This window comes from Zingiber officinale, chromosome 6B (assembly GCF_018446385.1).
Source record: "Zingiber officinale cultivar Zhangliang chromosome 6B, Zo_v1.1, whole genome shotgun sequence".
In the NCBI taxonomy this organism is placed as follows: domain Eukaryota; kingdom Viridiplantae; phylum Streptophyta; class Magnoliopsida; order Zingiberales; family Zingiberaceae; genus Zingiber; species Zingiber officinale.
The window spans coordinates 77,825,837-77,897,925 of NC_055996.1; the positions used below are offsets into that span (position 1 = coordinate 77,825,837).

Below are 72,089 nucleotides of genomic sequence, written 5' to 3' on the forward strand. Positions count from 1 at the left end.
ATGCTTCTCGACAGTTGAAAGATCATGAGAAAAATTATCTAGTTCATGATTTGAAGTTAGCAGCTATCATTTCCGTGCAGAAAATTTAGAGACATGATTTATATAAGATCACTTTTAAGTTCTTTACAGATCATAAGAGTCTTAAATACTTGTTCACTCAGAAGGAGTTGAACCTTAGACAGATAAAATAGATCGAATTCTTGAAGGATTATAACTGCACCATTAACTACCATCCAAGGAAAACTAATGTGCTTTGAGTAGAAAATTCCCAGGAGTTTTAGCTTGTCACCGAGTTATGATCGCAGGATTGGTGCAAAGTTTCCGAGTTGGGATTAGTAGAGCTGAGATAGACAGAGCGAGTACTCTAGAATCCATGGTTGCACAGTCACCTATTGATGAGTAGGTTTAGAGGGCTCAAGCATCTAGTTTGGTTCGATTCTTCTGAGTCTAATTCTGATGATGATTTTTGGGATTCGGACTCATATTCGAACTCAACTTTGACTTGATCTTCCAGTTGTGATGGATCCTTGTGAAGTTCATTTAGCCAGGTCCAAAAGGCGTCAGCATATTTGAACTCTCCAATTCAGCATATAATTTTATTAGGCAATAATTCTAAAATTAAATTTATTAACTTTCGGTTTGCTTCCGAATTTTAGGTAGATCTCTTCAATGTTATGTCGTAGTCAAAGTCGCCCATCATAATGAAGCACTACATCTAATGCTTCTATATTATGTAGTCAATTTTGTATGGTGGAGGTTTGTGGATGCTTTGTCCTTCTTAATAAGATATCCATATACTTGCAAGATATATAGACAAGAAGTAATTTTCAAGACTTTATCTTGGGATTAGTAGTGCAGGAGAGAATAAAGTGAAAAGCATGACTCGAGTAGTATTGCATCAATTTTGAGCAATTAGCAGAAAACCAAAACGAAAGGCTTGTCTAAAGAGGTGATTACACCAATTCAGACAAAGTTGAAAAACTTGAAACTAAAAAAAATGAAGCGGAAAACAATAAAAAGATACCTCTTATTCGAATGGTGGTTGCATCAATTCAGGGTGAATAAGGCTTTGATACCACTTGTAGGATCTTTAGGCATCTGAGAGGATGGGGGAGGGGGGGATCATGTGATTTTAACACTCGTTCTTTTTGACTTTTTAAAACTGAGTGCACAGCGGAATAAAGCTAAGTATAAAAGTGAAAAATAGAACATAGTTAATTTTTACTTGGTTCGGAGCCTTCGACAACTCCTACTCTAAGACCTAGGCTCTTTGGACCTATCGATGGGTAATCTACTATCAAGTCGTAATTGAATACACAAAATGAAGAAGAAAGTCTAACATCACCTACACTTTTCTTTATGCAATAATTAATTGTAAACAAAATGTTACACATATACTTAGACAGAGATCTAAATACGCTCATGCATTGGTGTTGGTCCGTCTATAGTAGTTAGGTGTAGCAGCATTGCAGCACAGCAGTAGGACGATGTCGGAGTAGCCGAAGGGTCAAATATTAGCGTAGAAGAGTTGTATTTTAACCACTGGTTGAACCCCTCTTTTAAATAGTATTGAAGGCCCCTTCAATAACTCGAGGCGCTTCCAATGACGATTATCCGATCTGAAGATTTCAATCTTTATCCGTGCAGCAGAAAATAAAATAATAATAATTCCTAATTATTACATTACACACGCCACAAGCATACAAGGATACAACATGCCAAACATGATCACATAATTAAAATTTTACGAAAAGTAAATTTACGCTAGGTATACCTTACAGATGACCTGTAACGAGAAGGACATCAACTATAGCAACGTTGTCGAACCTCACCTCTATTCATATCCACGCCGATCTCCTCAAGATAACTCTTTGAGTACAAGTCTCTCCTTCAGAAGTTACTAGCCACAAGCGAAGAAGAGGGATTAAAAGGAAGAAGAAGAGAAGCACACAGGGGAGAGTTTTTCTCTCTTGTGGTGGTCACGATAACAAGAGGGAGAGCACCCTCTTGTTAGCATTGGGAGAGAGAGGGGAGAGAGAAGAGGATTGAGTTTCCAAAAGCTAATCAACCAAATAATGAAACTTGTATCTAATTCTATCTTAATTACATCTATATATAATCCTCTCTAATGAGTTAGATTAGAAAGTCCAAATTCAACCCATTATTTCTTAACCAAAAATTAGCTCATTAACCCCTTGGTTTGGTTCACAACTAAACCAAGTTGGTTCATGACTAATTCATGATTAAATCAAATATGGTTCAACTCTACCATAAGATATGTAGCCAATCTGCGCTTCCATCATGGCAAATATTTCCATATTTGTCTTATGTATGGTCCAACCAAACATTTATCTATTGATCTAAAAATTATATTCTTTAACTTGTTTTGCGTCTTTCAGAGACTCGTTAGTGTGTGTGACCCAATAGGTTCCTAGTTTATCTTGGTTATCCATAATTAACTACTTAATTATAGAACGATTATGAGTGGTGCCTAGTAGTACATCATGATCCCCAATTAGCCGAAAAATCATAGTTAATCTTAAAACTAATTCTAAACTCTTTAGCAGCTACAGTGAGTCATGTCTTGTTCTTTTCACTCGTCTTATACCCACTTGATTTAGGACATGCTCTATGTGTGTATCCCTAATAAACTAACTACATTATACCTAGCCCAAGTAATACTTCCTCATTCTACGGATTTAAATTACTCGTACATGTGTTTAAGAGTCGTACTCTTAACATGTGATGTTTTGGCCAAAGACTTTAAGTAATAATCCTAACGAGTGGTCATATGGTATACGTCTCCTCACAAGGAGAGGTTAATCCTCTGTGGCTATCCAAACATCTTCTATTTCAACTTATACCCAATCATTCCGGATCCACACCTCAATGAGATGCTTGTTTAAGATGTCAAAGTATAAGTCTCCATAACCAAGATGACTTGTATACCTCAAGTCGAAGGAAACTTGCACTCGAGATGCAGTAAGAGTTTCACACACATATTCATATATATAGATAACCATATGAAGTCATACAGTGAGTCACTCCAATAAACTAGTTACCATAACTAGTATCCACGTTTAACTCTCGACATCCCAATGTCTCCAGCCAGTGAGAATACAGCTGCTTGGCGAACCAAGGAGTAGAACTCATGCTAGTCTTCTAGAATTGATGATGTCTAAATGCATCAATTCGACGACTAGGGAAATTCCAATACGTTCATAATTGTACATGTAGAGATAATCACTAGTTGTGATACAATCACAATATCCTCATACTATGAATTATATTACGGACATTTAGTAAATGATTTTAAGACAATTAAATATATAATATGTACTCAAATAGTGAATCTATATTTAGTAAAAAATATTAGACGATTGCCTTAGAACATCCCTCAAAATCTAACACTCTCACTTAGCCTAATACCAATCACCACGGTGTTCTAAACCGTAAGCATGGATGTGACTTTCATACTTGCTTTGTGGTAGAGTCTTTGTCAAAGGATCCGCTAGGTTCCTTTCAGTGGAAATTTTCTCGACCTGTATTTCTTTCCTACTAATGATCTCCCTGATCAGATAATAGCAGGGAAGCACATGTTTTAATCATTGATGAGACCTAAGTTCCTTTGCTTGTGCAATAGCTCCGATGTTGTCACAGTAAATAGGTAATGCTTCAACAGTGGACGGAACTACTCCAAGTTTGGCAACAAACTTCTTAATCCAAACTACTTCCTTTGCTGCTTCCGAAGCTGCAATGTATTTCACCTCACAGGTAGAATCTGCAACAGTATCTTGCTTAGAACTTTTCCAACTAATTGTGCCACCATTTAATATGAATATAAATCCAGAATGAGACTTGGAGTCATCTTTGTTCATCTAGAAACTTGCATTTGTATATCCGCGTATGATGATATCACCAACTCCATATACCAAGAACATATCCTTAGTTCTTCTCAAGTACTTAAGGATCATCTTGACAGTCATCCAATAATCCATTCCTGGATCAGACTAGTATCTGCTTGTAGCACTCAGAGCATATAATACATAAGACCTTGTACATAATATAACATACATGATAGATCCTATTGCGAACGGATAAGGTATCTTATCCATGCAAATCCTCTCGTCTTCTGTGTGTAGGCACATAGACTTCGAAAGGTGAATTCCATGCCTCATAGGTATGAAACGTTTCTTGGATTCAGACATGATAAATCATTTTAGCACTCTGTCTATATATGTTGACTATGAAAGACCGAGCAACCTTTTCAATCTATCTCTATAGATTTTCATCCTGAGGATGTAAGTTGCTTCTCCCATGTCTTTCATGGAGAATATTTTGGACAACCAAACTTTAACTGACTATAGAATTGATACATCATTTTCTATAAACAATATGTCATCAACATATAATATGAGGAATACGACCACACTCCAACTAACATTTTGATACACACAAGGATCATCTGGATTTTTGTGAGAAATTAAATTCTTTAATTGCCTCATCAAAATGGATACTCCAACTCCTGGATGCCTGCTTTAGTCCATAAATGGACCGTTGAAGCTTGCATACTTTATTTTTGTCAACAGATGTAAAACCTTCGGCCTGTATCATACATACATCCTTGAGCAGATTTTCATTAAGGAAAGATGTTTTCACATCCATTTATCATATCTCATAATCATGATGAGCTGATATAGCCAGGAGTATTTGAATAGATTTAAGCATGACTACAGGTGAGAAAATTTCATCATAGTCAATGCATTACCTTTGACGATAGCCTTTCGCTACCAACCTTGCCTTGTAAGTAATTACATTACCATCCATGTCGGTTTTCTTCGTGAAAACTCACTTGCACCCTATAGGCGTAATGCCCTCAAGTGGGTATACCAAATTCCAAACTTCGTTTTCGTACATAGAATCCATTTCCGACTTCATGGTTATAAGCCACTTATCTTTTTCTGAACTATTCAGAGTCTCTTTATATTCAGCAGGTTCCTCATCCCCAATGAGTAACACGTCATTCGATTCTCTTATAAGAGATCCATATATCTCAGAAATATTGTGTTCTACCTGATCTACGAGAAGGTTGTGTCATAATTGATTGTGTTTCTTGACTAGGCATCTCATTAGTGTTTATTGGAGTCTCTTGAACTTCATCAAGTTCAACCATACTTCCACTTACTTCTTATAAGAGAAATTCTTTCTCTAAGAAGGTAGTATGCCTTGAAACAAACACCTTATGTTTCAAGGAGTGATAGAACTGGTAACCCTTAAGGTATCAAATAAATAAACACTTATCATACTTAACATTCAACTTGTCTGATATAGTCTTCTTCACATAAGCAGGACATCCCCATATCTTCAAATAAGATATGAGGGGTTTCTTACTAATTCATACCTCATATGGAGTAGTTGAGATTGCCTTCGTCGGAACTTTGTTTAGCAAGTAAACAAGTGTCATGAGTGCATAACCCCAAAAGATTGTAGGAAGATTTGCATGATCCATCATTAACCTAATTATGTTCAACAAGGTTCGGTTACACCTTTCCAATACACCATTATGTTATGGCGTATATGACAGAGTTCATTGAGGTAATATACCATTGTCCCTTAGATAATCTTGAAACTCTTGGCTTAAATACTCACCACCTCGATCGGATTGAAGTATCTTGATATTTTTACCAAGTTGTTTCTCTACTTCGTTTTTGAATTCTCTAAATTTTTCAAAGGTTTCAGACTTGTGTTTTATTAGATACATATACCCATAACGAGAGTGATCATCAATGAAAGCAATGAAGTAGCTATAACCTCCTAGTGCATGAGTTGACATTGGTCCACATAAATTGGTATGTACGAGCCCAAGTAACTCATCAACTCGTTAACCCTTTCCATAAAAAGGTAACTTTGTCCTCTTGTCTTTTAGACATGAATTGCATGTATCAAATGTATCTAATTCAAATGATTCGAGAACTGTAATCTTTTGCAATTCGAACATGTGTTTCTTGCTTATAAGGCCAAGGCGACAATGTCACGAGTAAGAGGTTAATTGATTATCTAATCGAGTATGTTTATTGCTCATTTGGATATTGAATGTGTCACTAGATGTATCTAACGTGTAGGTGTCATTAAATAAAGTTTTAGTGCCATAAAGAACACCATTCAACGTTATATAGCAACAATTATTGTTACTAAAAGTAAAATGGAAACCTTTTCTATTTAAGAAAGAAATAGAAACAATGTTCTTTATTAATGTGGGAACAAAATAATAATTATCTAGTTCTAAGACAAGTCCACTAGGAAACTGTAACAAGTATGTTCCGATGGTGACTACAGCAACCTTTGCTCCATTCCCAACTAGCAGACTTGTTTCTCTCTTGAAGAGTCTTCTGCTATTCCTTAGCCCCTGTATGTCATTACATATATGTGAGTCATATCAGTATCCAATATCCAATTGTTTAAGGAAATAGCATGATAATCAATAATGAAAATACCTGAAGAGGATGGGGTATCAGATACCTTATTCTTCTTCACGGACTCAAGATAGATCTTGCAGTTGATTCACCAGTATCTCATCTTGCCACAATGATGGCATGGACCCTTTTGTGTCGGTTCTACTATCTTGGCTTTTTTTCTCTTCCCTTTAGCCTGATGTTTTGATTTCCTCTTATAACCTTTCTTGGAGAAGTCTACTAATATCACAGTTTTTTATTCACCTTTAACAGAAGGTTCTACAATCTTAAGCATAAGGTTCTACAATCATCTCAGAAATGGTCAATTCTAAATTGTTCATCCGATAGTTCATCACAAATTATGAATGACTTTTTGATAAACTATATAGAATTAAGTTAATACTTAACTCATGATTCATTGTAAAACTGAGTGATGCTAAATGCTCTATGTAGCCATTCATCTTTAGTACATATTGTACTACGGACATACCCTCTTGCATCTTTGAGCAAAAGAGAAGCTTAAAGACCTCGAACCTTTCAAATTTAGCTTGCTCATCAAATAGCTCATGAAGATGATAGACAATATCATAAGCAACCAAATGCTTATGTTGTTTCTGTAGTTCAGGAGTCATAACAGCATGATACAACTTGCATGTACATAATTATCCTTATATTTCTGAAGGGTCAACAATTGGTCCGTAGTGTTGGTGTAATCTGCACTAATGATCTAACTTATGTTTTGATGAATGACAAGGGGTCTAAAGTTAGAGTGTTTTATTGTCTAATCATTCTACCAAGTGTGCAAGGGTTGACTGGTCTGAAGGACCTAACATTAGGTTGAAATCCAGCTAGGTCCGCGGGACTTGATAGCTTGTGCAAAGTCCAAATAGGTCCATGGGGGCCCGATATCTGGCAAGAAGTCCAGTTGGATCTGCGAGACCTGACAACCGGCCGAAGTCTAGTTGGATCTGCGGACCTGACAACTGGTGGGAAGACCTGGTGGGTCAGAGGTAAGTCGAGCAACTGCAAGTAGTAAGTAAAGGTAAACAATTGGAGAAGAGATCTAGTGAGGACGCGTTCCCCATTGAGGGAACTGTAGACGTCGATCCAACTTATGTTCATTTGGGAAACCTAAGTTGAGATCTTGACTAAGCCCTGGTATTGTGAAGACAGGATCTAATTAATACTCACATTTTATTATATTGTGCTAACTCTATTTTGTAATATATTTTTCGATTGTCTCGACTAACATTTTCTTGCAGGAGGAGAAGTTGAAGAAAAGGGGTCCGGGCACCCAAAAGGAGTCGAGGTGCCCGGAGCTAGTCCAAGCTCGCCCAGACGGGTCGCGGGCACCCAGGCAGTCCGAGCACCTGACACGGTCCAAGTGCCCGAACCTAAAGAATTATCCCCAAGCTGACATGGAGCGCGTCGATTGGTCGAGTCACGTGATCCAGGCACCCGGAGGGGTTCCAAGCACCCGGAATTAACCTATTTAAAGGCCTTTGACCCGAACCTTCAGAACAACAACTACTACAAGTTTCCTTCTTGCTTGGTGCTCCGAAAAGGGTCCCGCAATGCTGCTACGCTCCACCGACAACCGGACTTCAGTTTTACTTAGTTTCTTATTGTCGGTAATTTTTATATATAGTTCCTATACGTAATTTGTAACCTTTCGAACTATTAGTAGATTGCCCAACGAAAGCACTCAATGTGTGCGGGCCTTGGAGTAGGTGTCATCGAAGGCTCTGAACCAAGTAAAACCAACTTGTGTTAGTCTTGCTTTCTTTTGCTTCCATTTTCGTTGCGTAACTTAAAGTTTAAATCGAGTTTTTCGACGATCACTATTCCCCCTACCGAATTTCCAATCCAACACGTAGTTGCATCGACCTCAAGACTTGTGGGAAGAGGTTGATCAAGGGCATAAGCTAGTTTCTCAAGTTTGAGAACAATTCTTAAATTTTGAAACCAGTCCAAGAAGTTCGGCTCAGTTAGTTTATTTGAGTACAAAATCAAACGTAGATTAATAAAAGTCATAATTAAATGATTAACATAGAAATACAAAAACGAGAATGAGTAAAAGACATGATATTATTTATGTAAACGATTTTCATAAAAGCCCGCTTATTTATCAAATTCAAATACCCTTATTCATGAATTCAGGAGATGGTAGGTTTTCTCCAAGTGGGTTGATATCCACTATAGATAAGAATAACCTTGACGTTGGCTAACAAGTCATTCTTAGATATAGCAGTAGGTAACAAGTTTACCAATTGCATATCACTTATATACAACTATCACATATGCTAGCAACTAATTAATCTTCGCATAAACATTGGGTTGTTAACACATTAATAAGTATACATCAAATGCATATCACCCAACTTCACCTCTATCTACATTGATCATGGCTTTGACATAACAAATCAACGCTTCAAGGTGTAGGGTTTAATATTGTATAAGGGATTTGGTTTCATCTACATCATGCAAATATTCAATCTACATGACATTACATGAATGACATAAATGATGCATGGCACGTCGTACGCATGATATAAATGATGACATAACACATCACACATATGGTAAGATCTAATCACATCATACGCATGACAAAATCTAATCATGTCATAATTAATGCATCTACATGCGACAAACAATATGATATGAATATGACATAAATTTATAGATGCTATAATTCTATTTTGAAAATAAAAATATGTTATAAATCTGATTTAAATAAAGTAAGATTTATCTAATCAAATTAGCAAACTAATTTCTAAATTTAATTAACATATTTTATCTAAAACCTTTCTATCAATTAAAAATCTTTAATTATTTTGAAAATAAAATTTTAAATTAATTTTCTAATAATTTAGAAAATAAATAATTAATATTTCTTAATTTATTATAGAATAATTCAAATATGTATTTTTTATGATTTTTTAAATCTTTCCAAATTTGGTTTTTTCTAACAATTTTAGAAACTTTCCAAAATAAAATATTTTAATAAATCTAAAAATTTCAGAAAAGATTAATTCTATAATTTAATTTACAATATCTCAAATCTGGATTTTTAATGATTTTTTAAATCTTTCCAAATTTTATATTTCCTAATAATTTAAAAAAGCTTTCCAAAAATAGAATATTTTAATAAATCCAAAAATTCTAGAAAAGGTTAATTCTATAATTTAATTTATAATATCTCAGATCTGGATTTTTTTTAAAATTTCAAAATCTTTCTATATTTGGTATTAACCTAACAAATTAGGAAATTTTCTAAAAATAAAATATTTTTTAAAATTTCAAAAAATTCCAGAAATGATAATTTCTAAATTAATATAATATTCCTAAATTTAATTTTTCAAAATTATATCAAAAACTTTCCAAAAATAGAATTTCCTAACAATTTAGGAAACTTTCAAAAATAGAAAAGTCTTAATAATTCTAAAAAAAATCTAAAATTAATTATAACACTAATTATGAACCATAAAATAATTTTATGATCATGTCGAAGCACTATCAGGCTCTGATACTACTGTTGGGTTATGCCTGATGCATGTGCATGCTAGAACACATTTCGTAAACATGCACAACGAAAAATAAAATAATAATAATTCATAATTATTACATCACACACACCACACGTATATAAGGATACAACATTCCAAATATGATCACATAATTAAAATTTTACAAAAAAAAAAATGCTAAGTATACCTTACAGATGACCTATAATGAAAAGGGCATCAACCGTAACGACGTTGTCAAACCTCACCTCTATTCGTATCCATGCCGAGCTCCTTAAGACAACTCCTTGAGTACAAGCCTCTCATTTAGAAGTTACTAGCCATGAGTGAAGAAGAGAGATCAAGAGAAAGAAGAAGAGAAGCACACAAGGGAGAATTTTTCTCCCTTGTGATGGTCACGACAACAAGAGGGAGTGCACCCTCTTGTTGGCGCTGGGAGAGAGAGGGGACGGAGAGGAGGATTGGGTTTCTAAAAGCCAATCAACCAAATAATGAAACTTGTATCTAATTCTCTCCTAATTACATCTATATATAATCCTCTTTAATGAGTTAAATTAGAAAGTCCAAATCCAACTCATTATCCCTTAACCAAAAATTAGTCTATTAATCCCTTGGTTTGGTTCACAACTAAACTAAGTTGGTTCATGACTAATTTATGATTAAACCAAATATGATTCAACTCTATCATAAGAGATGTTGCCCATCCTTGCTTCTATCATGACAAATATTTCCATATTTGTCATATATATGGTCCAACCAAATATTTATCTCTTGATCTAAGAATCCTATTTTTTAACTTATTTTACATCTTTTAGAGACTCTTTAGTGTGCGTGACCCAATAGACTCTCAATTTATTTTAGTTATCCATAATTAATTACTTAATTATAGAACAATAATGAGTGACACCTAGTAGTACATCATAATCCCCAATTAGCCATAAAATCATGATTAATCTTAAAACTAATTCTAAACCCTTTAGCAGCTATAGTGAGTCGTGTCTTGTTCCTTTCAGTCGTCTTATACCCACTTAATTCAGGACATGCTCTATGTGTCTGTCTTCACTAGACTGACTATGTTACACCTGGCCCAAATAATACTTCCTCGTTCTACGAATTCAAATTACTCGTACATGTGTGTAAGAGTCTCATACTCTTAACATGTGACCTTTGGCAAAAGACTTTGAGTAATAATCCTAACGACTGGTCATAGGGTATACGTCTCTTCGCAAGGAGCGGTGAATCCTCTGTGAGCTATCCAAATATCTTCAGGTATTTCGACTTATACCCAATCATTCCGGGTCCACACCTCAATGAGGTACTTACTTAAGATGTCAAAGTATAAGTCTCTATGACCAAGATGACTTGCATACCTCAAGTCGAAGGAAACTTGTACTTGAGCTGCAGTAAGAGCTTCACACACATATCTATATATAGATAACCATATGAAGTCTTACAGCGAGTCACTCCAATGAACTAGTTACTATAACTAGCATCCACGTTTAACTCTCGACATCCCAATGTCTCCAGCTAGTAAGAAAATAGCTACTTGGCGAACCAAGGAGTATAACCTATGCTAGTCTTATAGAATTGATGATGTCTCAATGCATCAATTCGACGATTACGGAAATTCCAATATGTTCATAATTGCACCTGTAGAGATAATCACTAGTTGTGATCCAATCATAATTTCTCTCATGCTATGAATTGTATTATGGGCATTCAGTAAATGAGTTTAAGACAATCAAATATATAATATGCACTCAAATAGTGAATCTATATTTAGTAAAAATCGTAAGGCAGTTACTTTAGGACATCTCTCAAAATCTAACAATATCTATCTCACCCTTTTCTAGATTTTCAATCAGGAAGGCTTAAGAGTTTTTGTGAGATGGTTAATTCTATTTTCAATTTAAGTTGAAGTCTATGGATTGATTTACATTTGAGTTAGACTAAGGTTTGACAGTTAGTTGGTTAAATATCAATTTCGATAATCAACTTCCAGACTGTGGCGAGGTATGAGACCTTCTTGGGTCTTGGAGCAAAAACCATTCTAGCTAAAATCTTTTAAAGAAATTGAGCATTTAACTTTCTTTTTGAGAATCCTTGGTCTAACTAATCAAGTGTCAATTAAGCCTAAGTTCTAATCTATCCGAGTCTGAGCATAAATAAGGAAAGCGGTAAATCAAACATCAAATAAGTCTATCTAATAATGAAGATGGTCTTTCTATTGGCTTCTCCTAGATCATAACCTCAATAAGGTCTATCAAGTTAGTGGATTTGATCCATGGAAATCCAATAGTGATCAAGTTCAACTTAATTAATCAAGACTTGGGGACCCATGCTTAGACTAATTTTTATTGGTTTGATTAACTAGAGATAGGTAAGATCAAAACCGTTGTTTAGCCTTATATCAGAGTCCGGATCGATTGTATATGGATATTTATTTCTCAAGGATCAGATCAAGATTCTAGGAGCACAAGGTGAACCATTCCAATATATCCTTTAGTTCCTTGACTTAACTTTTCAGGTTGAAATTTTCTTCCTCAAGTTGTTGGACTTGAATTGAAGTTCTAGCTTGAATAGGTTCAGTTAAAGGACTTAGATTAATCACTTCCTTGAGGATTATTACTTCCTTTTGGAGTGTCTTGACCTAGATATTGAATTTGGCTAGTTTACACATTAGATAATTTATCAAGTTGTGCAACTTATCTGCTTGAGGGGAACTTATAGTGTTTTTTGGCCCTTCAGAAATGAATGTGGATCCATTGCTTTGCTCAGACTCAGCTTCAGATTCATTTTTAGATTCGATTTTGACAACTTCTTCTCGGGCTGGAAGTGCGAGGAAGCTTGATTGCTCGTGCTCTTCATCGGAGTCTTCTGATGAAGACTCGTCCCACGTCACTTGTAGTGCTTTCTTCCTCCGTTGCTTCTTAGCTTCCTTCTGAGTCGAATAGTTTGCCTTGATGTGTCCCTTTTTGTCGCAACCATAGCAGGTGACTTTCAACTTGGTCTTCGTGTTCGAGTTCAGACTCGATTGCTTTATCTTCAATTGAATCACCTTTTTGATTTCTTGTTTAGTAAACCTCTTCTTTTTCTTGTATGGTTTTCGGACAAGGTTTACAAGATCGTTGGTGATTTCATCATCATCTTCTGAGACCGATTCACCTTTGGACTCGGGTTCGGTTCGATGTTTGATTTTTGGTTCCCTTGTTCTACTTGTGCTTGCAACCAAAGTAATACCTTTCTCAATTGGCAGTGCATTAGTCTATTCATATAACTCTAATTTAGAGAATAATTCATCTAACCTAATTAATAAAAGATCCTTAGAAACTTTGTAGGCATTTACCATGGATGCCCACAAAGTGTTACTTGGAAATATGTTTAATGTGTACCTGATGATGTCGTGGTTCTCCACCCTCTGACCGTTTGCATGTAGTCCGTTGAGGAGATCTTGGATTCTGGTATGAAGCTAACTTGCTTACTCTTCTTCATGTATTTTTATATTATATAATTTATTTAAAGTTAAATCTCTCTTACTTACCTTTGTGTCGGAGATCCCCTCATGCAATTTGATCAGTTTTTCTCACAATTCCTTAGCACTTGAGAATGAGTTGACTCGGTTCATCTCTTCTTTGGTTAGGCCGCATTAGAGAGTTTATGTGACCTTTGCATCAGCCTCGATTGATCTTCCTTCTTATTGGTGCATCCCACTTATCGTAGGGGACAAGTACTCTGTCTTCGGTGGGGAGTGTGAATCCAGTTTGGATGATTATCCACATCTCCACCTGCGTCTTTAGGTGGTACTCCATCCAACCTTTCCAGTAACCAAAGTCTTCACTAGAGAAAAGAGGTGGATGAGCGGTGCTATAGCCTTAGCTTCTTGATGAGCCATTAGAAAAAATTCTCGCACAAAAAAAATGAAGAATGTTCCAAGACTTGGTCTTGGATTAGTAGTGCATGATAAAAATAAAATTTAAAAACTCAAATGATGTTGCACCAACTTGAAGAATAAAAAAAACCTCAATTGCGAAAAATCTAATCAAAGGGGGTGATAGCACCGATTCCGATTGACTCTGAAAAATTTAAAAATAATATTTCAAAAAAATTACTCGAATGGTAGTTTCACCGATTCAAAGCGGCCTCACTCTGATACCAATTATTGGATCATTGCGCTAGAGGGGAGTGAAAAGCGCTCGCGACTTATCACCTTTTTTAGAAATCGATCGTGTAAAGAGTAAGTGCAGCAGAAACAAAGAAGTAAAAAAGAAAAACAGAAAGTCAAGCTAACATTTTTTGTTTTACTTTGTTCGAAGTCTATGACGACTCCTATTCCAAAGCCTATACTCGTTGAGTATTTACTTTGGGCAATTCACTAATAATTTAGAAAATTACAAGTACACTAATTTAACTGTAATAATTGAAATTATACTGACAACTCAGGATTAGAAGTTCCGGGCTTTCAGTCATTGAAGTCGCGTTACACAGTCATTTTTATGACGGTCTTTAGAGAAGCGCACAAGAGAGAAGTCGTTAAATAAAGTTGTGTTCAAGGTGCTGCTCGAAGACTACTTTCTTAAGCTATTGAAGGCACCTTCAAGACCATCCAAGGCACCTCCAGGTGTAGATTTTATCCCCTAAGCTTCAATCATAATAAACACCGCATCTTGTGAAATTTATCATTTCGAATGCACCTTCAAGGCACTTGAAGGCCCCTCCGCAGCTAGGTCCAAGGCACCTTCATCTACCTGGAAGGCACCTCCGTCCCCTCCCACATGAAGCCTTCAACTAAGGTGTCTTAGACGCCTCCAACATCATAGGAGGCACCTAGAGCACTATTCAGCTAAAGCTTCTTTGTGTTTTTCACTTCTTGTAAGGCATGTTAGTCCAAAATACCAAAGATATTTTATAAAAAAAAAGTTAGCACAATAAAATATGAATTTAACAATCTCTGGACTATCTAGTTCTAACTTTCAGATTTTCCAAAATCTTAAGTCGAATCGACGCATATTGTTCTCTCACCGTGGAGCGCGTTCTCACTTACTCTTCTCAGGAGAATTTACCTTTGGCCAAACCAATCCTCCAGACCGTTAGGACATTTGCTCAGCATCCGAGACATCAGGACATTTCGCTAGACGTCCTATCCCTAACCTGTCCAGTCTTCCGCCTGGTGTCCGTGACCCCTAAGAATTTCACCTAGTGTCCTCGACCCTAAGATTTTGCTCAACATCCTCAACCCGCCAAGACTTTGTATAGTCCCCCGGACTAGGACTTTGTTGTCTAACCGCAAATAGGACTTTTCCACCTTTTGCCTAGTCTTAACTAAGACTTTCATTTTGTCTAAGATTACTTAAGACTTTCCTGCACACTTAGTTCAACTTGTTAGATCACAATAACACTTAACTTAGAACCCTTTGTCATTATCAAAACTCAAGTTCGATCATCTTAGGCTCTTTGCACCAATACAATAATCTAAAAAAATTTATTTTGTCTGAAGTATCATTAAGTTTTCGCTAATATATCCTTATTCACTTTGTTATTGTATGTAAAATTATACATTAAAAAAAAGCTCAAGAGAGTTTTGATTTAAATAGAAATTTATCATTCATTTTGTGTTCTATTCATATGAAATCTGTGAATAAACCACATACTAATTTGATCATCTCAGAATTAATACTACCTCAATATCATCCATTTTGTGATATTATCATGATGTATTTGAGAAGCTGATTGATATATAGATAGCGTGCTTGATTAAAAAAATACATGATGTACTCCCGAGGCTTTGGTACAGTGATAGGCAGGGACATAGCCAAGATCTAAATTTATCTGGAGCTAACTATCGAAGTTTTGCTCTTCGATTCTCAACCAACTCCCGTTCAATATAGATGAGCATAAAATATGCTAAAAACTCTTCTTCCATCTTATTATGAAGAGTTGTTCTCGTTTCATTGTTGCTGTAGAAATAGAAAGAGTTAAAACAAGGCGAATTAACCTGTCAATTAAATAAATATATTAGATTTAATATATAAGTAAATGATATAATTATAATATATAAATTATAACAAATAATAAAAATAATAGTTGACTCGTAAAAATAATATCAAATAGGGATATTAATAGAATAATAGTAATGGACTCCTAGAGATAATATAAAAAAAATAAACCTGTGGTGGTGGTCGTCAGATATCGCATGTTATTTGAGAGAAGGGATGTGACGGTTATACTCATCGAGTTGTTGTCGAACGCTTATACCGGACATGAATATGAAATATCAAGTGAAGGATTACATAAAAATTTTCAAGAAATATAGAGATTACACCATTGAGAAAAGAGGTTGAAGGAAATCCATTTCAAAGACGAATGGATCTGCTCGAACCCAGTAAAGGAAAAGGACAAAGAGGATCGAAACCAGAATCTCTCACACCTACGACTCTACGACTGCGAGGAGGAACAAGCAAGGTGGTAGCACTAGTTATTCTTGTGGTGTGAGGTCAAAACTTCGTGTGGGTGGTACTTGATAAAGTGCTGAATTTTTTTTTATTTAATTAAAGTTCAAGCAACCTGAGTGAACTTTAACTAAGTACTCTTTAATGGATGTGCTAGCCACTTGATACTAAGTATAGATTATCACCTTATACTAAGTACTCTTTAATAAATCTTATCAAAATATCCTTCAATGCGACATAGATGAATTCAACCATGAATACTTGGTAGCCTACTGAATGTTTTGTCATTGCACTAAGCTCGAGGATCTAGTTTGATATAAGTGATTATATTTTTAGTTGTCAATTTTCTCTTTAGTTCTAGTTACGTTTAGGGTCGGACCTCATGGCCTGGCCCAAGAAAGAAGCTAATTTTTTTTTTAAATTATCCTTAAAAAAAAACGAAAGACACGCACGACGTTAAACCATATTCTCAGGGCTTTGAGGCAAGGAGGTGATTGCTTCATGGCTCGGCCCAAGAAAGAAGCCAATTTTGTTTTTTAATTATACTAAAAAAAAAAATAAAATAATGAAAGGCACGCACGACGCTAAACCCTATTCTCTGGGCTCTCAGGCACACTGTGATGTACGACTTTCTTTGCACGCAATTTATTCTTCAACGCTCTTTCTTTAGAAAAAATATGAAACCGTCACATCAGCGGCCCCCTAGAGTTAGTCCTACGGATATGGAGAGAGATAAATGCAGGGTGGAAAGTGCATGACGGAGACGTTAACCCCAGGCAGTGATACCCCGGGGATCGACCCCTGGACCTTTCAGCCATAGAACCATGCACTCCCCATCTGTGCTACGCCCTGGGGACATCAACGCTCTTTCTTTAGGATAGTAGGCACGTGAGAGGGATGAATGTGATTTTTTAAAAAAAAATCTAATGTTTTAAATTGAGTGTACAGTGGAAAAATAGTTAAGCACAAAAGAATGAGATAAGACACATGATTTATTTGGTTCGGAGTTTTCAGCGACTCTTACTCTAAGACCCAAGCCCTTTGGACATTTCCGATGAGTAATCTACTAAATTCAAATCTCGAATATAATATATGAGGACAAGTGTAACACCTACACTTTTGTATGCAAATATAATAAGCATGCACCATAATAGATTCGTTACCAACATGAAGATATCATAATGGATGTGCTCGTGTGTTGACGTCGGTCTGTCGGCAGAAGTCAGATGCAGTTGTCTAAATTGTAAGGTAGCAACACGATGTATTAGTATGAAGTTGAAGCAGCTGAATGGTCGAGGAATTGCATAGTCAATCTGTAGTTAAGTCTATGCTCGAAGCCCTCCAATAGCGCTTATCTGATCCCCAACCTTCGGTCTTTATCTGTGCGAAGGCGAAGGTGTCTTTATCAACTCTGAGGCACCTCCAATGCGCTCTGAGGCACCTCCCCGTATCAAAACTCTATCCTCAAACTTTGTCCGCGCAAGGGCACCTCCGTCCTATCCAAGGCTCATCCATTCAACTTCGAGGCGCCTCCCTGTAGCTCCAAGACACCTTGAGCACTGTTTATCTTATACTAACTTTTGTATTTTAGGTCCTGCAAAATATATTAGTCTAAATAACAAAGATACTCTACAAAACAGAGTTAGCACATAAATAAAATAAATAAATTTATGATTTAGATTCTGTCTTACCAAGATCAAGATCTAGTCATGGTTTCAATTTAAATTTTCAAAATGAATCTAAGTCAGACCCCTACAACCCCACTAGGTTCGTCCTCACTAGATCACTCTTTTTAGTGCTTACCTTACTTATCATTTGCTCACTTACTTGACACTTGACCCACCAAAACTTCATGTCAGATTCCTCATTTGGACTTCAGCCAGTTATCAGGTTATGCAGATCCAATTGGACTTCTTGCCAAATATCAACCTATTTAGTCTTCTTGTGCCAACTATCAGGTCCTCTAGATCTAACTGGACTTATGCTTGGTGTAAGGTCCTATCAAGTCTTTCAGTCCTGTACACTTGGTAAACGGATTAGAAAATAAGTTTAACTTTAACCTTTGTCATATAACAAAATCTGAGTTTGATTATTAATGTAAACTGCACCAACACTTTCCACCAAGGCACACATCTCGAGCGGCTAGCGTTCTCTCCACCGACCAAGAGGTAATCCTAATATTCTTCTCTAATATTCTTTTTTATCTTGCAACACGTGGCACAAATTGTGCCCTAATTGCATAATGATGGTGGTTCGCACGACCTAATCGTGCTGATTCTCACTGTGGTTGTCGCACACTACACAAGCCGACAGCTTGCATGGCACGGAGGCTGTTGTATGCTACACCGACCGTTCGTGCGAACTGCGACCTAATCAAATATGTTCCCAATATCAACAAACTCTCCTTCTCCATCCCTCTTGTCCAATGAAGTTTTCGCATTTCTAACAGGAAGCTCGATGTAAATGGCCATTCTGTTCAGAACTTGTCCACCTTTCAAATCCTTTAATCCCTTATACAATGCACTTTTTTCTTGACTTGTGCTAAAGGCCACATCTTTTGCTCCTTCCTATTCGTGCATCACCAAACTCATGCCACTCTAAATCCATAACATCCCCATATATTGTTCTTTGCATTTCTATGAAGTCCAACTGCAAATCAATACTCGTAAAATGGATCCTTCCGCTCCTCTTGCTCTATCAAAGCAGAATGCAATGCCACATTGTTATTAGCACCTATGATGAACTGCCAAGAACAATATCAAAAATTTGATGCAACTCAGAACCCTAGCTAAAACCTGATTGTATAAGTTCCTGACTTCCTGTATATATGGCTTCTTCCCAATTAGTCTTTTAATATAATATATATATTTTTTAGAATGATTAGCTCTTATTTAGATTATGAAAAATGTTTATATATTGTCTAAAAATACAGAAAATATATCTACAAATTGTAGTTGAATGTGGCATCAAAAAGATAATATATCGGGTCCTATGGTAAGTCAATTTATGTTTTATAATCATAAATATTGAATTGATTTTATAATGAATTATTGAATTATATATTCACTTTTAATAACTTGCAGGTATAATAAAAGAATATTGAAAATGTCTATCAAATATCTATCTAGAGCTCAAAAAAGGAAAATAAAACAAAGGGAGGAGTCATTAATGCAAAGCTAAGTAGGTGATATTAATAAATATTTTATTAGAAGTAGCAAAATAGAAAGAAAGAAATTAGGGGATAATTTGGTGATTAAAAAAATAAAGTCACAATGAAAATAAAGAATTGGTTGAGGTGACCCATTTGATTGAGTGGAATGAAAACTTAGAAGAAGACTTTCAACATGAAAAATTAAATTCAACTTTGAATTTGAATAATCCTAGAAATTGGAATAACATTTGTCAAAAATTGAGAGATTACTTAATAAAAATGAGTCCAAAAAGAGTGGATGATTTTTTATTTTCTAAGGAGAGTAACAATATACATTTTGGTTTATCGCATTATACATGGGTAATGACCAGGGGCGTAGCCAGGATTTTCGATTAGAAGGGGTAATTTTCAAAAATTCATGAAACGTGGAAGGAATAACTTACAACTCTTGGAAGATCATTGCTTTTGAGAAAAATAAAGAAGATAAAATAGAGAGGAAGAAGTAAAAAAAAAAAAAGAGAATTTTACTTTCTTTGTTAGCAACATTGACTAATTTTGGTGAGCTCGACAATAACACAAAGAGAGCAAGGTAAGACAAGACATGACTATTTTGCTGTGCTAATAAAATCCTAAAAATAGAGTTGATGGCTTCTTGATCTTGTTGCTAGAAGAGGGAGGCAACTGGTGTTACATTTCTTGCTTGCTAGAGAAGAGAAAGGAGAAGAAAAAAGCTCTTGTGCTTTAGAAGATGAGAGGAAAAAATTGTAGGTTTACTAACGTTGGAGAAGAGAAGGAGAAGAGGCAAACAAGGAAGAAGAGGGAAAAAAATAAAAAAGAAGAATGGGTGAAGGGGTGGCATACGGTACAGTTAGGATGTAACATGTATAGGGAGAAGAGGGAGAGAAAAAAAATGAAAGGTTTCGTTAAAAATATCCTAATTCTTTTTAAATCGTTCGAACTTGTTTAAACATTAAACTTGGTTCGGTCATAACTCAACTCCAAATCAATTTTAATTTGGACCAACATAATACTTATCTCCATATCTACTCGTTGAATTTAGTTCAAACTCGATTCAATTTTAATTTAGTTTCCTTACTTTGTGCCTTATGATTTAGTTCATCCGTTTATTATTATATATTTTATTTTTAAAATTTAATACTTAACATTTCAAATCGTGATATTTCCTCGTAGAAGTGGTACCAATGGATAACTTAGATCATGAACTTTCCAAATATATGATCAATTTAAATTTTCAACATTGAATGGTAATGAATCAACTACTCAAAGTGATATATATATATATATATATATATATATATATATATATATATATATATATATATATATATATATATATATATATATATATATATATAACAAATGATGAGTAGAATGACGAATTTGGTAATGATGATACATAAACCGGCGTAATATGCATAGAAGTCTTAAACAACATGAAGCTAGTAGAGACCATATGGATTGCATGATTGCCTGGGTTGAATTAGAAAAGAGGTTGAAAAAAAAATCAAACAATTGATTACAATATGCAACTTCAAATCAACAAAGAAAGACAATATTAGAGACAAGTGTTAACAAGAATAATCTCCATTGTGAAAATACTTGCCAAAAATACTTTGGCCTTTTGAGGGGATGATGAAAAACTTTATGTAGAGAACAATAGGCTATTTTGACAAATGATAGAAATGATTGTTGAGTTTGATCCGGTGATGAAGGAGCATGTTCAATGTTGTGAAGCAAGGGAATCTCAGTATATATATTTTAGTCTCAAAATTCAGAATGAATTGATAGAGACTTTGGAAAATGAAGTGAAAAGGGCAATCATTACAAAAGTTAAACATATAAAATATTTTTCAGTAATACTTGATTGCACTCTAGATGTGAGTCATCATAAACAAATGTCTCTAATGCTATGATGCTTGGATTATTCAATAGATACACCAAAATTAGAGGAATATTGGGTTGAGTTTTTGAAGGTGGATGACACATCAGGCCTTGGATTATCAAGTGAACTTCTAAATGCATTAACTAGAATTGAGTTTAACATTGATGACATAAGAGGAAAGGGGTACGACAACAAGTCTAACATGAGTGTTGAGTTTTGTTTTAAATTCAAAGCAATTTTTGTAGTGTTTTTTAGTCCCACATTGCTAAGTGGAGAAGCTTGGAAGGGCTTATATATGAAGCCCTTCCATCCTTGCTTAGCAATAATAAGAAGACCTACACGCATGCGCGGGCCAAGCCCAAATCGAGTGGATTTGGGGGGTTCGAGCTGGAAATCCATAAACGGGCGTCACGTGCGCGATTAACGCGCGCAGGGGGGGTTAAAATCCCCAGCCCGTGGGCCTTGCGCTCACGGGCGGTCCGGTCTGTTTTTGCTGGTTTGGTTCAGTCTGAACCAAACCAGTTTGGTTTCTGGTTTGGTCTCGTTTCTGGTCCGCGTGAGGAAGTGAAGCAGCGCTCCGCGTCGATACAACGCATCCGCGCGCGCTCCGCGTCGTATGAGGATGCGATACAACTCATCTGCGCGTGAGAAGAGGAAGTGCGTCCCTTCCTCTGCACTGTTTCGAAGTGTATAAATACACTTCCTCCGTTCCTTCTAAAAACACACCGAAGCAAAGCATTTCTTCTGCCTTCTGCTTCTTCTTCTCTCCCCTTGTTCCGAGTTCTGAGGCTTGGTTTGCGATTTGAGGTTGAGTCCGAGTGCGGTGCTCGTTTTGGAGTGCACCTACGAGAGACGCGAGCGGTTGTCGGATCTTGGGAGGATTTTGCTGGAGAGCCTTTGCACCGTGGGCGGCAATCAATTCTCTAAAGACAGTCGGCACGTCCGACGCTTCGACCGGAGATACACAATTTCTTAACCCTTTGCTGTTATTAAAGTTTATTGCATGCTCGTCGTTTATTAGTGCAATTAAATATTACTGTTTTAGCATAATTAGTTCTATTACAGTTATTACAATTTTAGAGAATTGATTATAGCATCAATAAACATGATGAACGATAGGGTAACGGGGTCTGATGAGGCTAGTGCCCAACCCGAAAAATTTTACGGGCAAAACTTCAGACGTTGGCAACAATGAATGAAATTTTGGCTTACTACGCTAGGGCTATTCTCCGTTATAGAAACAGACCCTCCTTCACCTAATGAAGAGGAACCTGCCCGTAGTGCTACCTTAGAGAGGTTTAAGCAAAGGGATTATCTTTGCCATGGGAGAATCCTGTCTACCCTCTCAGACGCACTATTTGATGTATACTGCTCAACCTCTTCAGGTAAAGAGCTGTGGAAATCTTTGGATAAAAAATACAACTCCGAAGATTCTGGTTTAGAAAAGTATACTGTGGCAAAATTCCTGAACTTCAAAATGGTTGAAGGTAAATCTGTGGTTGAGCAGACACATGAATTCCAAGTTCAAATTCATGGTCTTGCTGAAGGAGATATGCCATTACCTGAAAAATTTCAGGTCTTGTCTATCATCGAAAAATTGCCTCCGAGTTGGGAAGATTTTGGCATGACTCTTAAACATCGGAGAGGTAAAATCTCTCTCGAAGATTTGATGATTGCCTTAAATATCGAAGAAGAACATCGGAAGCAACATAAAAATGATGATACAAGAATGCCTATGGATTTTATTCCAAAGGCAAATGTAGTAGTCTCATCTGACAAAAAGAAATTCAAAAATCAGAAAATGAAGAACAAGATGAAACCCAACCCAAAGGTTCAAAAGAAAACTGGAACTAAACCTAAGCCTTGCTGGGCATGTGGACAGGTTGGACATTATGCCAAATTCTGCCCTAAGCGAAAGGACAAGAACCAAAGCAATACGTCCAACACCAAGGCACAAGTAAATGTCGTGACTGCTAATGACGACACCAGCGATAGGTTTGTTACCTTCAAACCTGAACTAAACTTGATCTATCAACCCAATGAATGGTTAGTTGATACAGGTGCTAATGTACACTGTTGTGCTGATCGCTCTGCCTTCCTTACTTATCAGGTAATTGAAGGCACTTCCGTGACCATGGGGAAAGTCCTGTCACTGCATGAGGTGCATCATGTTCCAGCGGTCCATCGGAATTTGATTAGCTGATCAAAGTTAGTCCGTGCTGGTTATGAGTTGAACTTCAAATGTAATAAAGTTGTAATATTACATTTAGGAACCTTTATTGGAAAAGGTTACCTTAATGAAGGTTTATTTAAACTCAATGTAGAAAATGCTACTTTAAATAAAACTTCTAATATTGGTTGTTCATATAACATTGAGTCTTATGATATGTGGCATGACAGATTAGGACATGTCAATTTTAATACCGTAAAAAGGATGATGAATCTTGACATGATCCCTAAGCATGCTATAAATGATAAGAAAAAATGTGAAATTTGTGTGCAATATAAACAAACCCGTAAACCCTTCAAATCAGTTGATAGAAATTCTGATATTTTAGAATTGATTCATACTGACTGTTGTGAGTTTAACGGTGTAATAACGAGAGACCATAAAAGGTATTTCATTACCTTCATTGATGATCACTCTCGTTATTGTTATGTTTATTTGCTAAAAACCAAGGATGAAGCTTTAGATAAATTTATGATTTTTAAATCTAAAGCTGAGAATCAAACCGATAAAACTATTAAGAGGTTAAGGTCTGATAGGGGTGGAGAATTTACCTCGAACCTGTTTCAAAAATTTTGTCAAGATACAGGTATAATCCATGAGGTAACTGCTCCATATAGTCCTCAATCCAACGGTATAGCAGAACGAAAAAATCGAACCCTTGAAGATATGATTAATTCCATGTTAGGTAGTTCTGGGTTACCCAACTTTATGTGGGGGGAGGCTCTATACACTGCATGTCATGTGCTAAATAGAGTACCAATGAAGTCAAGGGATAAAACCCCATATGAGCTTTGGAAAGGTCGAAAGACAAGTTTGAAATACCTTAAAATGTGGGGGTGCCTGGCAAAGGTACTAGTACCTGAACACAGAAGGAAAAAACTTGGTCCAAAGACTGTAGATGGTATCTTCTTGGGTTATGCTCAAAATAGTATTGCATATAGGTACCTGATTATTAAATCAGAAATTCCTGGAATAGATGCAAATACTATTGTAGAACTTCGCGATGCTACATTTTTTGAGGATATATTTCCTATGAAGACGAGAACACCTCAATCTAGTATTCCTACTAGAAATGAGCCTTCTTCTGTAGAGGTCCCATTATCCGTAGTGGGTACACCTTCCTCAAGTCACTCTAGACTAGATGAATCTAGTGAGTGTACAGAACCGAGAAGGAGCAAGAGGCAACGTGTGTCTACGGATTTAGGCCAGGACTTTATCACCTATAATATAGAAGGTGACCCTGTGACATATAGAGATGCTATGGCTTCTCCTGAAGCTAAGCACTAGAAAGAGGCCATTAAAAGTGAAATGGACTCTATTATCTCTAATGCCACTTGGGAGTTGGTAGATTTACCTCCTGGGTGTACCACTATAGGATGTAAATGGGTGTTTAAGAGAAAACTAAACCCTGATGAGTCAGTAGATAAATTCAAAGCCCGCCTAGTTGCTAAGAGATTCAAACAAAAAGAAGGGATTGACTATTTTGATACTTATTCTCCTGTTACCAGAATTACTACAATCCGAGTGTTAATTGCATTAGCATCCATATATCATCTTGAGGTCCATCAAATGGATGTCAAAACGGCATTCCTAAATGGAGATCTAGAAGAAGAGATATATATGGATCAGCCTGAGGGATATGTAGTCTCAGGAAATGAGAATAAAGTCTGTAGGTTAGTCAAATCTCTTTATGGTTTGAAGCAAGCCCCAAAGCAGTGGTACGAAAAATTTGATAGAGCTATGCTATCGTTTGGCTTTGAAGTAAATGACTCTGATAAATGTGTGTATGCTAAAATGAAAGGTGATAATTGTATTATCCTATGTTTATATGTAGATGATATTCTACTATTTGGAACTAATCTTTCAATTATTAATGAGATTAAGGTCCTCTTAAGTGGTAAGTTTAATATGAAGAATATGGATTGTGCTGATATGATTTTAGGGCTGAAGTTGACTCGATCAACTGATGGAATAGCAATTTCTCAATCACTCTATGTTGAGAGAGTATTAGAGAAATATGGCTATAGCCAAGTTAAATCTGTTGTCACACCATATGACCCTTCAAAAACTCTCCACAAGAATAATAGTGGTGTGGCAGTGTCTCAATTAAGATACTCACAAATAATAGGTAGTTTAATTTATTTAGCTAATTGTTCTAGACCTGATATTTCTTTTGCTATATCGAAATTGAGCAGGTTTACCAGCTGTCCGGACAGAACGCATTGGGATGCATTAGATAGAGTACTCAGATATCTGAAAGGCACTATATCCTTGGGCTTGTGGTATGGGAGATTCCCTGCAGTCCTGGAGGGATATAGTGATGCCAGTTGGATAGCTGACACTGCTGAGTGTAAAGGCGTTACTGGTTATGTCTTTACACTTGGAGGCGGTGCAGTTGCTTGGAGGTCTGTTAAACAGACGATTATAACCCGGTCTACATCTGAGGCAGAATTGTGTGCTTTGGATACCACAGTAACTGAAGCTGATTGGCTTAAGGGTCTTCTTTCTGAAATTCCCTTGATGATGAAGCCAATACCTTCTATTTCAGTACACTGTGACAATCAAACAACAATAGCTCAGATTAGAAGCTCCAAGTATAACCAGAAACAGAAGAGACATGTACGAATAAGATTAAAGTCTATTCGTGAGCTAGTGTCTCTTGGAGTGGTGTCATTGGACTTTGTAAGTTCAAAAGACAATATTGCTGACTCACTCACTAAAGAACTTGATTCTGAGAAAATCAAGAGATCCAGTAAGGGAATGAGACTGAAGCCTGTCCTGGTTTCATCTATAGCGGCAACCCAACCTATCTGATTGGAGATCCCAAAAAGTAGGTTCAATGTGGTACAAACAAGCTATAAGGGTGAAACGTAAGCATCAAATTAATTGAGATATAATCTCATAGTCTCTTCCCTGGATAGATGCTTGACTGCTAGTAAGGATGAGCTTAAGAGCTCTTAATGAGTTCAAGGTCTTAATGACAGGATGCTTGCAGTACATCCTTGGAGAACTCACCTATGTAAGTGTAATTGTGAGGCCGCAGTGTGGGGGGTCTAGGCAACTCTCCTTAGCACTTATGAAACAAGATTCGGTGGCATGGCCGTAATGCACCAACCCAGAAGGATTCAACCGTCGCCAGTGATGAGTTGTTACCAATTGATCTTCACATATAAAAGGTTTAAGATCAAGACTCTGTTCTCTTCAAACCTATGTGAATAAGATTGGTGTACTTAGGTGAAAATTCAAACCGGAAGGTATTTTCACTGAAAGCTCATTGCAACCAAGCCTCAGAACATATCTTTGTTTTTGACTAAAAAAATTGCTTTGAATTTGTGGGGGATTGTTGAGTTTTGTTTTAAATTCAAAGCAATTTTTGTAGTGTTTTTTAGTCCCACATTGTTAAGTGGAGAAGCTTGGAAGGGCTTATATATGAAGCTCTTCCATCCTTGCTTAGCAATAATAAGAAGACCTACACGCATGCGCGGGCCAAGCCCAAATCGAGTGGATTTGGGGGGTTCGAGCTGGAAATCCATAAACGGGCGTCACGTGCGCGATTAACGCGCGCAGGGGGGGTGCAAATCCCCAGCCCGTGGGCCTTGCGCTCACGGGCGGTCCGGTCTGTTTTTGCTGGTTTGGTTCAGTCTGAACCAAACCAGTTTGGTTTCTGGTTTGGTCTCGTTTCTGGTCCGCGTGAGGAAGTGAAGCAGCGCTCCGCGTCGATACAATGCATCCGCGCGCGCTCCGCGTCGTATGAGGATGCGATACAACTCATCTGCGCGTGAGAAGAGGAAGTGTGTCCCTTCCTCTGCACTATTTCGAAGTGTATAAATACACTTCCTCCGTTCCTTCTAAAAACACACCGAAGCAAAGCATTTCTTCTGCCTTCTGCTTCTTCTTCTCTCCCCTTGTTCCGAGTTCTGAGGCTTGGTTTGCGATTTGAGGTTGAGTCCGAGTGCGGTGCTCGTTTTGGAGTGCACCTACGAGCGACGCGAGCGGTTGTCGGATCTTGGGAGGATTTTGCCGGAGAGCCTTTGCACCGTGGGCGGCAATCAATTCTCTAAAGACAGTCGGCACGTCCGACGCTTCGACCGGAGATACACAATTTCTTAACCCTTTGCTGTTATTAAAGTTTATTGCATGCTCGTCGTTTATTAGTGTAATTAAATATTACTGTTTTAGCATAATTAGTTCTATTACAGTTATTACAATGAGTGGAAGACACAATGGTGTATAAAAAAGATTACTTGAAATAAATCCTAGAACTTTTTACACACCATGTGATTATCATATTCTTAGTTGATATGGTGTAATGTTATCCTAAAGCCAAGTCCTTCTTTGGAGTGGTGCAATGCATCTACACATTATTTTCTTCCTCTATAAAGAGATGGAAATTTTTTAAAGGTAAGGTGTCTGATTTGACCATTAAACCATTATCACATATCCGTTGGGAAAGTTATGTTGAAAGTGTGAAAGTCATAAAAGAGCAAATTGTACATATAAGAGATGCTTTACTTGACTTGGCGGAAGTTGCTGAAGATTCTAAAATAAAGTGTGATGCTGAGACCTTAGTACTATATGATCTTAAGAGTTTTGAGTTTTTGCTTGGAATGATGATCTGGTATAACTTGTCACAAGCTATATTCAATCTAAAGATATGTATATTGATATTGTGATCAACCTTTTACAAGGACTTCATCAATTCCTTGATGAGTTTAGAGAAAAAGGATTTGGTATGTCCACAAATGAAGTTATACAAATGACAAGTGAAATGGAAATTGAACCTAAACTTTAGAAAAAAAAAACTCATCATTAGAAGAAAGAAATAATTTGATGAAAGTGACAATAATGACCTAATATAATTAGGTGAAAAAAAATTCGGAGTTGAATATTTTCTATTTATAATTGATCATCTTTTCTTCAAGCTCGGTTTGAACTATTTAAACAATATTAAGAGATTTTATGGTTTTTATTGAATTTGGAGAAGTTAAAAAATGAGCCTTTAACTGACTTGATGAAGTCTTGTATGGAGTTTCAACAATTTTTGAATCACGATGGATGTTCAAACATTAATAGTGATAAGATGTGTTTAGAGTCGATGGTCGTGAGGTGAGATGTTATTTAACAAATGAAAAAAAAGGTAATTGATATGCTACAATATCTAACAAAATTGAATGGTTTTTTCCCAACTACTTACATTATCTATAAAATTTTATTAACCATATCTATAAAATAATTGAAGAAGTTTCTCGAATTTGAAGTTAATCAAAAATTATTTTCAACAATGTTACAAGATAGACTAAATGATTAACAATGTTATCAATTGAGAAAAAAAATAATCCGACAATTGGATTATTTATATTTGATAAATATTTTTACTTCTAAAATAATCAGACTAGTGTGTTTATATAATTATTTTAAATATTTATTATTTATTTATTTATTTATATATTTAATGTATTTATTATTTTAAATTAAATTTACAGTTATTTATCATAATAAAAGATTATTTTTTTATTATTCACTGTAGGCCCCGTTGATACGGTTCTGGTTACGTTACTAAAGATAAGTGTAAAATAATAAAAATAAAATTATAAAAGTATTTATAAAAAAAAGTACGAGCGGCGAATTAAATTTTATGTCAATTTGTTGGATGAAATCCAAATAAATTGACGTTTCATGTAATTTTACAATTTTCCTTTATATTTTGGCGGTGGTACTTTATGTAGAGTAGTTTTTATAAGGATTAGGAATTGAGGATAACAGATAAGAATCCAAGGCGAGGAGTTGGACCCCACGCCGCTCCCATCTTTCAAATTTCGAACCCTTTGACCTCGGACTTTTTCTTCGGGCCCGATGTCCACCAGCCAATCAGAGGCCGACTCGCCCCAAGTCAGGCCTTTTCTTGAATTTTTTTCTTCTGAAATAATCCTCAGGCTTTCGAAATCAGTAAACTAGTCCTCATTCTTTCAAATTTTTGTCTTTTAACAAAAAAGAATGAAGATGGTGCAAGTGAAATATCTGTCATTTCATTATTATATTTTAGGATTTTTTTTTTCCAAAATTATAGATTAAATTAAAACAAATTAATTTAGACGAATCTCTTACGTTGCCCACCCCAAGTGCGCACCGCTTGTGCGTGCCTGACTGCCGCTGCCTTCCTCAAAATTAATCATTGATTATTTTCAATTAATTTATATTTATTTTTAATTTACAGTTTGAAACGACATGACCAAATCAAAATTAGAGTCATATTTTTTTAATTACCTTGTTTCCATTTTTATTTGAACTTATCTTGCCGATGTGAGAGTTTTACCGAGAAAAATTAAAATTTAGGGGGAAAATCAAAAAATTTCTTTCGTTTTGGTTTGACTCCTAACCACTTGTGCTGTCTGCCATATTTACCCTTACGAAAGTTTCAAATGACGTTTCTGTCCTCCCCAAAAGCGCCACGGTCCGGCGACCGCACCGAGGTGCGCTGGACCACTCCTCGCTTGTCATCTACGGAACGAATCCTCGTCCGCAAGCGCCAACTCACTTAGGGGCATTACCGTCAATTCACCCGGGTCACGTGGAATCCAAACTCGTCGCTGCGAAAGCGCGTGAAAGAAAAATAAAATACAATAAATTTCGAAAATCAAAATTTCCAACCCAAATTCCTATTCCACCCCTAGCGAGTTGAGTTAATTACCGGAGTCCAAAAGAGAGAGACCAACGTGGCAGACGATATGATAATACAAAAGCTGGCCTCGTTCCTTTTCATTTTTAATTATTTACCACTTCTTCTCCAGCTTCAGTAATTACGACGCGTGAGGAAGGAGAGAATTGTAATTTCGAGTTAGGAATCTGCAGCGTGCAAATATGAAAAAGAGAAGGGGTTTTCTTCCTAAAAATACGTAAAATTTGGTTAAACATGAAAATAAAACAAATTCATTTCCCTGAGTGGGAAAAAGGCAATGCGTCGGTGTGTCACTCAAAAGATATGGACCATGGGGAGTGCATCGCACCGGATATGGTGTTGCACCTGATTTATCGTCACTCGAAATTTAGAAGGTAAAAAATAAAAATTAAATAATAAAATAGTAAATCTATTTAATCCTTCCTTTATTTTACCATATTTTTTTAGAAAATGAGAAATTGTTTTTGAGAAATGGGGAGAAGGAACTAATTTAAAGGTGGGGAAAAAACAGAGGAAAGGGTGGAAGAATGAATGGGGTTCTTGGGGGGAAGAGACAGAGGATTTGTTAAGAAAGCCATTCAATGATCCGAACGCTCTTCTCCTTTTTCTTCCCCTTCTGCACCTGCCTCTCTCCTCTGCAACCCTTCTTCTACGCCTCCTCTGGTTCTCCCTTTTCGGTTCGAGCATCTTCCAATCTTGGTTGTGTTTTAGTGTTCTCAGGTACGCGGCTGGACGGGGTTTAGAATCGCACGTTTGGGTGGAAACTTTCTTCGTTTTCTCGGCTTATTCTGTGTTGCTTGCAGGTTGAGGAAGGAAACTCCATGGAAGCGCTGAAGGGGAGTTTGAGGCTGGAGAGTTCGCAGACAGGACAGCAGCAGCAGCAGCAGCAGTTGTTGGCCGAGGAGACGAGTTGGGTTGTGGAAAGGTGGAACCTTTCCGGCGAGGGGTTCTCCGTTGACGATCTGCTGAACCTTGGTGAGTTCGCGGAGAACGAGGCGGAAGAGGCGGAGGTGGAGGAAGCAGGAAGGGAATTGAAAACCGAAGCTGAAACGATGGGGAGGGAAACGAAGAAATCTGGCTCGGATTCCTCGCCTTCTTCCTCGTCTTCTGGCCTCACCGTCGAGCTCCAGGCGCCGTTGCCGGCGCCGTCGCTTTCAGACATGTGTCTCCCTGTGAGTTACTTGTGGAGAAAAGAAGGCAAAGTTGCAATTTTTATGCTTGAACCAGTGGTTTTTGATGGATTTTGGGGTGTAATTTTGGTTTGTTTTCTGTGTTTAGGGTCGTGATGCTGTTGAAGAACTGGAATGGATGTCCATGATCATGGACGACTCCATCTCGGAGATTCCGCTGCCGAGCTCCGGCGTTCCACCGCTTTGTCTGCCTCAGGGAGACGTCCTGAAGGAGAACCGCCAAGCCGGCGCCTTTGTGTCGCAGCGGGAAAGCTTCCGTCCCTCTTTAGGACCCACCGTCTGTGCCTTCTCCACCGAGGCCATGGTTCCCGTGAAGGCCAAGCGGAGCAATCGCTCCCGTGGCGTCATCGCCGCCTGGTCCATGTCCGGCCCGCTCCCCTTCGCCGACTCATCCTCGTCCGCCTCCTCGTGCTCATCGACGTCCTCCTCTCCCCCGTGCCTCATATATGGCCCCTCCGCCGGCGCCACCGAGGAAAGTTTCCTCCTTTACGACCACCCCTTGCCGCCGCCGTCCCTGCCGCTGCCAACGAAGAAGCACAAACCGAAGAAGCGCGGTCGGAAGCCCAAATCCCTGCCATCCTCCTCCGGCCCCTCCGGCGAGCGGCGCTGCAGCCACTGTGGCGTCCAGAAAACGCCCCAGTGGCGCGCCGGCCCGCTCGGCGCCAAGACCCTCTGCAACGCCTGCGGCGTCCGGTTCAAGTCCGGCCGCCTCCTCCCAGAGTACCGCCCCGCCTGCAGCCCCACCTTCGTGAACCAGATGCACTCCAACAGCCACCGCAAGGTCCTCGAGATGCGCCGTAAGAAGGAAGCCGAGCTCCTCACCGTCGCCGCGCCCCCAGTTGCCTCTTTCTAAAGCCCGTCGGTCCCTCTCCATTCCACTCGCCGTCGTGCACGTCTGACCTCCATTTCGACAGCGGTCTCTCTGTAGTGGATTCGATTGCGCGCCTCTTTTTAGGTAGCTGACTCTTTTTAGGTGCTCTGTCTCCTGTCGCTCGCCTCTACTTCTTCTTTTCATTTTTAGGCCATAATTAAGGGAAACTTTCCATTATTTTCGTGTGAGCTCTCACTGAAACAAACAGCAGCGAGAAAGATCCTCAGGAAGAACAAACTGCAGTGAGTTAGATTTTAGCAGAAAGAGTTTTTGTGCCTTCATCGCTTGTAATATTTTCCAACCTCATACCAAGTTAGGAACAGGCAATCAGGCATCTTGTGATGGACTGCATTTTGCTTTCAATTGAATTGTTTTTTTTAAAAAAAATTTCGTCCTTTTATATATATTTCTTGCCCTGAAACATCTACTGCTGCATCTGCTAATGCTGCTGCTGCTTTGTTTCTTTGTGCAAACTCTTGTTCTTGTTTTGGACGTAGACGAACTGGAACAGCCAATCTTCGTTGTGTTTTCATTTTATTTTTCTGATTTGGAAATTTAGAAAATTTCTTGATGATAACACGTCATTCGCTCTCAACTCCTGACCAATCCTGACCTAACTCTAAGCACGGTCGCAGAGATATCTACCAGTTCTGTCTCTGTCTCTGAACTTATTCTACTGAATTGAGTGGATGCTGGCATGGTTTCATACTTCTTCCTTCGTTTACTAGAGTGGCCAGTCAGGAAGACAAGGAGGCAAAGTTGCCAATCACTTTCTGTTCTTCACTCTCATTATCATCCTAGAGAGACATTTTGAAGGATTCATCCATCCTTATCGCGCTAAGATTGTGTGTGCCTGTGTGATTTTCGAAGGATTTGTCGGAGTACTAGATGTTGAAGTGTCAATTGAGAGGAGAGTAAAACTTGAAAGTTGAGAGGGATCGGGGCATAGCGTTCCTAATGTAAACAGTGCCATCAATAAAAAAGTAAACGGCATGAGGTCGACCGTTTGTACTAAGTGGTGACAAGCTAGAGGGAGACAGTGACATAGGGTTTAGGATAGTTGTTAAATCCTAGCGAGATCATTCATCCTACAATGTTTAGTATAACTCGTTGTTCAACATGAATTTGTCACCAATCGCTATCCGTTAGCCGATGCCTTCCATAAGTCATCATTTTGAGCTTGATTTGGAGTGGCAAGGTTGATAAATATCTATTGACCTTTAGGCGCATGGCAATGGGCAAGCCATGTTCCATGGTGTGGAAGGCAAGCAAGAGTGGGGTCTCTCACTCATGCACCATCTTCTCTACATATGAAACCCTACTTCATTGAACCACATTTTTTTTTATACAAGGATAGAATTAGAGATAAGACACAGGGGATGCTGCTTTCACTCGCACAGCACGTGAAATTTCATCTCAAACTCACTGTTCTGTTTGGCACGTTATTGGATTTTATTTTTTTATTTTTATTTTAATCTTTCACCTCATTGTCGATATAGTTCTTTAATTGTTGGGGGGAATTTTGGCCTCTCTTTCGTCTGGTTGGTTGCGATAATTAATTGCTATAAATTTATCCAATGAGAATTTAATAAAGTAAATTTTAATACCATTTAAAGCGTTAAGTTATAATTATATTTCCCCTTATTCATTTCCCTTATAAATGAATTCCTGAAGCCCATTATATAAATGGGCCGATTGATTAATTGGGCCGAATCCAGAAGTGGTCCTGAAGAATTCCACTCAAGTCTCCTTCTCCTTCCTCTCGAATCCAATTCCCACTGCCACTGCCACGGCAACATGAACCGCCGCCCTCCTCTCCTCCTCCTCCTCCTCCTCCTGCACCTCATCTTCCTCCCTCGCTCCGATTCCTCATCCGCATGCTCCACAAAGTGCGGCTCGCTCGACGTCCGCTACCCCTTCGGCACCGGCTTCGGCTGCGGCGCTCCCAACTTCTTCCCGGCCGTTACCTGCGACGGTGATTCCGATAGCAACCGACAGCTCACCCTCAACACCCACGTAGGCAAGTATCCCATCACCTCCATTTCTTACTCCGCCTCCACCGTCACCGTCGTGCCGCCCCTGATGTCCACCTGCGCCACCATGCACCCGGCCGGCAGCCCCGCCTTCGGACTCGACTGGTCCGCCCCCTTCCAGATCGCGCCCGCTGCCTCCGTCTTCGTCCTCCTCGCCTGCGCTTCCCCGCTGGCGGTCGGTCCGCCCTTGTGCGACCCCGCCGCAGGGCCGCGACTCTGCAGCTCCCTGCTGGCCTGCCCAGCCGTAGCCGCTATCGGCCTCCCGCTCTACGCGCCCACTAACACTTGCTGCGTCTACTCGCCGGCCGGCCTCGGCCCCAAGGGCGATCTCGACATCCAGGTGGATATGTTAAAATTGGCAAAGCAGTTACCCCTGCTTTTACGTATCGATTCTGATCAGAAACAAACTCTAATCAAATAAAAAGCAGAGGCTGGGGTGCAGCAGCTACGCGTCGGTAAAGTCGACGGGGTCGTGGTCGCAGACGGACGCTAGCACGTGGGAGTACGGCGTAGTGCTGCAGTACGGAGAGGCAGGGACGTCCGTGGCGGAGGACGTCGTGACGGCGGAGGCGTGCTCGGCCTGCGAGGGGAGCGGCGGCGCCTGTGGCTACGCGCCGCCCAAGGACTACTTCGTCTGCGTCTGCGACAGCGGCCTCAACACCAGCACAGACTGCTACGGCCTCAGCGCCGACGAGCTCAAGAATTTCTGGTCCACTTCGACGGCGACGGCGACGAACCATCCCACGTGGACCATCGCATCTTCTCGTGGTAATTAATCATATTTCTAAAATTACATATTTAAAAAGTTTTTTTAATTGCAACTTTGATAAGTAATTGATTTTTCTTATTTTAATTCCGTTCAATTCTCGTAAAAATATAATTATAAATGTAAGTTCGAAGTATTATTGTTTGATTGATAATTAATCATTTATTTCATGAGAGAAAATGTGTATAAAACACTTTCTAATATTATTTTCCTCTTTTTTGTACAATTATTACGTAGACTTCTTTCCACATTATATTCTCGTAAATTAATATTATTTTTCCTTTTAACAAAGCCTTTTTGTTAGGGATTCTTCTTTGGATGTTGATGCTGTTGGGCGTAGATGCTGTGTTAAAGAGAGGTAGCTAAAAGCCTTTAAGGAAGTGTTGGAAACTTTTATTTGCTTTGGGGCTTCACTTTTGCTTTGTAGGAGTTCTCTGTAATCTTAATTGATGGCCCTTCAATTGAGACTTGAATTTAGTTGTCGAATTTAATTTCCAATCCTAATTACAAAAAAAAAAATCAATCGAACAATCAAATTTAATTTTAAAAAAAAAGTTATTTCAGAGTTTAGCATCTTATTTTGCATACTATTTTTCAATTAATTGAATTTTTTAAGGGTAAAATAAATAAATAATATTTTCTCTATCCTTAAATTTCCATCCCAAGAAAATGTTGAATAATATTGGTGAATTAGATAGAATTCTGGATTTTGGAATTAAATTATATGTTATCTTCTTAACTATCATTAATCAGAATTGAATCTCGTCCACCTTCTAGTCACTTAATAGTTAATTATAAATTAACCCCATAATTTATCTTCTTTCATATAACTTGGAGATGGATTATGAAAGATATCTAGCATAATCATCTGATCTTGTCTGAAAGCGGAAGATATGTTGTGCTAGCTAGAGGGTCGTCGAGGTAGCTTATATGTTGACTGGGAGAAGATTCTGAACTAGAAGAAATGACGCTAAGTGATCCTAGAGCTAAGAGCTGCAGACCTGCGCATACCACAGATAGAGGCAACAAAAGTGTTTGAGTGAGAATCAAGGAAAGGGTCCTTAGCGTAGGCTCGTCGACGCTCAAGTTAGAATAAGAGCCGAGCAAAAATGAAGAAGACGATGAACAGTAGAACAACAATGTAAACGTGTGAGTGTGTGGATGTGTACCTATTCAGGTGCATACCTCGCCAATGGATAGGCCCCCTCTTTTATACTGCCTCTCATAACCTCCATATTAATGAGGCGACAGAGAATATCTGGTGTAAGAGTATGTCAGATGGTGGAGTATGTACGACAACCTTTCTATTGGCGGAGGAACTCTATTGCATGCATATGTTAGAGTAATGGTATATTCTCTGATAGGTTGATATGATTCTCTGATAATGTTGTCTCCTAGAATGAGTCTGACCTCCTCTAGGTTTACTAGCTATAGACTAGGAGTCATGCTCATGTGGGGGGAACTAGGCCCTGGTTATCCGACCAACTTTGGGGCCAAGCGGATGTGAGCCGAGGGTCATGCCCATGAGTGGGAGCTGAGCCTCGTAAGTTTGACGGACGCTGGGGCTAGTCAGATGTAAATTGAGAGCCTTATGTTTGGAGAAGTTGGGAATTGAGCCCCTAAGTTATGACCGGTCTTTGGGCCGACTAGATTTATGTTAGGGATTTAGAATCCGCTCAGACAATATATTCAGTTGGACTTTATGTCAGGGGTTCATTTTACGCTCGACTGCTATACTTACATGTAAAGTTTGGTCCATCTAAGCAATGTGCCTAGCATGTCCGATCACCCTTTTGATCCGATAGGCCAGAGCACTCGATGGGAACACTAAACTCCCCGTCTTGACTTTGACTGCCACATCAACAGACTTTCTTGATATTGAACCCAACTTCGGGGTCCCACCTTACTCGTCGTTGTATCACTAGCTTCCCCTTCAAATTTAGTTGAAGGAGGCTATAAGCTCAACTGACTGGACACTTGTATTTTTTTAGTATCATTAGCTTGGATGCTCGGTCCTATTTTTGTTGTTCGATTTTTATGCTAGGAGCCTTGCCAATTCGAATAGTTCATAGTTGTGGTAAGAGTTGAGAACAAGCGTGAGAGCATGCTCGGTTATAACTCAGTCGAACAACATGAGAGTCTGGTGTTGGTCCCGATGCAACCGATAAGAGGAGGTGAATTGCCTAAAAAAAATTCAACCCTTTCTTGATCTTTGACTTGATTAGATTATATAATTAAAATTAAGCAAAAATAATTAACATAAAAGAAATAAAAACTTAAAGAGTAGATAAAAGGCCAGAGTTTTACTTTGTTACAACCTAGGTGATTATTAATCCAAGGTGTTGAAAAGCTCATTAAAGAACTCCTTTGTTTAAGGCGAAGAAGTCTTTAATTTACACACGTTGACAACTCAGAAATGACTAGAAAAGTTAATACTCAAGTTGTTGTATATTTTCTAGCTCTAGGGGTCATTTTATAACCCTTGGAAAACTCTATCCGAAGTTGGAAGGCGCCTTCAATTGGGTTCAAGGCACATTCAATCAAACAAGTTTTATCACCGAAGATAAAACTTTATCTTAGCCAACGATCATCCGAAAGCACCTTCAATAGGCTAGAAGGTGTCTTTGATACTATTCATGGAAGGCGCCTTCCAAGCCATTGAAGGTATCTTCCTTGCAGCAGATCAGCTCCTTAGTTGATCTTCATTGGGTGATGTGAGTTGAGCTCACCTGAACCCAACTCTGGTATTCTCCTCGAGCAATCTTTTGCTCTGGCTTCTCATCCCTAGGAAATGCCTTGCGCTTTCTTTGACAGCGTACTCTTCCGTAGCACCTCGTCCCTCAAACACATTGAGGTCGTCGACTCTTTCTCAAGTCATCCTTCTCGCTAGATGCGTCTTTCACTTAACTTCTTGTGCTCCTAAGTTCCTGCACACATAAATACAAGGATCAAACACAACAATACCTAACTTGACTTGGTTGATTACACCAAAACTACCATGGCTACTTACATCTGGAGCATAGGCACTAGAGCATACTCGCTTATAATTTGGTCGAATGACATAAGAGTTTAGGATAGGCGCGAGAGCAGACTCACTTATAACTTGACCGGTTGACATGAGATCCTGGGACAGGTGCGAGAGCAAACTCACTTATAACTTGGCCGGTCGGCATGAGAGCCTAGGATAGGCACAAGAGCAGGTCCGTTTATAACTTAACTAGTCGGCACGAGAGTCTGGAACAGGCGTGAGGGCAGACTCACTTATAACTCCGCTGTATAACATGAGAGTCTAGGACAGGCTAGAGGACAGACTCACTTATGACTCAGTAGAGTGGCATGTGAGTCTAGAACTTGGGTGCAAGGGCAAGCTCACTTATAACTCGACCGAGAAGCATAAGAGTATGGGACAGACATGAGAGCAGACTTGCTTATGACTCGGCCAAGCGACACAAGAGTCTGGAAGAAGCGCGAGGACAAGCTAGCTTATAACTCAGTCGAGTAACACGAGAGTCTAGGACAGGCACGAAGGCAAGCTCACTTATAACTAGGTCGAGCGACATGATAGTCTGGGATAGATGCGAGAGTAGGCTCGCTTATAACTCAGCCTAATGGCACAAGTATTTGAGACAGATTCGAGAGCATGCCCGCTTATAACTCAGTCGAGTGCTATGAGAGTCTAGAATAGGCATGAGGTCAAGCTCACTTATAACTTGGTCGAGCAGCATGAGAGTCTGGGACAAGCGCGAGGGCAAGCTCCCTTATAAATTGGTCGAGTGGCATGAGAGTCTGGAATAGGCATGAGAGCGGGTTCACTTATAACTTGGATGAATAGCATGAGAGTTGGACTAGCACAAGAGTAGACTCGCTTATAACTCAGTCAAGCAGCACGAGAGTCTGGAACTTGGGCGTGAGGGCAAACTCACTTATAACTGTTGGTACAAGGAGCACCAGACGATCGAATCTAAGTTTTGATTATGACAAAGGGTCCAAAGTTAAGTTGTCTTGTTATCTAACAAGTGTGATTGAGCTTGCAGGAAAGTCCTAAGTGTTTTTAGGTAAAAGTCTTAGTAGATACTAGGCAGGTCGAAAACCCTAGGGGGAGATAACCCTAGGTTCTAGGGGGTGGTAACCCTAAGTTATGGAAAACCCTAGGGGAAGGTAACCCTAGGTCCTAGGGGTGGTAACCCTAGGCAAGCGAAGTCCTGGTCTAGGGGATTGGGTGAAGTCTTGGCTAGTCGAGCACTTTGGGCAAAATTCAAGAATCGGGAACTCTAAGTGAAAATCCTGGTGGTTGCGGATCAGGTGAAAGTTTGGACGGGTCATGGAACGAATGTCCAACATTAAGACCTGAAGTATTGAGCACTGAACAAAAGTCTAGTCGGTCTAGAGGATCAGTCTGGCAAAAGGTAACTCTCTTGAGAGGAGTAGGTAAAGACGCGTTCCCCGAAGAGAGAATAGTAGGCTTCGGTTCAACCTAAGATTTTTGAAGGAAATCCGAAAGTCAGAACCGGACAGTCCAAAGGCTGTTAAAAGTTATATATATTTTTACTATTATTTGTTATTTGTTTAACTCTGTTTTGCAGGGAAATTAACATTTTACATGTTGAGGTTTTGGCCATGATCGATCAACCAAATCGGGGATCGGTCAATCGAACCTCCAAGCAAGCAGAGTATATTTCCAACTAGCTAATAAAGTTTGATCGAAGGATCGGTCGACTGAACCTGGGGTTCAGTCGACCAAACAATGAATATGCAGTGACCAAGATCAAGCCAGATTGATCTGATCAGATCAGATAAGCCAGCAAGGATAGCGGGATCGGTCGACCGAACAACAAGATCGATTGACCGAACTAAGACTCATCCAAAGCTAAATCTGGATGGGAAGATGGACCGATTCAGGCAGGATCGGTCGACCGAATGGTGGGATCGATCGACCGATCAGCGACGAGTCAAACCTGATCCCGAGATCAGTGGATCTGGATCAAGTCTGAGTTAGTTATAAAAGGAGGGTCAACCAATAGCTTCAATACAAGACATTCTAAGATCAAGAAAGAACAACTGCTGCTTTCTTCTACACTGCTCCAACAATTGATGATCTACTGCTATTCTTTATTATCGGTAAACCTTGTCGTTAATACTTAATCTTCTGTACTCTTCTTTGTAAAGAATTTACGAACTGATAGTGGATTGCCAAACGTAAGTGATCAACGATCATGGATCTTGGAGTAGGAGTCATCATAAGCTCTGAACCAAGTAAAACCAAAGGTGTTAGCTTTGTTTCACTTGTTCTTTATTCAGCTGCGTTATTCTGTGTTTTCCAAAACGAGTGAAAAAGTCACTAGTGCTATTCACCCCCCTCTAGCACGTATCGATCCTACAATAACTCGGCCAAGCAGCACGAGAGTTTGTACCAGATACGAGAGCAAATTTGCTTATAACTTGGCCGGTGACATGAGAGTTTAGAACAAGCGTGAGGACAAGCCCACTTATAACTCGGTCGAATGGCATGAGAGTCTAGGACAGATGCGAGAGTTCGCTCGATTATAACTTGGCCGAGCGGCACAAGAGTCTGGAACAGACGCGAGGGCAAGCTCGCTTATAACTCGGTCGAATGGCACGAGTCTGAGATATACATGAAAGAAGCCTCAGTTATAACTCAGTCGAGCGGCACAAGAGTCTGGAACAAGCGCAAGGGCAAGCTCTCTTATAACTCGATCGAGCTGCACAAGAGTCTGGGAAAGACGCGAGAGCAAGCTCGCTTATAACTCAGTCAAGCGGCATGAGAGTCTGGAATAGGCGTGAGAGCAGACTTGCTTATAACTCAGCCGAGCAACATGAGAGTTTGGGATAGGTGTAAAAGCAGACTCTCTTATAACTTCATTGAGTGACACGAGAGTCTAAAATAGGCACAAGGGTAAATTCTCTTATAACTCGATCGAGCGACTGGAAAGTCTTGGATAGATGCGAGAGCATACTTTCTTATAACTCTGCCAAGCGGCACGAGAGTCTAGGATAGACGCGAGAGCATACTTGCTTATAACTTTGCCGAGGGCACGAGAGTCTAGGATAGACGCAAGAGCAAGCTCACTTATAACTCGGTTAAGTGGCATGTCTAGAATAGATGCAAGGGAAAGCTAGCTGATAACTCGGTCGAGCGACACGAGAGTCTAGGACAAGCGTGAGAGCAAACTCACTTATAACTCTATTGAGCAGCACGAGAGTTTGGGACATGCACGAGAGCAGACTCACTTTTAACTTAGTTGAGTGACACGAGAATTTGGAACTTGGACGCGAAGACAAGCTTGCTTATAACTCGCTCAAGCAATAAGAGAGTCTTGGACAAATGCGAGAGCAAACTCACCTATAACTAGGCCAAGTAGCATGAGAGTCAGGGGCAGGCGTGAGAGTAGGCTCGCTTACAACTCGGCTGAGTGACATGAGACTCTGGAACAGGCGCGAGGGTAAGCTCTCTTATAACTCGATCGAATGACACGAATGTCTGGGATAAATGTGAGAGTAGGCTCGCTTATAACTAGGCCGAGTGACACAAGAGTCTAGAACAGGCGCGAGGGCAAGCCCACTTGTAACTCAGTCGAGCAACACGAGAGTATGGGACATACACAAGAGCAAGCTCGCTTATAACTCGACTGAGCCGCACGAGAGTCTAGAACCAGTGCAAGGGCAAGCTCGCTTAAAACTCAGCCAAGCAGGACGAGAGTTTTGGATAGGTACAAGAGCAGACTTCCTTATAACTCAGCTAAGCGGCACGAGAGTCTAGGATAGGCACGAGAATAGGCTAGCTTATAACTCGACCGAGTGGCATGAGAGTCTAGTATAGGCATGAGAGCAGACTCATTTATAACTTAGCCGAACGACACTAGAGTTTGGGATAGACACGAGAGTAGGCTCGCTTATAAGTCGGCTGAGCAGCACTAGAGTCTGGGATAAACACGAGAGTAAGCTCGCTTATAATTTGACTGAGCGACATTAGAGTCCGGGATAGATGTGAGAGCAGACTCACTTATAACTTGGTCGAGCGACATGAGACTCTGGAATAGGCATGAGGGAAAGATCACTTATAACTCGACCGAGCAACACGAGAGTCTAGGATAGGTACGAGAGAATGCTCACTTATAACTTGGTCGAACAACACGAGAGTTGGATAGGTGCGAGAGCAAACTCGCTTATAATTTGGTTGAGCGGCACAAGAGTCTGGAACTTGGGCGATAGGGCATGCTCACTTATAACTCGGTCGAGCGGCATGAGAGTCTAGAACTTGGGCACAAGAGCAGGCTCGCTTATAACTCCACCGAGCGACACAAGAGTCTTGAACAGACGCGAGAGCAAGCTTACTGTTAACTTGGTCGAGCGACACAAGAGTCTAGAATAGGGGCGGGGGCAAGCTCGCTTATAACTCTGTCGAGTGGCACAAGAGTTTGGGATAGACAGGAAAGCAGGCTCTCTTATAACTCAGTCGTGCAGCACGAGAGTCTGGACCAAGTGCGAGGGCAAGCTCTCTTATAACTCAGCCCAATGGCACGAGAATCTGGGATAGACATGAGCGCAAGCTCTCTTATAACTCGGCCATGTGGCACAAGAGTCTGGAACATGCGGAAGGACAAGCTTGCTTATAACTTGGTCGAGCGGCACGAGAGTCAGGGACAGATGATAGAGTAGACTCACTTATAACTCGGTCGAACGGTATATTTGCTTATAACTGGGATAGGTGCGAGAGCAAGCTCACTTATAACTCAGTTGAATAGCACAAGAGTTTGAGACAAGCGCGAGAGTATATTTGCTTATAACTTCCAAGCGTCACGAGAGTCTGGAATAAGCATGAGGGCAAATTCACTTATAACTCGGTCTAGTGGTATGAGAGTCTATAATAGATTCGAGAGCAAGCTTACTTATAACTCAACCGAGCAGCACGAGAGTCTGGGACAAACATAAGAATAGACTCTCTTATAACTCGGCCAAGCGGCAAGAGAGTCTGGAATAGTCTCTAGGACAAGCTCATTTATAACTTGGTCAAGCAATACGAGAGTCTAGGATATGCACGAGAGCAGGCTCGCTTATAACTCGACTGAGCACAACAAGAGTCTGGGACAAATGAGAGATCAAGCTAATAGACATGAGAGCGGACTCGCTTATAACTCGATCGACCGACATGAGAGTACAGAACAGGCGTGGGGGCAAGTTCGCTTATAATTTGATCGAACGACACGAGTGTCTGGAATAGATGCGAGAGTAGGCTCGTTTGTAACTCGATCGAGCAGTATGAGAGTCTGGAATAGACGTGAGGGCAAGCTTGCTTATAACTCGACCGAGTGGCATGAAAGTCTAGGACATACATGAGAGAAGGCTCGTTTACAACTTGCCCGAGCGGCACAAGAGTCTGGAACAAGCGCAAGGGCAAGCTCACTTATAATTCGACTAAGAGGCATGAGAGTCTGGGTGAGGTGCGAGAGAAGGCTTCCTTATAACTAGTCTGAGCGATACAAGAGTATCGGACAGGCCCGAGAGCAGACTCTCTTATAACTTGGCCAAGTGGCAAGAGAGTCTAGGACAGGCACGAGAGCATGTTCGCTTATAACTCAATCAAGTAGTACAAGAGTCTGGGATATATAGGATCGATGACGTGCTAGAGGGTCAGGGGTGAATAGCACTCATGGCTAATTCGTTAATTTATCGGAAAACACAAAGTAAGAACGCAGCGGAATAAAGAAAGACACAAAAGCAATCGCTAACACGATTTCTTTTACTTGGTTCGGAGCCTGTGATGACTCCTACTCTAAGACTCACGATCATTGATCGCTTTCGGTGGGCAATAACTAATAGCTCAGAAATTCCTTACAGGTAAGTAATTACAAGTATAAAACTAAACAAATTATACCGACAATACAAGGATGAGTAAAGGAGTCGTCAATTGTCGGAGCAATAGTTGAGCATTGTTAAAGCGTTTTGGAGCAGCACACAGGAGCGCAAGTAGTCTGATTTTCGGTGTCCTTGAAGTGTTGGCCAAGATCCCTTTTTATAGCCTCTTCAAACCTGATCCATATCCTCTGATCTCTAGATCAAGTTTTGACTCGGCCCGGATCGGTCGACCGAACGTACTGAATCCTCCCGATCTTCTGTCCAGATGCAGCCTCTCTGGATAGCGCCTTTGTTGAGTCGATTCGATCCCACCGTTAGGTCGACCGATCAACTGATGATCTTCGCCTCATCCGATCTGATCAACTTGACTTGATTGAGTCTCTGTCTATCCTCGGTTCGGTCGATTGATCCAGAGGTTTAGTCGACCGATTCAGAGGTTTGGTCGACCGAACCTTTAGTCAACACTTCATCGAGAGCTAGAATTCTGATCCTTTTGTACTGAGGTTCGGTCGACCGATCCAGACGTTTGATCGACCGATCAAGGCTAAGTCCAACACTGCAAAACTATTAGTTTCCTATAAAATAGAGCTAGATAAAATAACAAATAATATATAAATCAATAACTTGACAGCCTACATATTGTCCGGTTCTCACTTCAAATTTTCTTTGGAAACCCTAGGTCGAACCGACGCCTACTATCCCCTCATCGGGGAGCGCGTCGTCACCTACTCCTCTCAGGAGAAGTTACCTGTTGCCAGACCGGTCCTCCAGACCGACTGGACTTTTGCTCAACGCCCGAGACTTCAGGTCTTCATACTAAACGTCCACTCCATGACCCGTCCAGGCTTCCAATTGGCCCGCCAAGACTTTCCGCCTAGGGTTACCACTGTTAGGATGTATACTAAAAGCCAAGCTTTTTGTAATGAACATTTATCTTGAAATGAGAATCACATTGGTCAAATGTCTGCGTTTAGTTAAATGCAGTTGTCCATTTAATTTATATTGTAGATAACATGGTGTGTGGTGTCACATAGAAAATAATGTTATCAGTTCCTTATAAATTATAAATAATAGCTCACAACCACGATAGATTGGGACAAACTATTGAAATGGTTGTAGTGTAATTTGGTATTAGTTTATCTTGACTATAAAATTACACTAGTACACTATGTGTGTATTGAGCAGGATCATTTGAGGTTGTTTTTTTTATACTGACTGTATAAAAGAACAAAATCTCTGTTATTATGGATGTGCGTACTCTTAATCCCGATATAATAACAAACACATATACTTAGTATTTATTTCTTTAATTTATCAATGATGAGATTTATTCAGTTAAATCAATAGACTCGATAAGTTAGAAAATAATATTATTTATATGGTGTGCTGCTGATTATAAAAGAAACTATGTCCTAGTAATCTAGGTTGATGATGTCTCCTTGAGGAGCTCATAAGGATTATCATATAAACCCTGCAGGTGGACTTAATCCGACATGATAATTGTTACGATTTCGCAAGTACACGGATTCGTCGTCAGTAATATAAAAGATTGTCGAACTCACAAGGACTGGTTGTAAGCACTAGTAATGACACACTTAAGATTAGCTACAGTATCGATAGTTGTAAGTAATATAAGAAAAGAGAATAGAAAGTGGGGAACGAGAACTAGCAACGAGAAGAAATCAACCCGGTTAATGAAGAGTCCTAGTAGTTCGGTTTCATTGTGGTGGTATTGATGTGTCTCATATTATCCTATACTCATTGTCCATTGACATGCATTCATCGGAAGCTAAAGCGACTATCTTTGAGTACCAAACAAGGGTGATCCCTATGAAACCCTGTTACGGTTAACCTCTATCACTATGGCGCCTCGATAGATTACAAGGACACGACTCTCACTGATGTTATCAAGAATATAATTAAGAAGTTTAATTTGATCTCTTCCTTTGTGAAAGAGTCACCTTTCCTTTGAAGAAAGTACTCTATCCGTTACCCTTCTTCATCATAGTTTAGCATTTTATTTGTATGTATTTGATTTTAATACATTAGATTTTCAATTAATTGATTTTTTTATTGGGTAAAAATTGATATAGGTAAATGATCGGTTTGAATTGGACCGGATTTTAAGGGTATTATGGCCAATTGTGCACCGGCATGTTGTCCTTCCACCGTTGAAAGCGAATGGGTAATGACTGCTCTGTGAAACCAGCCTGGCCCAGTTCCCTTCTCTTTAAGAACCGGTCAAACCAGGCCTTCGCCCAATTCTTCCGGTCCGCCATCAACTTGGAATGGGCAGGACAACAATCCACAGATATTCCAACCCCATTAAATCCAGAGAATTCATTCCGACCACTCAAGGCCCCCGCTTGGGTTATAAGCTGGCGCAACTCAACTCGGCGAGAATATCAGCCACAAACCATAACATAAAGGGCAGTGGCTCATCAAAACTATGCAATGCGGGACTAAAGACCAAGTTTTGATCTGCATATATATTTTATATTTCGACAATTGTGCGCAATTAAAATTCGAAATTGATAAAAGACGTATTCTTTTTTCGCATTTTACTCCTATGTTGTTTTTTTTTTTCCAATTTTTATGTTTTATTTTATTTTTACTCTGCCCTTTCCTTTCCTTTTCTCTTTCCTCCCACTCTTGTATCCATTTATAGCTTTCTCTCCTACCAACATGTATTCATTTATTGCTCAGCTTGAAGATCAACATGACGTTGACAAGCTAGCTAGAAAACTGAACTTTACGGATGTAACCGACATTAAATAGTTTTTTTTATCTCCGCCCAGATGATCTAGTTTTGCTCTACACTGAAGTCCCTCTTCTTCTGTTTCATAGGCCGAGCATCAGGTCAAACGTAAAGCTCGAGCTGAGCTACACTTGGCGAGATGCCCGGAGCTCGTGGGTCGACCAGACGAACATGTCGTGATTTTGCCTAAGGCAAGTGACCAGCTCTGTCTTCTTCTCCTCTATCAGGTCGGTAGCGATGAAGGTGGTGGCCTTCGATCGTCTGGGATGAATTTGAACTTCCTTCTTTTCCTTGTAAATCAGCATAGGAGGTTCTTCCCTGATGGCGTTCACTTCTAAGCGAGGGGCCTTCCGCACGACTCTTGCATCGGACTTGACAATCTTGACGTAGGATCGCCGAGCGGCCAGCTGATCGCCTTTTACTTCACCCACCTTGTGTCTACAGAAAATTTGATCTTTTGGTAGAAAGTGGACACCACCGCTCAAAACTCGTTAAGAGCAGGTCGGCCCAATATAACATTGTAGGCGGACGGTGTGTCCACCATAATGAAGTTTGTGGTCCTTGTCCTCTTGAACAGCTCCTCTCCGAGCGATATGGCCAGCTGGATCTGGCCGATCGACAATACTTCATTGCCTGTGAACCCGTAGAGTGGAATCGTGATTGGTTGCAATTCGCTCTGGTCAGTTTGCAGTTGGTCAAACGCCTTCTTGAATATAATATTCAGTAAGTTTCCTGTATCAATAAAGGTCTGGTAAATATTATAATTAACTATTACCGTTCGAATGATCAGGGCATCGTCATGAGGGATCTCCACTCCCTCTAGGTCTCGGGGGTCGAAACTGATCTCAGGCCGCTCGACTTTTTCCTTGCTGCATCCGATAGCGTGTATTTCTAGGCACCAGGCATGCGACTTCTTCACCTGGTTTGAGTCACAGTTGGTCGGCCCACCTGCAATCATTCCAATCTCTCCCCGAGTGGTGTTGTTTTGGTTCTCCTCCTCCCGAGCTGAGGTCTCGATCCTCTCAGCAGAAGCTCAGGTGGGACTTGTGTTGTTTCTCCTTTGAGGCTGATGATGATGTCGCTCAAATGCCACTCGATCGCTATCTCATAGCTCCGCTGATCAATGACTCTTATGTCGATCGGGTGATGGTGATCAACGGTGATATCCTCGAGGAGCCGTTCGGCTCAAAATTGACATCAGATCATAGTAATCTTGTGTGTTGTGTGTTGGCGACTGATGGAACAAGTAAAATATTAGCGTCCATACCTTTCCCTTCGTCGCCTTTAGACGATTGGCTACCACATGCTGTACGACCTGTGTTTTGGGCTCTTGGTGTTGCTGTGCACCTCTCGCTCGGGGTCCCTTGGGTGACTGATGGCTACTAGGTGGTCACTGTTCAGGCGCTCCTGCGGGTTCGACCAGTGCCTCCTTTCTTCTTCCTGCTTGAGTCTCTTCCACATTTATGTACTCCTTGGCCCTCCTGAGCAAATGGTCGAAGTCCTTCGATGGCCTCCGGATGAGTGAGCTAAAGAACTCTCCTTCAGTGAGCCTCTGGGCGAAGACGTTCATCAATATTTTCGAAGAGACCGATGAAATATCCGTTGCCACCTGGTAGAAGCACTTGATGTATGCCTTCAGTGCCTCCTTAAGCCTTTTTTTCAAAGAAAATAGATTGACGCTTGTCTTTTGGTAGCGGCAACTACTGGCGAAGTGGTGTAAGAATGCCGCTCGGAAGTCTTTGAATCTATGAACCGAGCCGATCGACATTCGTCTGAACCAGCGCTGCGCTGACCCGGAAAGTGTAGTGAGGAAGATCCAACCATTCACCCAGTCGGTGTACTGATGAAGTGTGGCTGCGTTATCAAACTGGGCCAGGTGGTCATTCAGATCAGTCATTCCGTTATACTCGGCGATCGTCAACGGGGTGTAGTGCTTTGGCAAAGGGTCGTCCAAGATTTCCTGAGAAAACTGTTGATTGATCTACTTGGGCGAATCATCATTCCTTGGTGTTTTCCCTTTACGTACGTCCTGAACGGGTGCTTCATTTGAGGAGGATCCTCGTTCCTTATCTGATCGATCTAGCTCCTCTGCTGGAGTATGGAATAGGGCTCGATGGAAGGGGATCGACGCATGGGACGTGTTTTCGTATGTGTCGACTGACTTCTTATTATGTCCCCGAACAGACACATGATCTGCTCGGTCTCCATATCCGGCTGGATGACTTATTGCTAAGGCCACGGGCTCCTGCACATGGCGATTAGTCAGCGTCTGTTGTTGTTGTTGCTCCATTATTTTGCTGCTCAGGCTTGTATCAGCACATTCAGCTCCTCCTTTGTTAAAGTAACTATGGCAAGTCGTCCAATGCCCTCCATCTTCATGTTTCAGATTCAGGCTACGTTCCCATAGACGACGCCAATATGATCCTGTTCGAAAATCGTGGAGACAAAAAGTTGGGGATGTGGCTGCTATGTTGACTGGATGTAGACCACGCTCCGATCTGCAAGCATGAGAAACGTCAGTGTCGGGCCAGGGAAAGAGTCCCCGGCATTGACCTTACGATGCTCAAGTCAGTCATCGACACAAAGAAGAAGATGGAACAACAGTAACACAAGCACAAAAAGTGAATTACGCGTACCTGTGTCGATGTACTGACCCCCCTTTATATAATGCCCTGGTGGGCGACGTGCACATTTTTCGAGGTATGGGCACATTCTCCCATTGTTTGTGGACACATTCCCCAATTGGTCATGGCCACGCTCTCTAATTGATCGTAGGCACATCCTCCGATTTGTCCGTTGTACGATCCGCCCATAGATCATGCCACATGTCAATGACGTCATCTCCTAAAAGTATTGTTGGTTAGTCCTAGAAAAATCGTACCGGTTCCACTGTACAAAAATTTTGTACAAGTGTCGAACCTTTCCTTAAATAACCTATTGTGTTCTTTAAAAATTAAATTAGGAATCGCAGACGGAACTTAACATCATTGATTTCAAATTTAACTTATCTGTTCTTAATGGTTTAGATTTGGATCACAAGCGAAACTTAACACTATTGATCCAAATCCACATATGTTATTAATTCCATTAAATATTAATTTCCAAAATTGGCTTCCAGGACTACATGGCGAGGCACATGGCCTTCTTGGATATGGGAGCAACCACCACCGCCTAGACAAAGCCTTTTAAGGAAAGCTAATATTTAATTTCCTTAAATAACTCTAGGTTTAACCAAAAGGAACAATCGAATCACAAATTCGAAAAATAAAACAAAAGAAACACAAATTTGAAACAAATCCAAAAACTCTAGAATCATATGCCTCTTGTGTTTGGTATTTCCAAAAATAACTATACAAAGAAAACTAGTATGATACGGAAAATAATTACTAGTTATACCTTTCTTTGTAAGTAAATAACCTCTTGATCTTCTACCGTATTCCTCTTCTTATCCCGGACGTTGTGTGGGCAACGATCTACTGAGCTGAGAACCACCCAAGCCCTTCTTCTTCCTTCCTAGTTTCGGCCACCAAAAGCTCCTCCAAAGATAAAGAGGTTCGGCCACCACCAAGTTCCAAGGGATGCTAGAAATATCGCCTCCTTTTCTCTCCTTCTTCTCCCAGCAAGATCCGGCCACCACAAGGACTCCAAGGATGAGATGAGGTTCGACCACAATGTGGAGAGAAGAGAAAAGAGAAGGAGATGATGGCCGGCCACACCAAGGAAGAGAGGGGAAGAAATAGAATAGAGTCGTTAGCCACGAAGACACCTCTACCCTCTCTTTTATAATCCTTGGTCTTGGCAAATAAGGAAATTTAAATAAAAACTTCCTTAATTCTTTTGCCATGAAAAGGTAAAATTTAATTAATTAAAATTAAAATCCTTTTCTCACATAAACTGGCCGGCCACCTTAATCTCCAAAACAAGGAGAGTTTTAATTAACACAAGAATTAAAACTTCCTAATTTGTTTCCAGAAATTTATAAAAAATTTCTCAAATAATTTTCCCTTCATGGTGGTTTGTAAAAAGGAAATTTTATAAATTAAAATATTTCTTTTAAACATGTGGATGATTTCAAAAAAGGCAAATTTTCTCTAAAAATTAAAATCTCTTTCAATCTACAAATAAGGAAAGATATCAAATCTTTTCTTACTCTTTTGTAGAAACTTATAAAAGAAAATATTTAATTTTTAAACTCTCTTTTAAATCATGAACATGGTTAAAAAGGGAAAGTTTTCTCAAAATTAAAATCTACATTTCAATCTACAAATAAGGAAAGATTTCAAATATGTTCTTAATCCTTTGTAGAAAGCTTTAAAAGGAAAGATTTAAATTTTAAACTCTCTTTTAAAACATGGAATCCACATAAGAAAAAAATTTATAAATAAAATCCTTTATAATATGATGTGGCCGGCCACATCATGCTTGGACTCCAAGCATTGGCCGGCCACCAATTTGGCTCAACCTTTAGGTCTTGGCCGGCCCTAGCTTGGGTTCCAAGCTAGCTTGGCCGGCCACCAAAGAGTGGGTAAGAAGGTGGATATGTGGTGGGTATAAATCTCTATATACAAGAGGCTACAATAGGGACCGAGAGGAGGAATTGGTTTTGGTCTCCCGATGAAATTAAGCTTCCCGTGTTCGCCCCGAACACATAACTTAACTTCATCAATAATAATTCATACCACTAAAGAATTATTATTGAACTACCACACCAATTCCAAATTACATTTTGAGCTCCTTCTTATTATGAGTGTGTTAGTCTCCCTGTGTTTAAGATGTTGAATGTCCACTAATTAAATGAGTTACTGACAACTCACTTAATTAATATCTTAGTCCAAGAGTAGTACCACTCAACCTTATCGTCATGTCGGACTAAGTCCACCTGTAGGGTTTAACATGACAAACCTTATGAGCTCCTCTTGGGGACATTATCAACCTAGATCACTAGGACACAGTTTTCTTCTATAATCAACAACACACACTATAAGTGATATCATTTCCCAACTTATTGGGCTTATTGATTTATCGAACTAAATCTCACCCATTAATAAATTAAAAAATAAATATCAAATATATGTGCTTGTTATTATATTAGGATTAAGAGCACACACGTCCATAATAACTAAGGTCTAGTTCTTTTATCAAGTCAGTATAAAAAGAACTTATCTAAAATGGTCCTACTCAATACACTTAGAGTGTACTAGTGTAATTTATTAGTTAAGATAAACTAATACCTAATTACACTACGACTATTCCAATGGTTTGTTCCTTTCCATCTTAGTCGTGAGCAACTGTTTATAATTTATAAAGAATCGATAACATGATCTTCTGTGTGTGACACCACACACCATGTTATCTACAATATAAATTAATTGAACAATTACATTTATCATAAATGTAGACATTTGACCAATGAGATTCTTATTTCTAGATAAATGTTTATACTAAAAGCTAGGTTTTTAGTATACACTCTAACAATCTCCCACTTATACTAAAAGACTATGCTGCCATAAATGCTGTCATACATCTGATTCCCAACCCTTCAACATGTCCATCAAAAGCTCTTGCCTTAAGGACCTTAGTGAAAAGATCTATAGGTCGAAATCGAAAACTAGTTCTTTCTAAACTTGGTTCGTAAAGACAATTTCTTAAAATTCATATTTTATTCCTATCAGAGAATAAACTTCTCCCACTACAACAACTACTACTTTTGTAGCAATGCCCATGTGGTCGGTGATTTTCCCTTCATATAGTTATCGGGTTTCCTAGAATCTCTGCAATGAATTGCAGACATGATCAGTGGCTCCCGTATCTACATACCAGGTACCAGCAGATAACACCACTAATCATGTATTAACTAATGAATGAAATACACCTATATTGTTCTTAGTTCTAAGAGGACATTCTTCCTAAATGTCTAATACTATTTCCGATCACTACAATTGGGACTACTAAGTCATTCTATAGTATAACAACTAGGGGATTGACAAACCTTTTAAATCTTAAGAATCACAAAAATATTTGGTCAAAACCAACTCCTTAAAAATCCCCGTGAATTTTGTATGCCACGATAGTGTGGACGTATACAAAATCAAAGAGGAGATTTTGTACATTAATTTTATTATCTCGTCAACCTTACTTTATGACGAATAAAATTAATAGTTGGTCTATCAAATATTTGGTCAAAAATTTTGAATTTGAAATAATATTGATTCCTCAAAACAATATCATTTAAATTCACCAACACCTCAAACACCGTGAATTTTGCATGTCACGATAGTGTGGACGTATACAAATTCAAATATTTGTAAAAGGAGGGTTTTACCCATTAATTATCTTGTCAACAAGTCTTTATGACGAATAAAATTACCTCAAACACCGTGAATTTTGTATGCCACGATAGTGTGGACGTATACAAAATCAAATATTTGTTAGAGGGGTTTTTCCCATTAATTTTATTTCCTTGTCAAACTAACAAATAAAATTACCTCATACACCGTGAATTTTGTATGCCACGATAGTGTGGACGTATACAAAATCTCAACATTTGTAAGAGGGGTTTTTAATTTTATTATCATGTCATCCTATATTTATGACAAATTAATAGTTGGTTTTCTTCGGTCACACAAATAATAGCAGTGACTCCGATGGGGAGGATACTATTAGATGTGTCTAAGTGTATACCATTACTTGACACTTAGTCCATTAATAAGATTGTGCCCCTTCCGATGGGGAAGATCACACGCTCTTAATTAATTTCCTATAGTCATCCAAAATGGAAGTTTGATCTAGTGATCCGCAAACAAACTCATCCGATATGGAGGAAGGCACTTAGAAACAACGCGCAAGTTTGTTTGCATCACTTACAAACCAGTAATGGAGACCGTGGAATTTATTAAAATAAATCTCTCTCCCACTTAGTTATTTAAAGTGAGGAATTTTAAACTATCCTAGCATACATCACATGCATGCACACACATCACAGTAAATAAAAGCAATAAATATGGAAATTATTTTTCCAACTATTATGGCCTTTTTTTTGTCACTGTTCTTTGCGTGCTCCAACCCTAGTTGCTGCCTTCTTTAGCCACCGCCACCGGGTCGAGTCGTCGTATCTATCTTGCTTGTTATTCCGCTGTGCCTCTGGTGCTCCAAAAGTACCACGCCTCGCAAGCATCCGATCCGCGACAAAAATAGAATTTTACATATATCGATCCTATATTCCACGAAGGAATGTACATGTAATCTAGATCGAAAATAAAATTCTAAAATCCTAAGGCTAATATAGCTCCTACTGTATTAGTTACATACAATCATGCACACACAAAAATAATGCCCTTGACATATCCAAGGGTCCAATCACACACAACATCTATAAGCCATAATAGTTGGAGCCTGTAACCACAAAGTTAGCACATCCTACTATTATCCTGCATAAATTATGTATGACATGTGCATAACCTAATTTGAAAACCAAACACACAAAGGCAAACCCTAGCTCTGATATCAATTGTTGGTTAGTCCTACGAAAATCGTACCGGTTCCACTGTACAAAAATTTTGTACAAGTGTCGAACCTTTCCTTAAATAACCTATTGTGTTCTTTAGAAATTAAATTAGGAATCGCAGACGGAACTTGACATCATTGATTCCAAATTTAACTTATCTGTTCTTAATGGTTTAGATTTGGATCGCAAGCGAAACTTAACACTATTGATCCAAATCCACCTATGTTATTAATTCCATCAAATATTAATTTCCAAAATTGGCTTTCAGGACTGCATGGCGAGGCACATGGCCTTCTTGGATATGGGAGCAACCACCACCGCCTAGACAAAGCCTTTTAAGGAAAGCTAATATTTAATTTCCTTAAATAACTCTAGGTTTAATCAAAAGGAACAATCGAATCACAAATTCGAAAAATAAAACAAAAGAAACACAAATTCAAAACAAATCTGAAAACTCTAGAATCATATGTCTCTTGTGTTTGGTATTTCCAAAAATAACTATACAAAGAAAACTAGTATGATACGGAAAACAATTACTAGTTATACCTTTCTTTGTAAGCAAATAACCTCTTGATATTCTACCGTATTCCTCTTCTTATCCCGGACGTTGTGTGGGCAACGATCTACCGAGATGAGAACCACCCAAGCCCTTCTTCTTCCTTCCTAGTTTCAGCCACCAAAAGCTCCTCCAAAGATGAAGAGGTTCGGCCACCACCAAGCTCCAAGGGATGCTAGAAATATCTCCTCCTTTTCTCTCCTTCTTCTCCAAGCAAGATCCGGCCACCACAAGGACTCCAAGGATGAGATGAGGTTCGGCCACAAGGTGGAGAGAAGAGAAAAGAGAAGGAGATGATGGTCGACCACACCAAGGAAGAGAGGGGAAGAAATAGAATAGAGTCGTTAGCCACGAAGGCACCTCTACCCTCTCTTTTATAATCCTTGGTCTTGGCAAATAAGGAAATTTAAATAAAAACTTCCTTAATTCTTTTGCCATGAAAAGGTAAAATTTAATTAATTAAAATTAAAATTCTTTTCTCACATAAACTGGTCGACCACCTTAATCTCCAAAACAAGGAAAGTTTTAATTAACACAAGAATTAAAACTTCCTAATTTGTTTCCGGAAATTTATAAAAAATTTCTCCAATAATTTTTCCCTTCATGGTGGTTTGTAAAAAGAAAATTTTATAAATTAAAATATTACTTTTAAACATGTGGATGATTTCCAAAAAGGAAAGTTTTATCTAAAAATTAAAATCTTTTTCAATCTATAAATAAGGAAAGATATCAAATCTTTTCTTAATCTTTTGTAGAAACTTATAAAAGAAATATTTAATTTTTAAACTCTCTTTTAAATCATAAACATGGTTAAAAAAGGAAAGTTTTCTCAAAATTAAAATCTACCTTTCAATCTACAAATAAGGAAAGATTTCAAATCTTTTCTTAATCCTTGGTAGAAAGCTTTAAAAGGAAAGATTTAAATTTTAAACTCTCTTTTAAAACCATGAAATCCACATAATAAAAAAATTTATAAATAAAATCCTTTATAATATGATGTGGCCGACCACATCATGCTTGGACTCCAAGCATTGGTCGGCCACCAATTTGGCTCAACCTTTAGGTCTTGGTCGGCCCTAGCTTGGGTTCCAAGCTAGCTGCCACCAAAGAGTGGGTAAGAAGGTGGGTATGTGGTGGGTATAAATCTCTATATACAAGAGGCTACGATAGGGACCGAGAGGAGGAATTGGTTTTGGTCTCCCGATGAAATTAAGCTTCCCGTGTTCACCCCGAACACACAACTTAACTTCATCAATAATAATTCATACCACTAAAGAATTATTATTGAACTACCGCACTAATCCCAAATTACATTTTGGGCTCCTTCTTATTATGAGTGTGTTAGTCTCCCTGTGTTTAAGATGTTGAATGTCCACTAATTAAATGAGTTACTGGCAACTCACTTAATTAATATCTTAGTCCAAGAGTAGTACCACTCAACCTTATCGTCATGTCGGACTAAGTCCACCTGTAGGATTTAACATAACAATCCTTATGAGCTCCTCTTGGGGACATTATCAACCTAGATCACTAGGACACAATTTCCTTCTATAATCAACAACACACACTATAAGTGATATCATTTCCCAACTTGTCGGGCTTATTGATTTATCGAACTAAATCTCACCCATTGATAAATTAAAGAAATAAATATCAAATATATGCGCTTGTTATTATATTAGGATTAAGAGCTCACACTTCCATAATAACTAAGCTCTAGTTCTTTTATCAAGTCAGTATAAAAAGAACTTACCTAAAATGGTCCTACTCAATACACTTAGAGTGTACTAGTGTAATTTATTAGTTAAGATAAACTAATACCTAATTACACTACGACTATTCCAATGATTTGTTCCTTTCCATCTTAGTCATGAGCAATTGTTTATAATTTATAAAGAACTGATAACATGATCTTCTGTGTGTGACATCACACACCATGTTATCTACAATATAAATTAATTGAACAACTACATTTATCATAAATATAGACATTTGACCAATGTGATTTTTATTTCTAGATAAATGTTTATACCAAAAGCTAGACTTTTAGTATACACTCTAACAAGTATATCCAAATACACGTCAGCGTTCCCACCGATCGGCCGAGTGAGATAGTCGCTCGGTCAAGTACTCCTCTGCTTGGTCGAGTATTCCTCTTTCAGCTGCTTTTCCTTGCGACGATGAGTCTAGATAGTATGTTCACGCCCGACCGAAATAGTGATCCGGTCATCTACACACATCTTCGCTTGACTCATCCTATTGCTGGTCGGACGACTCATGCTCGGTCAACCCTTGATGTAGGGCTCCACTCGGCTACCATTTAGTAAGCCCGTTTGTCCTCTGGCATTGACCTCCTTGATTTTGACCTTCACGTCAGCTACTATCTTCTTCCTTTAACCCGCACTTAGTGGACCTCGTTTATCACCATATCAAAATATATAAAATAATTTAACTTATCGATTATTCATTCACTTAAACCAATCCAATCAATTCATTAGTTCATATATTCTATATAAGTATGTTTGTCCTTTAGTTGGTATCAGTGATTCAGTTTATATAGATATATTATGAAATATGTCTTTCAGTTTTAAATTGTGAAATAGTTCATATATTCTATATAAGTATGTTTGTCCTTTAGTTGGTATCAGCGATTCAGTTTACATAGATATATTATGAAACATATCTTTCAGTTTTAAATTGTGAAATAGTTCATTTATTTTCTCACAAATCTACCTTGACTTATTGTGCAAATTAATTAAACTCTTACCCTAGAGGTTACAGTGGTGTAGTGGTTATATCTTTAAGCATAAATCTTAAAAATTTTAGAGTCAAACTCAAGTTACGGTGAATTATTACAGAATTTCTTCTAGTGAGTAATAGAGAAAATACCGTTTGAATAAATAACTACAAGAGTCTCCTAATTTATTTTGATTGATGATAAAAAAATTTCTATAAAATCTGATCACTCATCTCATCAGTTTAGAAAATTAAATATCACATGTAAACTTTTGTTATATTTCACAGAGAGTTGACGGGAAGTTGGACGAATGTATTCATCTTTTTTTTACCATAATTGTTATATTTTACGGAGACATTTTTTTTAGTAAAGCATTTCGAAATCTTCTTTCCGCATTATATTCTCGTTACTATTATTTTTTCCTTCTAATAAAATATTTTATTAGTAATTCGATGTTGATGCTGTGTTAAAGAGAGGTGGCTAAAAAGCTAAAGAAAATGTTGGGAACTTTTATTTGCTTTAGAAAAGTTTGTAGATGTTCTTTGTAATCTTAATTGATGGCCGCCTTGAATTTAGTTGATTTTTTTTAATAATAAACTTGATCCTGTCCGAAAGCTGAATCAGCGGACGTTGGGGACTTGGTGCACACAAATCGAGGTGTACATGTGTCATATCCCATACCGCAGCATGAGCTTGTCAGAAGAGCTTACTTGACCCCTTATAGCTACAGTCCGAGCACATCTTTGACGGGACAGCGGACCCCTGTCATAAGATCCTGCGTATGGACTGCTCCTCGGACATACCCGCTGTCAGAGGATGTTTCCTTGTCCTGTTCTCCTTACTATATGGCGAGTGTCCAGCCGGTCGGCAGTCCCTTTTCGTCCGGCCGGTCATACGTGCTGGACCGGGTGCTCGGCTGAGAATGTTCCACAACAACGATGCTTTATGCTTCGGCCGAGCCGGCTATCCGCTCGGCCAGGTGACCCTTTTCACTATGAGCGTCGGAAACCCGCCCATGGTCGGGTTGTCTTCTGTCCGGCCCGGGAAGCTCCTGGCCGAATGTCAGTTTGGCCCGGCATCCTCCGTTCGGCAGGGCATCCTTCCGTTCGGCCCAGCATCCTTCCGTTCGGCACGGCATCCTTCCGTTCAGCCCGACATCCTTCTCGTTCGGCCCGGCATCCTTCGTTCGGCAGGGCATCCTTCCGTTCGGCGCGAACTTGGTGTTGACCTCCACGTGTCTTTGACCCTCCTCCCATGAGGGTCCCCCGTCCTTACCACCGGATCACATGCCTCCCCTTCAAGTCTAGTCGAAGGAGGCGCATAGTCCGACTGACTGGACGTCCGTAGTGCCGAGCGACGCATCCAAGAAACCATTCTCCGCTTCTCCTCGTTAATCGCCTCTCATCCCACCTCTCTTGCGTTTTACAAGGGATTTCTCACGAAGTATTTTGTATAGCTAGTCCACTCCGCTGAATATATCTCGTTTCGCAAATGGGATTTTCGTCAGATGTTTATGGGGAACTCTTGGTAACCCGCCCGCTTGCACACTTGGTCCGCCGGACTCGCTTAGTTGAATACATGCATGGCTTTAACTGTAATGACCGCTAAACAACATTACTTCCGGCCGGAGGGTTTATAGTCGCCGGCCCGACTCTCGATATTTAACGTCGGAGCTCGACGGTCTTCCGCTCGGAGGGTTTATAGACGCCGGCTCGTCTCTCGATTTTTTGTTGGTTGCTACTCGGAAAGCCTATAGGTTCCACTGTACAAAAATTTGTACAAAGATCTAAACCTTTTCCTAGCTACCATGTGTTCTTTTAAATTAAATTTTGGATCTCCTGCGGAACTTAACACGTTTGATCCAAAACTTAATCTATTTGTTCTTTTAGGTTTTGACTTGGATCTCCTGCGGAACTTAACACGTTCGACCCAAGTCTCCTTAAGTTATTAACTCCATTAAATATTAATTTCCATAAAAGGTTCCCAGTACTGACGTGGCGAGGCACATGGCCTTCTTGGATATGGGAGCAACCACCACCGACTAGACAAAACCTTTAATAGAAAGCTAATATTTAATTTCCTAAAATAACTTTAGGTTAACCAAAGAGAACAATCAAATCACAAGGAAAAGAAAGAAACAAAAGAACACAACTTCGAAAAAACATATTCGAAATACTAGAACGTAAGCCTCTTGTATTTGGTATTATTTCCATAAATAACTAGCATGATACGGAAATAGAAATTACTAGTTATACCTTGTAGAAAAACCTCTTGATCTTCTACCGTATTCCTCTTCTAACCTCGGACGTTGTGTGGGCAACGATCTACCAAGATGAGAAACCACCAACCACCTTCTTCTTCTCCAAGCAAGGTTCGACCACCAAGGAAGAACTTTACCAAAGAAGAAAATCAAAATACTAACCAAGCTCCAAGAGATGCTAGCTTTCTCTCCTTCTTCTTCTTCTTCTCCGAGTAGTATCCGGCCACCACAAGAACTCCAAGGGAGAGGGAGAGGTTCGGTCACCACAAGAGGAAGAGAAGGAGATGATGGCCGGCCACACCAAGAAACAAAAGAGAGAGAGGAATAATAGATGTTGTGTCTCATGAAGGCACCCTCACCCCTTCTTTTATATTCCTTGGCCTAGGTAAATTAGGAAATTTAATTACAATAAATTTTCCTTAATTTCCTTGACATGATTTAATTGAAAAAAATAAAATAATATTTCCCCAATTAAACAATGATGGCCGGCCAAAACAATAGGAAGCAAATTGGACAAGTTTCAATCAACAATTAAAACTTTCCTTATTTGTTTCCGGAAATTTTAAAAAATAAAATTTCTCTTTAAAATCTCTTCATGGTTAATAAAAGGAAATATCTATAATTTTAATTTTATTAACATGTGAATAATTTTAAAGAGAAAATAAAACATCTCTCCAATCTACAAATAAGGAAAGAGATCTAATCTCTTTCTTTAATCTTTTGTAAATTTTTACAAGAGAGATATTTTAATTTTAATTCTCTTTTAAATTAAATCTTCCACATAATAATAAACATTAAAATTAAATTTTCTTTTTAATTAATTATGGCCGGCCAAGCTAGCTTGGGAACCAAGCTAGGGCCGGCCTAAGCTTGGGTTTAGGTGGGTATAAAAGGTGGGTATATGTGGGTATAGTACTCTATAAATAAGAGGCTACGATAGGGACCGAGAGGAGGAATTGGTTTTGCTCTCCTGATAAAATTAAGCATCTCATGTTCGCCCCGAACATACAACTTAATTTTATCAATGATAATTCATTCCACTAGAGAACTATCATTGAACTACCGCACCAATCCCAAATTACATTTTTGGGCTCCTTCTTATTATGAGTGTGTTAGTCTCCCTGTGTTTAAGATATCGAATGTCCACTGATTAAGTGAGTTACTGACAACTCATTTAATTAATATCTAAGTCCAAGAGTAGTACCACTCAACCTTATTATCATGTCGGACTAAGTCCACCTGCAGGATTTAACATGACAATCTTTATGAGCTCCTCTTGAGGACATTATCAACCTAGTATCACTAGGACACAGTTTCCTTCTATAATCAACAACACACACTATGAGTGATACCATTTCCCAATTTATCGGGTTTATTGATTCATCGAACTAAATCTCACCCATTGATAAATTAAAACATATATGCTTGTTATTATATTAGGATTAAGAGCACACACTTCCATAATAACTGAGGTCTTTATTCCTTTATAAAGTCAGTATAAAAGGAACGACTTCAAATGGTCCTACTCAATACACTCTGAGTGTACTAGTGTAATTATATAGTCAAGATAAACTAATATCTAATTACACTACGACTTTCTAATGGTTTGTTCCTTTCCATTCTGGTCGTGAGCTACTGTTTATAATTTATAAGGTACTGATAACATCATCTTCTGTATGTGACACCACATACTATGTTATCTACAATATAAATTAAATGAACAACTACAAACAAATGTAGATAATTAGACCAAATGTGATTCTTTATTCATAATGAATGTTTACAAAGCTTAGGCTTTCAGTATACACTCCAACAATCTCCCACTTATACTAATGACTAAGCTGCCATATCTTCTACCATACATCTGATTCCCATTCCCTCCACATGCCGATCGAAAGCTTTCGCCGGAAGGGCCTTAGTGAAAGGATCTGCCAGGTTATCCGCTGATGCAATCTTGGCGATGACAACTTCTCCTCGCTTCACGATATCTCGTATCAGGTGGTACTTGCGCTCTATATGTTTACTTGCCTTATGGGCTCGTGGTTCCTTCGAGTTTGCAACTGCACCGCTGTTATCACAATAAATTGTGATGATTTTGGGCAAACCAAGAATCACATTTAAGTCCATTAGAAAGTTCCTAAGCCATACTGCTTCTTTAGCTGCCTCAGAGGCTGCTACATACTCAGCTTCCATGGTTGAGTCCGAAACGCATTTCTTCTTAACACTCCTCCATGAAATGGCTCCACCTCCTAAAGTAAACACATAGCCTGATGTAGACTTACTGTTATCCCTATCTGATTGGAAATCAATGGGTAATAGGAACCGAGATCATGCTTGGTAAACTAGCATATAATCTCTAGTCCTTCTCAAGTACTTTAATATATGCTTCCGATCCAATGTCCTTGTCGAGGTTACTCGATATCTGTGACCATGCCTACGTAAAGCGGATATCGGTCTCGTATAACATTGCATACATTAGGCTTCCTACGGTATAAGGAGGAACCGCTTTCATGTCCTCTATCTCTTTTGATGTCTTTGGAGACATCTCTTTAGATAGAGCTACTCCATGTCTAAAGGTAAGAAACCTTTCTTGGAGTCTTGCATGCTAAAACGAGCAAGGATTGTATCTATATATGAAGCTTGGAATAGACACAACATTCTTTTCTTGCGATCCCTTATAACTTTGATCCCAAGAATGTGTGCACATTCTCCTAAGTCCTTCATATCAAATTGTTTGGACAACCATACCCTTACGCCCGATAATACCTTGACATTGTTGCCAATTAACAAAATATCATATAGTACAAGAAATACCACCACGTTTCCGTTACACTTCTTATATACACAAGACTCATCGGACTTTGAATAAATCCATATGGTGGATTACTTCATTAAACCGGATGTTCCAAGACCTGAAGCTTGCTTCGGTCCATAAATGGACCGATTGAGCTTGCATACTAGATGCTCTTTGCCTTTTCAATAAATCCTTGGTTGCTTCATATGGATGTTCTCTTCAAGACTTCCAGGAAAGCAGTCTTGACATCCATTTGCCAAATTTCATAATCCATATGAGCGTGATGGATAAGAGTATCCGGATAGACTTAAGCATGGCTCTGGTGAAAAGGTTTCCTCATAATCGATTCCCTCTTTACGAGTGTACCTTTCGCAACAAGCCTAGCTTTGAAGGTTTCTACCTTCCGTCATCCCTCTTTTCTTTTGTAGATCCACTTGCATCCAACGGCTTTTACACCATCGGTGGTTCTCAAGCTCCCGGACCTTATTAGAGTACATGGACTCTATTTGAATTCATTGCCTTTTGCCAAGATCTTGCATCTATATCTTGGAGTGCTTCGTCATATGCGGGATCGGGTTCATGTTTTCCAAGTCCAAGACTCTCCCAAGAACATGAATCTTTCAGTGCCTCACAACCCTCCCACTCTGACGAGGCACTGCGTGGTTGTGTATCATGTGTGACACGTGTTGCGTCTCTTGTGGTACTTCATCTTGTCTTGTTGGTACTGAAGTAGACATGTCCTCTAAGTTCTTCTAAAATGACTTTACTACTTGGCTTGATCCATTATATAGTCTTCTTCTAAAAGCGGGCATTGGTGCTAACAATGACCTTCTAGTCTTTAGGACTATAAAATAAACCACCTTCGTTCCTTTGGGATATCCTACAAACACGCGAACTTATGTGGGATTCTAACTTATCAAGATCTGGTTTCAGCACATGCTGGACTACCCTAAATCCGAATATGTCTTAGACGGGTTTTCGCCCATTCCACAATTCTATGGGAGTAGAAGAAACGATTTAGAAGGTACTAAGTTCGGAACGTACACTGCTGTTTCAGAGCATATCCCAAAATTTAGTAATTCGAATAACTCATCATCGATCTAACCATCTCCATAAGAGTCCTATTCCTTCGTTCTGCTACACCATTCTGTTGGGGTGTTCCAGGTGCAGACAATTGGGATTGAATCCCGGCCTCTGATAAGTAATTCCTAAACTCTCCTAAGAGGTATTCGCCACCACGATCAGATCGTAGTGTCTTGATACTTTTACCTAATCGTTTTTCCACATCAGCCTTGTATTCTTTGAACTTGTCAAAGCATTCGGACTTGCGGCGCATTAGGTAAATGTATCCATATCTTGAATAATCATCTATGAAAGAGACAAAATATTCAAAACCTCCTCTTGCCTGGACAGACATAGGACCACACAAATCAGAGTGAACCAACTCTAACACTTCTTTGGCTCTATACCCCTTGGCCTTGAACGGCCTCTTGGTCATTTTACCTTCTAAGCAAGATTCACAAGTTGGAAAATTTTCCAACTCTAATGAACTTAAAAGTCCATCGGCTATAAGCCTCTGAATCCTACTTAAGTTAATATGACCAAGCCTTAGATACCAAAGATATGCTTGGTTCATTTCTGAAGGTTCTTTTCTCTTATTAGAATTAGAAGATGAATTATAAATTTCCATGTTTTGCTTTGTGGAAGAATTTGGATTTAAAATATACAAATTGCCAACTAATGCACCAGAACAGATAATCACTTTATTTCTTTTAATAACTACATTGTTACTGAAAGAAACTGAATATCCATCTAAAAACAGTTTAGAAACTGAAATTAAATTCTTTCTAAAACTGGGTACATAAAGACAATTTCTTAAAACCAAATTTCTATTTCTACTAAAAGATAAGTAGACGTCTCCCACTGCAACAGCTGCCACCTTAGTAGCATTGCCCATGTAGACGATAATCTCCCCTTCAGATAGTCGTCGGTTTCCTGGAACCCCTGCAAGGAATTGCAGACATGATCAGTGGCTCCCGTATCTACACACCAGGTGTTGGTAGATAACACCGCTAAACATGTTTCAACAACTAGAGTATGAGATATACCTTTGTTTTGGTTCTTACGAGGACAGTCCGCCTTCCAATGTCCTGCCTGCTTGCAGATGAAGCACTTGCCCTTCGGCTTCTTCATTCCAGCTTTAAATCCCGTACTCTGAGATTTATTCACTTTCTTTGCTGAACCAGTTTGTTTCTTCTTCTTCTTACCTTTCGGTTTAGAAGTAGAACCATTTTCAGCATAGTGAATTTGAGCATTGTGACGAAATAACCCTTCTGCTGCTTGAAGTTCTGTCAGTAGTTCCCCTAATGAATAAATCCTTTTATTCATATTATAGTTCAGGCGGAACTGCTCAAAACTTCTAGGTAGGGTTTGGAGGATCATATCGATCTGGGTTTCCCCATCAATTTCTCCTCCAAGGATCTGTATTTCGTTCAGATAAGCCATCATGTTTAGGATATGATCCCTTACAGGAGTACCCTCTTGCATGGTGGCTGTCATTATCTTTCTCATAGCTTCTTGTCTAGAAGCCCTATCCTGATGACCAAAGAGTTCCTTGAGATTGTTCATAATATCATAAAGGTAAATCTTATCTTAGCTGTACATTTGACATTGAAGCCAAAATGTAACACCGCGCCATCTCATCTGCTTTTACCCATTTCCTATGATATTCAATCTCCTCTTGGGTAGATTCACCAGTGGGTGCATCAGGGCAATGCTCAGTCAGTACAAATTTATAGCTTTCAGCAGTAAGAACAATGTCCAGGTTTCTTTTCCAATCTATGTAATTTGGTCCAGTAAGTCTATTTTGTTGAAGTATGATGGACAGTGGGTTGAAAGTCATCCTAAGAATCACAAATAACTTTTGGTCAGAACTCTAAATTTAGAATAATATTGATTCCTCAAACAATACTATTTTAAATTAACCAACACCTTAAAACACCGTGAATTTTGTATGTCACGTTAGTGTGGACGTATACAAATTCAACATTTGTAAAAGGAGGGTTTTAACCCATTAATTTTATTATCTTGTCAACCTAACTTTTTGACAAATAAAATTAATAGTTGGTATTATTTGGTCACACAAATAATAGCAGTGACTCCGTTGGGGAGGATACTATTAGATGTGTCTAAGTGTACACCATTACTTGACACTAAGTCCATTAATAAGATTATGCCCCTTCCGTTGGGGAAGATCACACGCTCTTAATTAACTTCCTATAGTCATCCAAAATGGAAGTCTGTTCTAGTGATCCGCAAACAAGCTCATCCGTTATGGAGGAAGGCACTCAGAGCCAACGCGCAAGCTTGTTTACATCACTTACAAACCAGTAATGGAGACCATGGGATTTACTTAAAAATCCCTCTCCCACTTAGTTATTTATAAATGAGGAATTTTAACTATGCTAGCCTACTAAACTTGTAAACTAACATGCACACACAGCACAATATAAAAGCAATAAATAGAAAATCTAATTTTCAACTATTATAGCTTTTATCTTTAATTGTCCTCCGTGTGTTGTCATCCGAAGCTGCTGCCATATTTGGCCACCGGGTCTAACTGTCGCATCCATCTTGCTCCGAGTTCCGCTGCGCCTCTGGTCCTTAGAAGGTTCCACGCTTTGCAAGATTCGATCCGCGACATAAATAGAATTTTACATTTTTGATCCTATATTCCATAAAAGGAATGTACATGTATCTAGATCAAAAATAAAATCCTAATAAAACTAAATACAGCTCCTGCTGTATTTTAATACAATCATGCACACACATATAAATTGCCCTTGACATGTCCAAGGGTCCAATCACACACATAATTAACTAAAAGCCATAATAGTTGGATCCTGCATCCATAGAGTTAGCACATCCTACTATTAACCTGCCTAAATTATGTATGACATGTGCATAATTAAACTAAATACCAAATACACAGAGGCAAAACCCTAGCTCTGATACCAATTGTTGGTTGCTACTCGAAAAGCCTATAGGTTCCACTGTACAAAAATTTGTACAAAGATCTGAACCTTTTCCTAGCTACCATGTGTTCTTTTAAATTAAATTTTGGATCTCCTGCGGAACTTAACACGTTTGATCCAAAACTTAATCTATTTGTTCTTTTAGGTTTTGACTTGGATCTCCTACGGAACTTAACACGTTCGACCCAAGTCTCCTTAAGTTATTAACTCCATTAAATATTAATTTCCATAAAAGGTTCCCAGTACTGACGTGGCGAGGCACATGGCCTTCTTGGATATGGGAGCAACCACCACCGACTAGACAAAACCTTTAATAGAAAGCTAATATTTAATTTCCTAAAATAACTTTAGGTTAACCAAAGAGAACAATCAAATCACAAGGAAAAGAAAGAAACAAAAGAACACAACTTCGAAAAAACATATTCGAAATACTAGAACGTAAGCCTCTTGTATTTGGTATTATTTCCATAAATAACTAGCATGATACGGAAATAGAAATTACTAGTTATACCTTGTAGAAAAACCTCTTGATCTTCTACCGTATTCCTCTTCTAACCTCGGACGTTGTGTGGGCAACGATCTACCAAGATGAGAAACCACCAACCACCTTCTTCTTCTCCAAGCAAGGTTCGGCCACCAAGGAAGAACTTTACCAAAGAAGAAAATCAAAATACTAACCAAGCTCCAAGAGATGCTAGCTTTCTCTCCTTCTTCTTCTTCTTCTCCGAGTAGTATCCGGCCACCACAAGAACTCCAAGGGAGAGGGAGAGGTTCGGCCACCACAAGAGGAAGAGAAGGAGATGATGGCCGGCCACACCAAGAAACAAAAGAGAGAGAGGAATAATAGATGTTGTGTCTCATGAAGGCACCCTCACCCCTTCTTTTATATTCCTTGGCCTAGGTAAATTAGGAAATTTAATTACAATAAATTTTCCTTAATTTCCTTGACATGATTTAATTGAAAAAAATAAAATAATATTTCCCCAATTAAACAATGATGGCCGGCCAAAACAATAGGAAGCAAATTGGACAAGTTTCAATCAACAATTAAAACTTTCCTTATTTGTTTCCGGAAATTTTAAAAAATAAAATTTCTCTTTAAAATCTCTTCATGGTTAATAAAAGGAAATATCTATAATTTTAATTTTAAACATGTGAATAATTTTAAGAGAAAATAAAACATCTCTCCAATCTACAAATAAGGAAAGAGATCTAATCTCTTTCTTTAATCTTTTGTAAATTTTTACAAGAGAGATATTTTAATTTTAATTCTCTTTTAAATTAAATCTTCCACATAATAATAAACATTACAATTAAATTTTCTTTTTAATTAATTATGGCCGGCCCTACTAGCTTGGGTTCAAGCTAGGGCCGACCACAATTAGGCCGGCCCTAGCTTGGTTCCCAAGCTAGCTTGGCCGGCCCCCTTTAGGTGGGTATAAAAGGTGGGTATATGTGGGTATAGTACTCTATAAATAAGAGGCTACGATAGGGACCGAGAGGAGGAATTGGTTTTGCTCTCCTGATAAAATTAAGCATCCCATGTTCGCCCCGAACACACAACTTAATTTTATCAATGATAATTCATTCCACTAGAGAACTATCATTGAACTACCGCACCAATCCCAAATTACATTTTTGGGCTCCTTCTTATTATGAGTGTGTTAGTCTCCCTGTGTTTAAGATATCGAATGTCCACTGATTAAGTGAGTTACTGACAACTCATTTAATTAATATCTAAGTCCAAGAGTAGTACCACTCAACCTTATTATCATGTCGGACTAAGTCCACCTGCAGGATTTAACATGATAATCTTTATGAGCTCCTCTTGAGGACATTATCAACCTAGTATCACTAGGACACAGTTTCCTTCTATAATCAACAACACACACTATGAGTGATACCATTTCCCAATTTATCGGGTTTATTGATTCATCGAACTAAATCTCACCCATTGATAAATTAAAACATATATGCTTGTTATTATATTAGGATTAAGAGCACACACTTCCATAATAACTGAGGTCTTTATTCCTTTATAAAGTCAGTATAAAAGGAACGACTTCAAATGGTCCTACTCAATACACTCTGAGTGTACTAGTGTAATTATATAGTCAAGATAAACTAATATCTAATTACACTACGACTTTCTAATGGTTTGTTCCTTTCCATTCTGGTCGTGAGCTACTGTTTATAATTTATAAGGTACTGATAACATCATCTTCTGTATGTGACACCACATACTATGTTATCTACAATATAAATTAAATGAACAACTACAAACAAATGTAGATAATTAGACCAAATGTGATTCTTTATTCATAATGAATGTTTACAAAGCTTAGGCTTTCAGTATACACTCCAACATTTTTAACGTCGGAGCTCGACGATCTTCCGCTCGGAGGGTTTATAGACGCCGACTCGTCTCTCGATTTTTAACGTCGGAGCTCGACGGCCTTCCGCTCGGAGGGTTTATAGACGCCGGCTCGTCTCTCGATTTTTAACGTCGGAGCTCGACGGTCTTCCGCTCGGAGGGTTTATAGACGCCGGCTCGTCTCTCGATTTTTAATGTCGGATCTCGACGGTCTTCCGCTCGGAGGGTTTATAGACGCCGGCTCGTCTCTCGATTTTTAACGTCGGAGCTAGACGGTCTTCCACTCGGAAGGTTTATAGACCCCGGCTCGTCTCTCGATTTTTAACGTCGGAGCTCGACGGTCTTCCGCTCGGAGGGTTTATAGACGCCGGCTCGTCTCTCGATTTTTAACGTCGGAGCTCGACGGTCTTCCGCTCGACGGGTTTATAGGCTCGTCTCTCGATTTTTAACGTCGAAGCTCGACGGTCTTCCGCTCGGAGGGTTATAGATGCGGCTCGTCTCTCGATTTTTAAGGTCGAGCTCGGCGGTCTTCCGCTCGGAGGGTTTATAGCCGGTTCGTCTCTTGATTTTAACGTCGGAGCTCGGCGGTCTTCCGCTTCGAGGGTTTATAACCGCCGGCTCGTCGATATTTAACGTCGAGCTCGGCGGTCTTCCACTCGGCGAGTTTATAGGCCGGCTCGTCTCGATATTTAACGTCGGGCTCGGCGGTCTTCCGCTTGGAGGGTTTATACGCCCGCTCGTCTCTTGATTTTTAACGTCGGAGCTCGACGGTCTTCCGCTCGGTGGGTTTATAGACGCCGGCTCGTCTCTCGATATTTAACGTCGCAGCTCGACGGTCTTCCGCTCGGCGGGTTTATAGACGTCGGCTCGTCTCTCGATATTTAATGTCGGAGCTCGACGGTCTTCCGCTCGGCGGGTTTATAGACGCCGGATCGTCTCTCGATTTTTAACGTCGGAGCTCGACGGTCTTCCGCTCGGATGATTATAGACGCCGGCTCGTCTCTCGATATTTAACGTCGGAGCTCGATGGTCTTCCGCTCGGATGATAGACACGGCTCGTCTCTCGATATTTAACGTCGGACTCGACGCTTCCGCTCAGCGGGTTTATAGACGCCGGCTCGTCTCGATATTTAACGTCGGAGCTCGGCGGTCTTCCGCCGGAGGGTTTATAGGCCGGCTCGTCTCGATATTTAACGTCGAGCTCGACGCGGTCTTCGCGGCCCGATTTATCCAACGCTCGTCTCTCGATTTTTAACGTCGGGCTCGGCGGTCTTCCGCTTGGCGGGTTTATACGCCGGCTCGTCTCTCGATTTTTAACGTCGAGCTCGACGGTCTTCCGCTTCACGGGTTTATAGGCCGCTCGTGCGATTTTTAACGTCGGAGCTCGACGGCCTTTAAGGCTAACTTTAACACTGATGACATACGCCCTACCGAGCGGCGAGGGGTCTTCGTCTTCGATGACTTGGCTCGACTAATTTTTACGCCCCGCCGATCGGCCCGGGGTCTTCGACATTGAGTCGGTGCCTCGGATCTTATACATCATGGAGATAGGCCGCTCGGCAGATAATGCCAATTGTGTTTTAACATTTTGCTTCCTGCATTTCAAATATACAGCCAAACGGGAAATATACAGCACACATTATATTGGTGCACCTTTCACCCTGCCCCGGAAAGGCTGGAGATAATTTGCGCTTCATGGTTGATCCAAGTTCCAATCCATCTTCATCCGCTCGGCGGTGCTCCCCCTTGAATGTCGGTTGGATCATTGTCTCTGGGGAGGCGTCCGCTCGGGGATCATTGCCTCCGCTCGACCACCTGATGCTGACGTTGTTTGTTGCTTCAGCCGCTCGGCTTGCGCATTTTCTCTCTGTTGCTCCACGAGCTTAGCTGCTCTTGCCTTGATTAGAGCGTCGAGCTCCTTCGTAGAGAGCATCACCGTGGGCAGTCGTCCAGCCTCGTCTATTGCTTCCGATCGGATGCAGGAGCGTTCCCACAGACGGCGCCAAATTGATCCTGTCCGAAAGTTGAATCAATGGACGCTGGGCACGTGGCGCTCTCCGGTTGCTAACGTGGGTCTTCGAATCCTGGTGCGAACTTCCGGCGATCCTGCAAAGAAGTCGGGCCGGGAAGGGTCTACCGGCGGCGACCCTCCGACGCTCAAGTCAGGCAAGCTAACAGTGAAGAAGTGGCTCCAAAAATTGTATAACGCGTACCTCCGGCGAAGTCTAATGGCCTCTTATATAGAGCCACGGGAACTTGGTGCACACAAACCGAGGTGTACATATGTCATATCCCATACCGCAGCATGGGCTTGTCAGAAGAGCTTACCTGACCCCTTATTGCTACAGTCCGAGCACATCTTTGACGGGACAGCGGACCCCTGTCATAAGATCCTGCGTATGGCCTGCTCCTCGGACATACCCGCTGTCAGAGGATGTTTCCTTGTCCTGTTCTCCTTACTATATGGCAAGTGTCCGGCCGGTCGGCAGTCGCTTTTTGTCCGACCGATCATACGTGCTGGACCGGGTGCTCGGCTGAGAATGTTCCACAGCAACGATGCTTTATGCTTCGGCCAAGCGGGCTATCCGCTCGGCCAGGTGACCCTTTTCACTATGAGCGTCGGAAACCCGCCCATGGTCGGGTTGTCTTCTGTCCGGCCCGAGAAGCTCCCGGCCGAATGTCAGTTCGGCCCGGCATCCTTCCGTTCGGCCCGACATCCTTCGTTCAGCAGGGCATCCTTCCGTTCGACGCGAACTTTGGGTTGACCTCCACGTGTCTTTGACCCTCCTCCCATGAGGGTCCCCCGTCCTTACCACCGCATCAAACTTAATTGAAAGATCAAATTTAATAATAAATAAAAATTATTTCAGAGTTTAGCATTTTATTTGTATGTATTTGATTTTAAAACATTAGATTTTCAATTAATTGATTTTTTTATAGGGTAAAAATTGAT

The 72,089-nt window shown here is 39.6% G+C and overlaps 2 protein-coding genes across 3 annotated transcripts; both read left to right on the top strand.

The window, feature by feature from the left end:
- Nucleotides 1-30,874: 30,874 nt before the first annotated feature.
- Nucleotides 30,875-32,809, top strand: LOC121992780 (GATA transcription factor 5-like). Its single transcript, XM_042547341.1, has 3 exons — nucleotides 30,875-31,105; nucleotides 31,189-31,557; nucleotides 31,664-32,809. Exons 2-3 carry the CDS (start codon nucleotides 31,207-31,209, stop codon nucleotides 32,426-32,428), a joined length of 1,116 nt encoding a protein of 371 aa, XP_042403275.1. The 5' UTR covers nucleotides 30,875-31,105; nucleotides 31,189-31,206; the 3' UTR covers nucleotides 32,429-32,809.
- Nucleotides 32,810-34,197: 1,388 nt separating this feature from the next.
- LOC121990327 lies at nucleotides 34,198-35,725 on the top strand. 2 transcript variants are annotated; one of them, XM_042544480.1, is made up of 3 exons: nucleotides 34,198-34,819; nucleotides 34,908-35,247; nucleotides 35,538-35,725. In XM_042544480.1, the coding sequence occupies exons 1-3, from the start codon at nucleotides 34,244-34,246 to the stop codon at nucleotides 35,609-35,611; spliced, it is 990 nt and encodes a 329-aa protein (XP_042400414.1). In that variant the 5' UTR covers nucleotides 34,198-34,243; the 3' UTR covers nucleotides 35,612-35,725. The 2 variants fall into 2 exon arrangements, with proteins under 2 accessions (XP_042400414.1, XP_042400415.1); XM_042544481.1 differs by having other exon boundaries at nucleotides 35,550-35,725.
- The last annotated feature ends 36,364 nt before the right edge of the window (nucleotides 35,726-72,089 follow it).

Coding starts and splice junctions, on each gene's coding strand:
- LOC121990327 (XM_042544480.1), top strand. CDS start 34,244: ATGAACCGCCGCCCTCCTCTCCTCCTCCTCCTCCTCCTCCTGCACCTC. Junction 34,820..34,907: donor AGGGCGATCTCGACATCCAG/GTGGATATGTTA, acceptor AATAAAAAGCAG/AGGCTGGGGTGCAGCAGCTA. Junction 35,248..35,537: donor GACCATCGCATCTTCTCGTG/GTAATTAATCAT, acceptor CTTTTAACAAAG/CCTTTTTGTTAGGGATTCTT.
- LOC121992780 (XM_042547341.1), top strand. CDS start 31,207: ATGGAAGCGCTGAAGGGGAGTTTGAGGCTGGAGAGTTCGCAGACAGGA. Junction 31,558..31,663: donor TTTCAGACATGTGTCTCCCT/GTGAGTTACTTG, acceptor TTCTGTGTTTAG/GGTCGTGATGCTGTTGAAGA.